Below are 72089 nucleotides of genomic sequence, written 5' to 3'. Positions count from 1 at the left end.
ATACATGGAAGCAAAACATATATACATACATAGAAGTTTTAAAAGGAAAAAGAAGAAAGGAAAGAAGAAGATAAAGAGAGGGAGAAAGTTGTTATCATTATTAATTATTTCATGATCATAGAGGTTGCCAATCAGATTTCAAGGGAAAGTCTGGGAGGCCAGGCCCTGTGCAGCACCATCAGAATCCCTGTAGGGATCTTCTCTGTGGTGCGTGAAACTGTGAAAGAGAAGTTATAGGTGCAACAGATTCTAAGAAACTGGCAATGCCGGGAGTGTTAGCATCTGTTGAGGAAGGCTGCAGGCTGTGAGCAGAGCCACCCCAGGAGACAGACTGTGGCTTGTAGCCAGCAAGGACATGGGGTGGGGCTCCTAGCCCTTTGGAGCTGACATCATACCAGAACCCACACTCAGGATGCTGGACATCCAACTACAGGACTGAATGTCTGCCCTGCCAGGATTTGATCTTATTTTTTTTCTAATTCCTCATTTTTATGTCCTCTTCTGCCCTTTTAGAAAAATGTTTGTTCTAAACCATTTGAACTTTGGAGGTGTAACTTTTTTGAATGTTTTAATTTTGGTCACTTACACATTATTATTATTATTACTAAAATACGAGTTATTGATCTTCATGGCCCCTTCACACAGGCGTGTCATGGTACTTCTATCTCCTTCATTTCCCTCCCCCATCGCCCCGTGCTGTGACCCCTCCTGTCTCCAACTGGTCCTTTTTTTTCATTCTGCAGTTAGCTTCCACTTCTCCTTTCCCAGAGCACACATCCCCTGTTCCCTAATGCTGTCTATTTCACTTCTCTTCAGACAGCTTCCTTTCCTCCCAGACGCTCTTTCTAGTTTCAGACCCACAGATACATTGCTTTGTGAGTGTGTGTTTTTATATGAACTCAGTGCTACAAGTTTGCCTTCCGTTTCAGAGGAGATTTTGAACTTTTGGACAAGGTTAAAACTGCTCAGACAATGGGGACTTTGTGTGTGTGTGTGTGTGTGTGTGTGTGTGTGAACTTTTAAAACAAGGTGCTGGGGTTGTTTCTCACCACCTACCATGTGGGTCCCAGGAATCAGACTCACATTTACCCTGCCAGCCATCTTACAGGCCCATATACAATGTGACCTTTTTCTCTGCATTGTGGTAGACTCCAGTAATCCCCTGAGAGACTGATGCAGGAGGATTGCAGTAAGTTTGAGACTGCCTCGGTGTACATACCAAATTTGAGGCCAACTAACAATGTAAAGTGACACCCTGCCTCAGAAGACCTTTGAAGACAAGCTAAAAGTATTATGAGATGCCCATGAGAACAGAATATTTATGGTCTGCTTATAAAAGGCTCCCGGTGTGTTAAGGTTTGATCCGAAGCTGATGGATTCAACCCCTGGGAAGTGGCTGAAGCCTGCAGGCTGTAAGTCAGTTGGTGGATGAATCCCTGGGTGGTTTCATGTTATGATAGCATCACTGCGAGGCAGAGAGGGTGAACTTGACGACATGGGTCCCTGGGAGCATGCCCTGGAAATTTATATCTTTCCTCAGTTGCTCTCCTGTCTCTTTTCTTCCTGGGATCTATTAGGTGAGTAACTGTCTTAGTTTGGATTTCTATTGCTGTGATAAAACACCAGGACCAGCCTGGTGGTGGGTGGCACATGCCTTTTATCCCAGCACTCAGTAGGCAGAGGCAAGCAGATCTCTCAGTCTGAGGCCAACCTGATCTCCAGAGTGAGTTCCAGGACAGCCAAGGCTACATAATGAAACTCTGTCTGGGAAAAAAAATCCACAGTGACCAAGAACAGGTTGGTGAGGGAAGTGTTTATTTGATTTATATGTCCTGGATCATGGTCCATTGAAGAAAGGAAGGCAGATTGTCAAACAGGACAGGAACCTGGAGCCAGGAGCTGGCACAGATGCCACGGAGGAGCCAGGAGCTGGCACTGATGCCACGGAAGGGAGCTGCTCAACCTCCTTTCTTACAGAAGCCAGTTCTAACAACCCAGGGATGGCACCGCCCACAGTGAGTTGGGTCCGCCCACATCAATCATCAATCAAGAACATGCGCCACAGGCCAGTCTACTGGAAGCATCCTCTCAACTGAGATTCTCTCTTCCAAATGTCTCTAGCTTCTGCCATGGCCAGCACAGCAACTTAGTATACCCCCTACTGTGCCACCTCCATCAGCAATGGAGCCTGCAGGCCATGGACCAGAGCCTCTCAGACTGAAGCAAAGCAGACCTCCCCCACGTAAGTAGTTTCTGTAAGTGCTGGAAGGCTACACAGATTGATATCTACAATATGCAAATTGTCAGAAACCTCAACAGCAACAAACGGAGTAACCATTTCAATAGAAAGGAAGTGTAAATAAAAGTAAATAAAAAAGTAAAAGTGGCCACCAGGTATGTAACAAAATATTCACCGGAGAAATACGAATCCAAACCTCTGCAAGAAGGGCTGTGATACAATAACAAATGCTGGAGAGGATCTGAAGAGAACAGAGCCCTGTGCACACAGTAAGTGGGAACATACACTGGCCACCGCGGGAAACTGTGTGGAGGTTTCTCAAAACATTAAAAGTAGAACTATCATGTGACCCACCAACCCAGTGAAGGGGAAATCAAGTGACTAGGCTGAAGAGACAGCAGCACTCTCATGTTTATTCCCGTGCTAGTGGCAAATGTGGAAACCAAAACCAAGTGTTCACTAATCGGTGACAAAAATATGTGGTACTTATTATACACAATAGAATGCTCTTCTGCCATAAACTAGATGAAATTCTGTTATTTGTGACAATATAGTTGAAACCTACCATGATTTAAGTGAAGCAAGACAAGAAGGCAATTACCAGGTGACACTCAGTCCTCTTAAGATCTCCGTGTTGGTTTGAATAGGTTTGAATGCTTGGTCCATAGGGAGTGGCACTATTAGGAGGTGTGGCATTTTTGGAGGAAGTGTACCGCTGTGCAGGTGGACTTTGATGACTCCTATGATCAATCCCTACCTAGTATAGAAGAATCTAGTCTCCTCCTTGAGAGCCTGTAGATCAAGGTGTAGAAGGTTTGGCTCCTCCAGCACCTGGTCTGCCAGCACACTGCCCTACCTAACTGTCACGATGATAATGGACTGAACCTCTGAAGCTGTGAGCCAGCCCCAATTAAATGCTGTCCTTTATAAGAGTTGCCTGGGTTGTGGTGTCTGTGCACAGCAACAGAAATCCAAGCTAAGACAGTATCTTAAAGTTGAGAGAGGACTTGAATGGCGGTTGCCTGGGGAGATACAGAGACTGGGGAAGGGCTGGGTAATGGGTAGAATTCCAGTTGTATAGGAGCACAGAGCATTGTTGTAGATTGGTTAGGTGGCTCATTGGATAAAAGAACCTGCCAGGGAGCCTGACAATCTGAGTTCTGCTCTCAGGACCCATGTGGTAGAAGGAAAGAATCGTAAGTAATCCTCTGACACACATACATCCAGACAGATACACATACACAATAAAATAAAATGTAAAATACTTAAATTTACTGTTATATTTTTTTAACAATAGTATTCTACAGAGCTCAGCAATACTCTCTATATGTCAAAAAGCAAGAATAAAGAACATTGATCTCTCATAAAGAAATGATTAAGGTCTCAGGAGATGAACATGTTTGACCCAGTTTAAACATTATAGAATATATACATGAATTAAAACATCGTGTTGCACCTCATTAATATTTGTAGTGGAATTCTAGCAGGATCTGATGTCTAGGGAAGATGTCAGAATAAACAGTTATTTTCTAGAAGTCCTTTGGCCTTGAAGAAACTGTTGCAGAAAACAGTGATTGTTTTTTGTTGTCTATAGAGTTGTTTTTCTGAAGGGGTTTTACAGCCTTTGCAGGACTTTGGTCACAGGAGGGTCCTGGCAAACATGGAACAGCTTGCATTATTGAGCAGTGCAGACAGCTCACAATAAGGACTAATGCTGCAGAGCCTTGAGGTTTTCCTTCAGGACACATACAGATTAGGTTGGGGGCTTTGGTATGAGGAACTTGTTTTACTAAAAACAACGTTTGTGTAACAATCAATAAATATGCTTTTGGACGCCTGTTTGACATTCAGTCCAGAGAGGCTGGATCTCTCCGGGGCCAGCAAGGCCTTAACTTATCCTCGAGTGACACTTCTTGCTTTGATCACCCCGCATGATTCAGAACTCTACAAATATATACAACTTAATTTTTCCTGTAGTAGTTAAAATGAGAAAGAACAAGTTTTCTCTAGTCTCTGCAATACACACCTTCCCATGAAGCAGGTTGAGTGTGTCATAGTTAGGGTGTCTACTGCTGTGCTAAAACACCATGACCAAGAACAGTTTGTGTGGGGCCATGGGTAGGGGTGAGGCAGACAGGAGGAGGGTACTACACCTTAGCGCTTACCACGAAGGGAAGGCTTGGCAGGAGCTGATAACAGACCATGGGTGAGTGTGGTTAACTGACTTGGTCCTCATGACCTGCTCAGTCTGCTTTCTTACACCATGCAGAACTACCTGCCCAAAGGTGACACCGCCCTCTGTGCATAGGCCTTTCCATGTCAATCATTAAGAAGGCCCTACGGACCTTCCTACAGTCCAATTTTGAGGGGGGCATTTTCTCAACTAAGATGTCCTCTTCCCAGCTTTGCCTAGGTGTGCATCACGTTGAGAAAAGCCCGGCTCAGAGTGGGAGCAGAATACTTGCCTCCACATGTCCGTCACAGGCAGTTAGCGGTACACCAGGAGAAAAGGCGGGGACTGGAGGGACTGATTGAAAGTAAGATAAAGTTTGCTGGGAACACCTGGTGCTTCTAAGCAGAGATGGTGATTCTCAGACCCTGCACCCAAGCTGAACAGCTGCTACTCTTCGGTTGAGCTGCGTATTGCTCCTGTGATGTTTCAAAAGCAGGAGATCCACACATGAGAGTCTGAGGCCACACCCATCCAAGAAAGCCGCAGGTCCAGTGCCATGGGAACTGGGACTCCTCTGACCTCACTCTGTAAGATTCCCGCTGCACAGGTTTCCACCCTGCTCCTGAAGCAGACACCCTCCACCTCAGGGCCTTTGCAGTTGTCCTCCAGAACCTGAAATTGCCTCATTTTTTCTACCTATCAGATTTCTCTTCCAGTAGCCCACTATCCATAGCCACCATCCATAAAAAAACACTTCAAGTACTTCCTGTCTCTTGTCGTCTTGCTCTACCTCCTACATAAAACTCAAGACATTCTTTTTCATGTGTGTTATGATGTGTCTTCTAGAAAAACATGCTCTGTGAAAGGGGAGCCTGATTCCTTTCAGTTATAGCATATTCCCAGAATCTGTAGTAGGACCTGATGGTAAGTATGTTACCTACTTACTAATGAATGAACGGATGATAAACATCAATATCTTGGCTCTCTTTTCTTCCCCACCAGACTCTTTCAAGCTGCTATGGCCAACTACAGATGTCTTTGAGATAGACAAGTTGGGTTAGGTTCTGTTGCTATGGTCATTCACACTGAACTGTGACCAGGATCTCCCTCAACAAGGGCTCTGTTTTAATGACCAATGTCTACAGTTAGACACTTTCTTGGCCATTATTTAATATTTCATTCTATATATCTAGAGATTGACAGAGAAGTGGCTAGTTTAGAGTAAATGTTTAGGTTTATAGGTATTTTTTGCTGAATACTATAGAAACTTTGATTCTACTCATATAATTTTACAGGAATATGTAAAAAAAATGACCATTAAAATTATGGAAAAAATTATTTAAATTGTTGAGTGTGTTCCTCCATCTTCATACCTATATGGTGTAAGATTGGAATCATGACTCATGGGATTTCATGTATGAGAGGAATTTGTTAATATCTATCATCTAGTTTCTTTCGTGTTTTAAAAGACACAGTTGCTAAGAAGAATCATCACCACTTAATAACGTGTTTAAATTCTTTCAAGCACCAGTTACATGTACATTTCTAAATGAATTATCACTGTTTGTGATCTTATCAACTATTGGGCATATATTATCCAGTTGGGCACTGTTGGCTTCTGGGACGTAGAGACATTCATCATTTTGGCAAATGGAAAGTAAAGGCTGGTTATACTAGTCAAGGCACAAGCTAAAATCACTTTGTTGTTGTTATTGTTGAGTGACAGCAAATATTTTAAACTTTTAAATAAAAGTCTAAAAATACCCATCTTGGCTGAAAAATCATTGCTGCCAACTTAATTATCCTGTGTAGGAAATTCTTCTGCCCTTCAGACTGTCCTGTAGAACTTTCTCCTTGGGTTTGTCTCTGTGAGGGTGGCCATCAGAAAAGCAAGTGATTGCTTAGGCCTAACTTAGAGATAGGCAAATTATTTTAAACACGGTAATAGAAAATTTCTTCTAAGATTTGAAAGGTTCCCTCCTCCCACCCCTACCCCCACCCCGGGAATAGATTTCCAGCAGCATTTGACAGAAACTGAGATGGGGAATTCAGATGGTTGGGAGAAATTTGAGCTGTATTAACAGCACCTAGAACACCAAAATCCCTGAGGTTTGGATATGGGTTGGGGGTATTCCCAAGAAGTTCATGGGTCTCAGGCATGGAATTTACTGTGACCGAGTTGTAAGGGGAGTGACCTTAACAGGTGGGACCTAGTGGAAGGTCCTTAGGTTAATGAGGTTGCATCATGGGACGCTGAGTTATTTTAACACAAAGTCAGACCCCTCTTACAACTCTCTAGCTTCCTGACTAGCTGTGTGCTCTCTTCCTGTCATGCCCACAGCGCAGTCAGTGACCTTCACAGAGCCACGCTGAATTTGGCACAATGCTCCAAGACTCTGTGAACTAAATCAGCCTTTTAAAAAATCAGCTTGACTCAGATATTTAGTAAACTAATGAAAAACAAACTAACACAATTCCACATTAGACCCACTACATTCAAAGCCCCAAGTCCAATCCTCAACATTAAACAAACAAACAAAAAACCAAACCAAACAAAACAAAACAAAACAAAAAAAAACCCAAAAAACCTCTTAGGGAAAATTCTAGAAAGCCTGCTAGCTGACAAGGTACGACAGATGTCGCAGTAGTGTAACCCTATCTGTCTTATGGGTGAGAGGAGGTGTCTACTCCTGTACCTTGAAGAACAGAGTCAGGTGAAGCACAGACAAGATGATGTCTTAGGGTCTTACAGCTGTGAACAGACACCATGACCAAGGCAACTCTTATAAAAAAAGACAGCATTTAATTGGGGCTGGCTTACAGGTTCAGAGGCTCAGTCCATTATCATCAAGGTGGGAGCATGGCAGCGTCCAGGCAGACTTGGGGCTGAGGAACTGAGAATTCCACCTCTTGTTCCAAAGACTTCCTTCCAGGCAGCTAGGAGAAGGGTCTTAAAGCCCATATCCACAATGACACACTTCCTCCACCAAGGCCACACCTCCCACTATTGCATGTACACACCCTCACAGATGTGCAGCAAGTTCCGGTAACCAATGTGGAACTCTGGTGGGTTTGGTTTTAATGAGGAGTGTTCCGATTGCTTGTACATCTACCATGTGAGTGCCTGATGCTCACGTTGAAAAACTTAAAAAGTCCTTAGATCTCTTGCAACTGGAGCTGCAGATGTAAGCCACCATGTGGATGTTAGGAGCCAGACCTGGGTCCTCTCCAAGAGTATCGGTGCCTTTGACCGTTGAGCCATTTCTCCAGCTCCACCAGTTTAGGTTCCCAGCAGTCAAACTCATGTGACCTGCAGTAAATTGCCTAAGATATCACTGTGCTTTAGTGTTTTCTTGTTCTCAAGAAAGTACAAGGGTACTATCGACTGTGAATGCATTATCGTGGAATATTTAATTAATATTTTAATTGTAATGCGTTAAGGTCTCTCTGGGTGATAAAGACACAAGTAGTTATGAGATTTCTCGGTCTGTGGATTTTCTTCATCTCCAAATTCTGGCTTTTTCTGCTTAGTTTCAGCCTCAGTTTCTACATGGGAGCAAACCAACTACAGAAGCTCCATCTCCAATTATTTCAGGCCATAAAAAAAAAAAAAAGTTTGCCTCTGTCCCAGATACTGTAGCAAAGATTTCATTATAGCCTCATGGTTCTTGTGGGCCATGTATCATCTCTGAACTGAGATTTTTTTTAAACAATTGAGCCTAATGTTCAGCCAGTTATTCGTTTGCTGACTGTTGACTAAAAAGGAACATTAGTGAGTTGGCACAAGCCCTGAGATCATTCCGAACACTGTGTTAAAAACTTGTATGTCATGAACAACATGGATAACTGTCTTGGATTTATGGAGTTTTAGAATCCAGGAATTAAGATATCAAGCATACACAACAAACACACACGAATGAATACAGGCTCATAAATGGACAAGAGCTAAACGACACTCGGTAGGACATGGATTTTGGCTGAGAGAAGTAGTCGTGGCACAGTGACCTCCTCTGAGAGCTGAGGACAAGCATACCTAGGGCGCTGTGCTGATGAGAGATGGCAGATGGTATCAGGAATGTCCCAGGCATACCGAAAAACAGTACAGGTGTTCTAGGAGAGACACCTGTTGTTTTCTTCCCCCCTACAGCCTTGTCCCCATCTCTGCCGACTCACCTCTGAGGAACTTGCCTCTTGTAATTGAAACATGTCTGACTGAAACGTGACTGAAGAACTGGCTCCTTCAGGCTCTGGGGTGGTTCAGGAAGAAACATTTGATGGTTAGCTAGGCAACAAGGACGCTTTCTTCTTACAGCATCAGAAGACATTGACTGGAGCTGAAGCTAAGAATGTGTAACAAATGAGCAGATTATATGGTCAGAGGAGTAAGGACCCTAGCCATCTACATTAGCAAATCTTTTCCCAGCAGGGTTTAGTGAACTAGAAGACACATCAGAATCAGCTATGACTGAAGAAAGTGAAGATTAATGACATACTCCCCACTCTTTCTGGCCTCTGTCATGATCACCTTTTTAAAAGGCCTTAGAGAATAAGGTTTTGTTTCAAATGGCATAATCTTACAGCAGTGCCAAAGGCCTTGCCCTTCACGGAACACAATAGCCCCACACAAATAAATCAAAAAACCTGGGTAAGAGTATTCTACGGGAAGGGCCAAAAGATAAACAATAACTTGTTCTCAATTTGTAGCAGCCAGGCAAGGCTACCCGAGCTGATCAGGTTGGCCAGTTTAATAACGGGAACCCAAGGTTAAGTTCACAGCAGAGTCTGAAAGGCTGTGCTGAGCTCCTCTGTCTTGGCTGCTGGACAAGAAAGGGAACTTGTGACTGAAAGGGACACTCCAAAAAGAATTTCAATGAAGTACAACTTGAGCAAAAACAATAAGTTACCCAGATTTCTTGGAGCGTGGACAGAGGGCTGGGCGTGTGGAGTGGACGTCATCCCCAAAGAACATAGCCTTGACTTGTAGCTATGGAGCCCACTGCCCACGTGGTCCCCTTGGGCTGGCTTCCTCCTAAACTGTGTTTGGTGAGTGCCAATCTGCTCTCTTGCCTTTGCTGCTTTTAACTCTGTTTAGAAGGATTCCCACAGAAATCCTTCCCACCCTAGACATCATGGTAAATATTCTTTACTAAGATATCATCATAGACTTTGTGAAATTTCTCCTTTGAGACTGTAGAAGCAATGTTGATGGTGGAAATGTAAAATGGTTCAATCCTTTGTAGAATTGTTTGGCAGCATCTCAGGGCAATAAATATACAGCTGCCCTCTGACCCAGTAGTTCCCATTCTAGATATTTACCCAACAACAACAAAAACACATGTTCATACAGAGACATTCATATAAAAATGCTCACAGCATCTTTATTCATAATAACATCAAACTGGAAATGGCCTAAATTAATATCAAGGGGAGAATAAATCAATAAATGCCATTACTACTTGGAAATGAAAAAAAATCAGATTATTGGCAAATACTGTACTATTAGTAAATCTCCTCTGTGCCATGTTTGTGTGTGTGTGTGAAGCTAGATATGTGATACAAAAATTATACAGTGTGACTCTGGGCTTATAAGAATGGTCTGTAGCCTGTTTTGCTCAGTGATTGACCAAATGGATAAAGTTGTTAAAACCCATATAACTGAACATGTTGGACCAATGCCTTTGTATGACTATAAGTATACTCAACTAAAAGTTAATATTCCCCCATGAAATATGATTGACATGACCTTTGCATAATCTCACACTTTGAGTACTTAAAAAGAAACTTCCTGCCGCGCCTTGGAACATCTTGTGGGTTAAGGCCCAGGAAGAATTCAATACCAACAGGTGCAAATTATAAACAAGAGTCACACTGATGAGACATTTGCTAAGTTCTGGGTCTCAGATGAATGCCACAGGGTGTCTCTGCTCACAACAAATACATCTGATATCGTGGCCTAGAAATAGGTAAGCAGCAATTCTAGCTGGTCTGCTTCCTGGGATTTACACAAAGAGCTTAGCTGGAACTGAACCCTGCAAAGTAGGAATACAGACCCTGTGTAGTCATCCCGAACTCAGCCTCAGGGACCACTCCCCTCCTTATTTCTTGTGTAGTCTTATTTGTATCATACAACTCAGTTCTTTGTTTTTTTTTTATATCAAGTATTACTTATTAGATCAGCAACATAGTAGAAAGATTAACAAAGATTCAAAACATCAAGGTCTGTGTAATCAGTAAGAACTTAGTCCAAATTCTTGCTCTGTTACATCTTTATCTGAATTTGATAAGGTTAACATACATACATAAGGTTTGAAAGCCTTTTATTCCAGACAGATTGTCTTCCAAAGAGGGAAGATTGAAAACAGAATGTACTACATTTGCCAAACTTGCCCATCCATTTTGCTATGTTGGGGCAGAGGGAACTGTGGGCAGAAGAGGTAGGCTGTTGTGTTGATAGGAAGTGCAAGGCTGGGGAATGCCTCAGTATGTCAAGGACTTGCTCTGAAAGCAGGTGAATCTGAGCTCAGCCTTCCAAACCCACATAAAAGCTGGATGTGATAATGTGCTCTTGGAACACTATAGTCAGAAGGATCCCTGGGGCCCCCTGTGCAGTCAGGCTAGCCTAACTGGTGAACTCCAGGCCACCAAGAGAACCTATCCCAGAGGGGGTGTACAGTGTTCCTGAAAATGATACCTAAGGTTGTCTTATGGCTTCCACATGTATGTACACACACACACACACACACACACGCACGTGTGTGTGCCTGCCCCACACAAAAACACAAAAAATCCTAAAATCACAAAGAAAAGAAGTATGAAGATCAAGGACAGAGTCATCTTTGAAAAAGATTTCAAAAGTTTCAAACCTTTAACCTATGACGTCTGATGTGAAACAGGAACTGTTTTCTATGCCTTAAGAACATGGAAGCCTAAGTCTGAAGTCATAATCTATGTCAATATAAAGGTGATAACAGTTACACCTTGTGTGGGTGACATTGGTTTAAAGTTTTATTGAACAATTAAATACATCAGGACAAGGCTTACATAATAAATATGTATCTTGATGAATTTTTACAAGTTGAATCTACATACCCAGTCACAGCTCAAATTAAGAAAGACAAAGTAAGAGTAGACTAAAACTAGATCTTCACCTCTCATCTTGCACAAAATGCCAACTCCAAATGTAGCAAAAGTCACAACATAGGACAAAATATCATGAATCTGGTAGAAGAACATGAAGAGAATAGCCTTATTGTAGGAAAGGACTTTCTGAACAGGCCCCAGACATTACAAGCATTAAGACTAACAATCAATTAATGGGATCTCATGAAGTTAAAAATTCTCTGTATAGCAAGGAAAATGGCAGCACATAGATTGGGGGAAAATAATTAACAGTTATACATCTGACAGAAAGTCAGTATATAGAATATGCTATAAAAAATTAAACATTAAGAAAACATCCCAATTTAAAAATGAGGTGTGGAACTAAACAGAGTTCTCAAGAGATGAAACACAGTAGCTGAGAAGCACTTTTTAAAATGTTCAGCATTCTTAGCCCTTGGGAAAATGCAAGTTTAGGCTACTTTGAGATTTCATCTTACCATGGTTAGAATTGCAGAGGTCAAAAGACAGGTGACAGCAAATATTGGTGAAGATTCAGGGAAAGGGGTGCTCATCCATTGCTGGGGGCAGTGCACTTGCACAGATACTGTGAAAGTCAGTGTGGAGCTTCCTCAAAAGGCCGAAAATAGATCTCCCTTGGGATCTAGCTGTACCACTCTTGAGCATGCACCCAAAGGACTCTACATCTTGCCACAGAGAGACCTCGCCATCCGTGTTCACTGCTGTTCTAGTCAGAATAGCCAGGAATTGTAAAATAGTCTATATGTCAACCAACCAATGGATGGATAATGAAATGTGGTTCATTTACACAATGGAATACCATCCAGCTTTTAAGAAAGATGAAGTTAGGAGGTAAATGGAAGGTGCTGGAGACAACCGTTCAAAGAGAATTCAGTGCATGGTATAACCCTTACCAGAGACACTTGGCTTTGCAGGTAATGGGAATTAACAGAGACTCACCAATGGTCAAGAAGCAGAGGATAAAAGATGTGAGAGGGTTCATCCTTAAAAGACGTCTGTGTCACACCCCTCCCGTCAAGGCCCAGGTATATCTGTTGAAGGATTGTAAGAGTCAAAAGTGAAGAATAACTTCAAGAAAACAGTGATTTGAAGACACAGCAAGGCTGATGCAATACAAATCCATAGCAACTCTGACAGCTTGAACAAGACCTGCACACACTCAAGCCAGTCAAAATTCCCACTTGTAAGAGGAACTGGGTAAGGACTGTCGCCTGTTATTAGCATTTGGTAGCTCCTGGGGGAGGGAGGAAAAGTCAATTTTCTTCAGTTATGTGACACTTTGCATATTAAACACTCTCCAGGGCAGGCCACACACCAGAAGTAGTTGGCTAACACAAACTGGATTCAATGGATTTAGAGAAAAAGAGAGGGAATAAGAGTTTGTGTTCATTGGGAGGTGGGGGAGAATCTGGAAGGAGTTGGGTAGTGGTATAGATATGATAGGAATACATGTACGAAACTCAAAAAATTAATAAAAGCCAACAATTTAAATTTTTAATTGATTCATAATCGTATCAATTTCTGCCATTTCTTTTCTCCTTCCTATGTACTCTGTCACTCTCAAATTCATGTCCTCTATTTTGTGGGAATATATAATTAATCTCTTAATCTCTCTCTCTCTCTCTCTCTCTCTCTCTCTCTCTCTCTCTCTCTCTTTCTCTCTGTATAAAGTTCCTTTCAGGGCTGACAATCTTGGCTAATCAGTTTGGAAGCTTTACCCTAGCGAACACTCTCTCTCCCACTATCAGCATTCTTTACTTGCCTACAGTTCTTTGTATATACAGGGTTGAGGCCCCATGAGATTTCTTCCTTCCGTGTTAGAATTTTGTTGTCATCTTTGTTCAAGTTGTGTTTAGGCATCCATATTGAGACTTCATGGATGTAGCTTCTCTGACATTTCTAGAAGAAATCTCATAGCAAACTTGTCGATCCTCTGGTTCTCACAGTCTTTCAAGTTCCCTCCTCCATGATCCCCAAGCCTTGGGTGTAGGAGTTGTGTTGTTGATATGATCATTTGTGGCTGGCTATCACACGGCCACTTGTTCTCTGCATTTTGATGGGTTGTAGTTTTCTGTAATGGTCTCCATCTATTGGAAAGAGACGTTTCTTTGATGAGGGTTGAGATGTATACTTCTCTATGGGTGTAAGGATGGACTTTTAGGATATAGTTAGGAATTATGCTGGTTTAACAGCAAAGTGTTAGCTGTGGGATCCATTCCAAGATTCCAAGATAACGTCACTAGTCCTGGAGTTAGTTAGGCTTGCAGCACCAAGCGTGATTTCTCTCTTGTTGAGGAGGTCTTAAGTCTAATTAGAGAGCTGTTGGGTAACACAGAAAGATGCACTTCTCTATTGCACCTTAGAGTTACTGTGCTGTGCTGGTCATTGGTGTACTTCCGAGACGTCATAGCTTGGTGAGTCTGTTGGTTGCTTCCCTCCATTGGCGGCTGACATAGCACCTGCTGGTACCATGAAAGCTGATCTTCAGGGAGGAGGCTTTCAGGCCAGAACTAGCCTGGATCCTCTGAGTCATGAGTCCAAAGCACAAGACGTCTTACTTCCAACCTCTTGGCAGCAACCAAGGGAAACAGCAATAGCTTCAGTAGTGACAGTTTTGGAATTTCGGTTCCTTTAAAAGACACAAAAATATTATAAGAATATGTTTTTGTTTTAATCCCAGTTATGAGATATGGGGCTGCTTAAAACTGTTCAGAGCCGCTGACTCTGATTGGCTTTGTGCTCTCCAGAGGCATGATTTTGCCAGTTACAATTCTGCGATTGTGTGACACTTGGAATTCTAGGGAGTTTTCAAAGGGTGATGATAGGTTATCTCAGCCAACAAAATCAGCAAATTCAAGCCAAATTAAAGTATAAAAGCAGGTTTATTGGGGGCAGCACTAAGTTCAATGGCCACACAGGAGAGTGTTATTAAATCACCATGCAGAGAGAGACAGAAGGAAGGGGACAGACACGGAGACAGAGAGGAGGAAGAGAGAGAGAAAGTGTGCATGCAGAGAGATGGCAAAGATCAAACTTGTGCCAAGGAACTAGAGACCCATAATCCGCAGGACTTTATTCAGGGGTCTGAAGATGTAGATCTGGGATCCACAGACAAATGTGAGGTTATGACATTTGTCTTTCTGGGTTTGGGTTACCTAAGGATCTCTGATAGTCCAGGCTTGTAATAGTCAGGCACCTTTACTCATCTATGCCCTTGGTTGAAAGTCTAAGGATATGTACCACTATCTATATATTACAGATAGCACTGTCCTATGAATATGACAGGTCTGCTCACGCATGAACTCATAGTAGCTGTTCTTCTCTATACAAAACCAAGCAGCATGGAAGAGTTGAGGCATGTGAGTTCCAACCCCTAGAGGAGTTATTGACTGTTGATGGCTTTTGATGGGAAAACAGAGTCAGTTTTCTTTAGAAATAAGGCCTCTGATAGGAGACCATGTTCAAGTAGATGACTTCAGACCCATGAGTATATGAGAGCTATGAATTATATTTGGTGGGTTATACATTTTAAGATAAAGGAAATGAAATATAAAAGGATTAGAATTAATAAAAATATTATGTTAAAACATTTAATGTCATAATATAGGACTAAGATTATTATACATAAAGTATAAATATTAAGTCCAACAAATAGTAATATTTTTCAATATACAATCATAACATATTAATGCATAATATATGAATATAATAACTACATGTCATTTTATATCTCATCAGTAATTTATATAAATATGACTTACTATGTCTCCATTTTCACGTTTATGTTACATAGCATAAAATAGTACCTATAACTCATAGAGCGTCTGCTTTGTGATGTGAAATGACACATAACCATTTTCATTTTAATGCTCCCCAGTATGCTCTTAGTTCCTATGGCCCCTGCTTCATAGATGAGTAGAGCGTAACTATTCAAAGAGAGAACAGCTGGGCTCTAAGGTATGTCTCTCTCTCTCTGACTTTCTTTCATCCTGGCCCTTTCTCTATTCAGCCTTTCTTCTCTTCTAAGAGAAATGCTTGACTTTATTCTCTCCTGAGGTCTGGATATCTGTCACCACTGGATGACCCACTCTCTGTTCTGGTTTTTATCTTTGCTTGGATTTCTCCTGCTGGAGGCCAAGCCAGTCCTTTACAGGTCCCTCTCCTCATTGCCTGCGGACACCTGTGAGTCTGGCCCAGCTGTTTCTCCTTGACCTTCTCCCAGCACCAGTTAACTAGCAAAGCCCAGGAACAAGGCTCCTCCACCTGTTTCTGGTATCCTGCACCATCACCCCTGATTCAGCATGAGTGGGAAGATTTACCACTGCCTGGGTGTGGTGGCACACACCTGTACCTACTTGGGAAGGTGAGGTGACACACACCTGTACCTACTTGGGAAGGTGAGGTGGCAGAGCTTTTGAGGCTAGGAAATCAAGACTAGCTGGGGCAGCATGGTAAGAACCATCTTAAAAAGAAAAGAAATATAAAAATGGGAAAGAAAGGAAAAAAAAAGGAAAAAAGTCCCAGAACACTCGGCCTTGCCAGACTGTGTCTGTACTTTCAGAAAGAAAAAAGAAAGAAAAAAAGTATCCATCTAGAAAAGTGAGAACTTGAGAGGGAGACTCAAACTAGAACTTCTTATGTCTTCCTTTATTTTGGTGGATGGAAAATACTTTGTTTAGAACATGCTAATCCCTGCTTAAGCCACAAATCTGAGAAATGATTCGTGCAAGCATTTTACTATTCACGTCTACTCCTTCATAAACAGGAGGGGACAGTGCCACCCCAAAGCTCAAAGGGATCCATTTTACAGCCCCTGCTAAAGAGTCGCTTTCTTGGAGAGAAGCTGTGCTTGGGAGAGGTATGGACACAGTGTGGAAAGGCAGGGGGCAGAGCTGTGTCAGTCCATGCAAGCCCACAAAGCAAACAAGTCCAGCAGAGAAAAGCCCTTCCTCCCGTACAGAGGTAAGCTGGGAGCTGGTTCTCAGGAAGTGTCTGACTGGGCCGAAAGGAAGCCACAAACCATGGGCATGAAGCTCTACTTTCTAATCCTTGATGCCAAACCTCATCCTCTTTCTGCTGATAACAAAGATTCCTTCCTTCAGTCCTTTCCCGGCTGCGGGACAAGTCACCTCCAGAGAGCATCCCGGAAAGGCATGGGAAGAGTTTGCTCCTTCTGCATTTTTCTCTGGGCAGCCACTAGTGAGCCCTCTGGAAGTGTTGATGAAATGTCTACTCCATTGTGGGTCCTTTCTATATGATCAAGTGTCCAGCGCTTGGTCAGGGTTAGTGTTCACTCCCAACTTTCTACCAAGGATGTGTTTCCGACACACCTACTAGTTTTGTGGAGTTTTGCCATTTTCTTAATTGTTCAGTCTGTGCCATGGGTACTAGAAAAGAAGGAGGAAGAGGAAGAGGAGAAAAAAGAAGAGGAAAAGGAAGCGGAGGAGGTGATGGTGGTGGTGATTCTGGAGAGAGAAGGAAGAATCCTTTATCAAAAGGACTAGGGGTTTACTTTCAGGAAATTAATTGCTTCAAATTCACGAGTTTCTCTTTGACTTCTAGACTTCCTGTCTTTCACTCAAAACTCCAAGTGAGGATACATCTGGGCGAGTCTTCAGAGAGTTGATTGTTTATACTAAATGATGCTTCAGGTGTAAACTCTCTGAACTCACTGCTCCACAGCAGCTACATACTAGCAGTTTGCTTTCGGTCTCTGACAGCACCCTTGCGCAGCAATAAACACAGATCTACATCATTGTTTTATTTATTTATTATTTAGAGAACGTTTCATTATATATAGCCCAGGCTGGCCTTGAACTCATAATTCTCTTGCATCAGTCTCTACAGTGCTGGGTTTACAACCGTATACCCCATATACCAGTACAACCATCTCACATTGTATTCTCCCTTTAATTCCTTATGTTTGTACATGGGTGTTGATTTTCCTGCAAGAATTTAATTAGGTTCTCTTCATAAATACGGCTAGCATCCTCAGTGTCTTTAATATATGAACCATTGAAATGAGTGTGGTTTTGTTCAATGACAGACAGCAAGATCAATGAAGGCTGACATTCCTAGAAGCTATAACAAGCCTGGGGTATGGTACCCAACATTCCTGCATCTGTTCTATGCTTCAGATTGAGACTCACTTCCATGAAAATCAAGTTTATTCAATAAACTCAAAGTATTATGCTAAAAGACATGAATGCAATCTAAATAAAACCAGTCTCATTTTCCAGAACACTGACAGCTCATAAGGGAGCCACACCAGAGGATGAACCAGGGAAAAACTGTAAGACAGACTGAGCATAGGTAGGTGTTGTAGGAACACACATGAGGCTGCCTTGGGCTTGATGAGTCTGCATTTGAGGTTTTCTGGATCAGTCACAGGATGGCAGCTGGGGCAGAGGAAGATTCTAGGTGGCAACAAGAGCTGCTCACGAGGCTCTCTTCAAGCTGGCTGGAGCTGTAAAGCCTGATTCTTGCTCCCACCCTGCCCATTCCAGTTCTTTCTTCCTGGGGCTGCTCTGACTCTGGCCACACCCAGGGGATCTTCAGACTGGAGGAACTGGTTGTGACATGTGGAGGCAGCGTTTCTGTAAGACCCAAAGTGCTGAGTAAGAACATAAGGGCAATCTGTGGCTTGCCAAGAGCCAGGAGGCCTGTGTGGCTTCCTTGTTTTGAAGATACAGAAGAGTGTTAAATCCAGCCTTCCAGTCAAAACCTGGGGGCTGTTTAGCTATCCACACACCCATCCCACTGGCGGGTGTACGTCATCTGCCTTGACTGTTCACTTCTGCCCAATCAGGTGGGCAGGCTGCACAGGGCAATTATTTTGCCATGGACACAGACACAGACACAGACACAGACACAGACACAGACACAGACACAGACACAGACACAGACTAACACTTCACCCGCTTGAAGAATATCCCCTGCATTGTAGGACAGACAGATATCCTGCTCAGTCAATTCTGGGCCAGAGGTGTCCGCGGGTGGGGAGAAGGGCCTGGTATGTGGAAGAGATTGAAACAGGAAATGACTCAACTTCAAAGAATGCAGGCATGTGAATGAATGAATAAACAGCCTAGACTCAGGGATGAGTTCTAGGTGTTCAGTGAGCTGCAGGGCCCGCCACCAGCTCCAGTGGGTGAAGCCCCAGGCTGATGAACTGTCCCGGGGCTCCAAGGAGATCATTTCTACAGCCACCACACAGCTGTGTGTGCTTTGTGACAGTTCCACCACCCTGATGCAAGGTCAACTCAGTTTGACCCTTTGTTCTGGGAGAAAAGGTGCCCAATATTAGAGCCTACAATTGAAATAAGACAGAGAGCTCTCAGGATAACTGGGGATAACTCAGGAATTCCTCATCTCAACTTCTACCTTAAAATACTGGTAAAAATTAAATATAATTATAAAAATATCTCTGGTGGAAAAATGCAAAACATACACATATGAGACAAAAAAATGTGTCTATCACTGACATTACAAATATCTCTTTATATTCTTTGCCACCTGAACATGGAAAAATAAAAAGTTAGGATCATATTGTATGTAACTCTGTATTAATTTTTATTTTATTTTATTATATAACATAATTTCCCAATGTAATTAACTATTATGTAAAGTCATTTCAATGGGTGTATAATATTTTATTCTACAGATATATGCCAATTTATTTAACCTTTCCCTGTCTTGAGGCATTTAGATTGCTTCTAGATTTCTTTATTTTAAGTAAGACTGTGAAGAACAACCATATATATATGCACCTTGATACAACTAAAATCATTTCCTTAGGATTCATATCAATAAATGGGATGATGGGGGCTGGAGAGATGATTTTTGGTTAAACACTGACTTCTCTGCTCTTCCAGAAGACCCAGATTTGATTCCCAGCATTCACATGGTAGCTCACAACCATAGTCACATTCCTTTCTGGCCTCCGTGGGCATCAGGCATGCACATGGTACACGGATATTCATGTTAGCAAAACACCCATGCCTGTAGAACAATAATAACAACAGTATTAAATAGGATTATGGGTTGGGTTTCTAGCTAACCTTTTTAAGGTTATAGATGATAAACTTAGCTGAGATAAAGAACATTTTCTGAGGCAGGCAGCATCACTGGGGTGGGTCAGGGAGTACACTTACCACTAGCCTTATTCTCTCAATTTCTCTGTCGTTCTTCCAGCTTCCCCTGGAGTTAGATATGTTTGCTATGCCACTTTCTTGGCCAGTCTCTTGGCACTGGCTGCCCACCTTGGTCAGTGTCTCTCCTCCCTTTTCCCCCTCTCTGCTGTCCTCACATGACCAGGCCCAGGGTCGTGTGCACTCTGGACTCTCCCAGATATCTTGACCGCCGGATATGTTCTCCCACACATCTGCAATAAACTTTCTCCTCCATCATACCTAGGGGCAGTCATGTCCTTTCTTTTTTATTTATTTTTTTCATTTCCCATCCAGCTGGCTTGGTATTTGATTAGTGTGTCTAATATCGAGCGCTGTATCTGTCCCAGATCTGTTCTTCCTAGATCTTTTGCACATACATCAAATGGAATAGTATCTCTTTACTTTCTCATGCCACAAACTTGGAGATCTTTTTGAACCTTCTGTACCTCATCAAATCCACCAGCAAATATTTGCATCATGTCTCATTAGGTTACTGCAACAATCTCTTACTGGTCCCAGTGCTTTACCGATTGCACAACACAGTCATTAAATTGTCCCCATTAAAATATAAGTCAGATCGTGTCACTTCTCTGTCCCATCCCATGAAGGCCTCCACTTCACCTACAGCAAGAGAATATCCCTAAAGTGGCTACCAAGTCTGTCCCTTCCCGGTCCTCCACCCATGCCCTTGGTTGTGTCTGCTGAAACCAAGTTGGTTTTCTTGCTGGTCTGTGACTGTGCCAGGCTCTTGCAGTGAGTTCTTTGTACTTCTGGGAGCTCTGTGGGTTCTGCCTCCCCAGCTCCGCATGGATCTGCTTCAGGTCTTTACTGGTTCATCTTCCTATGTGCTCTTCCTGATATGATGCCATCTGTCCTGATGCCCTATCTCCTTTTCTATCTTAGTTTCCTCTGTCATGCTTAGCAATCACCAACACACTAAGCACTGGCTTTACCCACATGCTCCCCACCCCCACGATGTACCACTGTTGACAGACAGATGGAATTTGTGTTCAGTGCTTGAAAATGAAGAGAGGACCCACAGCACAGGAGAAAACTGTTCCGGTGCTGAATTGCACCTTCAGCTTCCAGGCAGGGATTTTTGTCCATTTTGTTTCTTGCTGGACTCTCAGCATCTAGAGAGTGCCTAGCACGTGTGTCACAAAAGTACTTGCTGAACAACAGATAACAAGTGTTGGCAAAGATGGGGTGAGGGAGGAGCTCCTGTTCTCTATAGAAATAGAAACCACTACAGCCACTATTTAAAAGAAAAAGCAATATAAAGGGTCCCTTAAAAATCAAAAACAGAAGCAATCCCAGGACTGGATGGATGTGTACCCAATGGAAGTGAAAGTCGAAAAGTCCCCGTGACTCCCATTTCTTCCAGCACTTACTCATGATAGCCAAGAAATGGAAACAACCTAAATGTCCGTCAATTGATATGTGGCTTAAAAATAAAAAGTGGTTGCATATACATGATGGAATTCCCCTGGGTCGTAAAAAGATGAAGTTTGCCATTACAGTAACAGGATTGAAACCAGGGGGCATCATGTTAAGTGAAATAATCCAGGCACAGAAAGACAACCACTGTATGATCTCATTTAAATTTGGAGTTAAAAGTAGACTGATTTCATAGACGTTGGAAGAGGAACTGTGGGGAGCTGGACAGATGGCTCAGCAGTTATGAGCTTTTTCTGCTCTTGCAGAGGATTTGGGTTTGCTTTGGTTGCCAGAGACCCCATAGCTCAAAATGTCTATCTCCAGTCCCAAGGGATCTGACACCCTCTTCTGGCTTCCACAGGCACACATAGACAATATGAATATAGAAAATAGGAAAAAAATTATATACATAAAGTTAACAATGCCCTCAATATTTTAGAAAAAATAAGAAAAATGATAACAATCATAAATGAAGCTAAAAAGCTAGAGGCTAAAAGAACAATATGAATGATCAATGAAATAAAATGTTGGGTTTTTTGAAAGGGTAAACAAAATTAACATGTCCTTAGCCAAACCAACCAAAAGAAAGAGACATAAAGCATTAGACATAAAATAAAAGAGATATTGCCATAGACAACCCTGAAATATATTAGAAAGTATTTTTGAAAACAATATTGCAGTAAGTTAGAAAATCTATATTAAATGAATGTATTTCTAAAGATGTATGACCTACCCCAACTGAGTTAAGTTTGTTTTTTTTTTAAAAAAAAATCTCTAAATAGGTCAATTTTAACCAATGTGATTGAAGAACCAATAAAATGGATTCTCAAAATAATACCAGAGGGATTCAATGCCAGGTTCTGCCAGATCTTTAAAGAATTAATATAAATGCCCCTCAAACTATGACACAAAGTAGGACAGGAAATAATGTTTTCAGTTCATTCCTTACAAAGCCAGTGTGAGCCTGATTCTCAAACTAGGTAAGGACACAATAACAAACCATACACCAATTTTTTCGATGAACAAAGATATAAAATATGCAATAAAATACTTGAAAACTAACTTCAACAACACATTTAAAAAGATCACACACTATGACCAAGTTAGATCTGTGCCAAAAAATGCAAGGATATCTCAACTTATGCTAATCAATAAAAGTAACACAGCACATGGTAGAAGAAAGGATCTAAATCCCATAATCCCTCAGTCAATGCAGAAAAATATCCTTAACAAGTTCAACAAGTCTTCAAGCTAAAATACCTGAAAAAGTGGGTAATAGAGACCTATAAACAGCATAATAAATGACACATACAGCAGATCTATAGCTAACATTATATTGAATGTGAAAAGGCTGATAGTATTACCTCTAAGATCATATATATAAGCAAGGTTGTTGAGTATTACCACTTTTATTCAACGTAGTTCTTGAAATCACACCCAGAGCAATAAGGAAAGTAGAAGGGCTCCAAGGGACCCAGACAGGGGAAAAGAAGTCCAATTGCCCCTATTTGCATGCCATGATCCTTTATTGAAAGAATCTCAAAGACTTCAATAGAAGATATTCAATCTAATAAACATCTTCAGCAAAGTTGGAGACCACAAAGTAAACATACAAAAATCACTAGTTTTCTATACACCCAAACCAAATCTGATGAAAAGAAAACAAAAAGAAAGGAAAGGAAGGGAGGAAGAAAGGGAGAAAAAGAAAGAAAGAAAGAAAGAAAGAAAGAAAGAAAGAAAGAAAGAAAGAAAGAAAGAAAGAAAGAAATCAAGAAAGAAATCAAGAAAGAAAGAAAGGAAAGAGGGAAGAAGGGAGGGAGAGAGGGAGGGAGGGAAGGAAGGAAGAAAGGAAGGAGGGAAGAAAGGAAGGAAGAAAGGAAGGAGGGAAGAAAGGAAGGAAGGAAGGAGGGAAGGAAGGAAGAAAGGAAGGAAGGAAGGAGGGAAGAAAGGAAGGAAGGAAGGAGGAAAGAAAGGAAGGAAGAAAGGAAGGAAGGAAGGAGGGAAGGAAGAAAGGAAGAAGGGAAGAAAGGAAGGAAGGAGGAAAGGAAGGAAGGAGGGAACGAAGAAAGGAAGAAAGGAAGGAAGGAGGGAAGGAAGAAAGGAAGGAAGGAGGGAAGGAAGAAAGGAAGGAAGGAGGGAAGGAAGGAAGGATGAGAGGAAGAAAGGAAGGAAGGAGGGAACGAAGAAAGGAAGAAAGGAAGGAAGGAGGAAAGGAAGGAAGGAAGAAGGAAGTTAGTTGGAAGCCAAGTGTGGTGACATGTGCTTATGGTCTCAACATGGAGACTGACAGGTGAAGACAGGAAAGAAGGTCAAGAATTCAGCCATACCACATGTTCAGATGTCCAAGGCCAACCCATCTACATGAGACTCTGACTTGAGAGAGAAAGAGAGAGAGAGAGAGAGAGAGAGAGAGAGAGAGAGAGAGAGAGAGAGAGAGAGAGAGAGAGACTAGTAAAATAATCCATTTGAAATAGTTTCCCTTCCCTTAAATACTTATAAATAAACCTGAAAAAAAGGTCTGAAAGGCTTCTATAATGAAAGTGATAAAATAATAAAGAAATAAATTGAAAAACATGCTAGGAGATAGAAAGTCCTTCTCCACTCGGGAGTTGGCAGAATTACTATGGAGAAATAGCTATATTGGTAAATTGATCTATAGATTCAATGCAAACCACATTTAAAATCCCAATGACATTTTTTTCACAAAGAAATAAAGCATAAAGAATCCTGAGCCCCTTCTAGAAGTACAAAGACCTTGCTTAGCTAAAGGAAGAAATGCTTTAGTTATGAAACTTAGAAAGTCTCAAGTTACACCCCATCCAGAAGGTTATAGAAGCAGAAAACAGTAGCGAAGGAAGAGTAGACTTTGGGTGCATTGCCTATGAGTCAGGCAGGGAACGCCAGGGACAGCTCTCAAGAATCCTTAGGCTTTTCAAGAAGGTGAGTAGCTGCCCTTGGGTCACCTGTGTGTGATAGTCTTGTAACTTTGATAAAGTCTTTGCTTTATAAGTTTTCGTGAGCTGCCTGCATCTTAACAAGTATCCCTGTGTCTCATTTCTGAGGGCACTGGCTGCCCAGCAGTGTATACATCAGTCGGGCAGCTGAATCGTATGGGAATTCTGGGCTTCGGGGTTTTGAGGAATCTCCATAGCAATCTCAAGCTCTAATTTGCTTTCCCAGCAGCAGCACTATGTAAGGATTCCTTTCTCTCCAGTTCTCATTATTATCATAGTTTTAATTTTCTGGATGGTCACCACTCTGGCTGGGGTGAGCTGGGCTCTCAAAGTACTTTTTTATTTTTAATTTTTTTATTTGATATAATTTATTTACATTTCAAATGATTTCCCCTTTTCTAGCCCCCCACTCCCCGAAAGTCCCGTAAGCCCCCTTCTCTTCCCCTGTCCTCCCACCCACCCCTTCCCACTTCCCCGTTCTGGTTTTGCCAAATACTGTTTCACTGAGTCTTTTCAGAACAAGGGGCCACTCCTCCTTTCTTCTTGTACCTCATTTGATGTGTGGATTATGTTTTGGGTATTCCAGTTTTCTTGATTAATATCCACTTATTAGTGAGTGCATACCATGATTCACCTTTTGAGTCTGGGTTACCTCACTTAGTATGATGTTCTCCAGCTCCATCCATTTGTCTAAGAATTTCATGAATTCATTGTTTCTAATGGCTGAATAGTACTCCATTGTGTAGATATACCACATTTTTTGCATCCACTCTTCTGTTGAGAGATACCTGGGTTCTTTCCAGCATCTGGCAATTATAAATAGGGCTGCTATGAACATAGTAGAGCATGTATCCTTATTACATGGTGGGTCAAAGTACTTTTGATTTGTATTTCTGTGATGTTTAAGGATTCTCCACATTTTCTCATGTACTTATTGACTATTATACATCTTTACTTGAAAAGAAATTGTCTGTTCAGTCCATTACCCATTCACTGGTTGGTTCACTAAGCTAGACTTGGATAGAATCAATCTTACCTTCTCCTGCTCCCTCTTCTCCCTCTCTTTCTCCCCTTTTCCTCTTCTCCCTCTCCCTCCCCTGTCCCTCCCCTCCCCCCTCTCTTCTACTCTCTGCTCCCCTCTCCCCATCTCTATCTGGTCTTCCATTGGTGCCAAGTTATGGAATCAGCCTAATTGATCTCCAATGGATAGATGGATAAAGAACTGTTCCACACTGTTCTCTGTCTGTCTCTGTCTGTCTCTGTCTGTCTCTCTCTCTCTCTCTCTCTCTCTCTCTCACACACACACACACACACACACACAGAGAGAGAGAGAGAGAGAGAGAGAGAGACAGACAGACAGACAGAGACAGAGACAGAGACAGAGAGACAGAGACAGAGAAAAAGACAGAGACACAGAGAGAAATATTATCCAGTTATTAAGGAAAAGCAAATCACATTTTTTTTTCAGTAAAATGGATAGAACCATAAAACCGAAGATTATCATGCTAAGGGATATAAGCCAGAATTAGAACCACAAGCTGCATGATCTATGATGTGTAGAGAGGAAAGGAGAGAGGGGCAGAGAGAGACAGAAAGAGGGAGGAGAGAGAGAGAGAGAGAGAGAGAGAGAGAGAGAGAGAGACTATTACAGGATAGAGAGGGACAGTAAATGGGACACATAAATGTGGTTAGTGGGAGGATCAACACATGTACGTGTGAAAACGTAACGCAGCTACTGTCTTGTACTGTTAATATATACTAAAAACACGAGGTTCAACTAAGAACTTTAAATTCTCTTCTTTCGGTCACTCATCTGGTAAACAGAGGGCTTAGAATCTGCTCAGTAGTTTACTGCCCACAATGGGACCTAAACTACCTTACATGCTACCAACTTAGATGAATTTTAATATTTATTTCAGTGGCCAACAAAAAACCCAACAAAACCCTATTCACTTCAGCCATGCTTTAGAGTGGTGCAGGGTGCTAACTCCAACCTTTTCTGATACCTCTTCATTTCACAGCTCTTTCAGAAGGAAGAAAATATTCTTAATGTTAGGGTTCGTGGTCATTCTTACGTTTCCTAGTTCAAACGTTTAAACTGTTGTAAAACCACAACAGTGACCATGGCGCAAAGGGAACCTTTCCTGAGTGAACAAACACTCCAGCTGCCCTGAGTGTGTGAAGGAGAGGGGAGGACTGAGTGGGTACTGGCTAGCCCTGTGAAAGACTGAGGGTATCCTACACTGCCAACATAGTCACTTGTCAAAGACAATGGCTGTGGGCACAGGGCCGGTGTGTGAGGGTTGGGAACGCCTCCAGCGAAAGCAATCCTTTTTGTAATGTGTGCAGTGCTGTGCTAGGACATCAGCTGAAGTTCCCTGTGGCTGACCCTCTGAAAGCGGCCTTTTCACCAACAACACACCCACACGGACAACTCAGCAGATTGGAGAATGGAGTTCTAGGGAGAGGCAAGGTGGTGTAATGGGAAAAGAATTGAAATAGGGATGAGCAAACCCTAATTTTAATTCCAATGCCGTGACTCTGATACCTCCTTTAACTTCCATTTTCCTCATTCACTTACTGCCCTGGCGCCCAGCCACCCGGCCCACAAGTTTGCATTGAAAGCCAGCTTCTACTCACGGCCTTGGACCAGATGATGCGGGCACTCCAGGATGCTCATTTCTACATCTTAGGGATGATAATAGTCCATATTCCTTGGAGCTATGATGAGGATGAAAACAGTTTCTACGTAGAAGAAATGGAAATATTTCATATTCTTCTTGCTTACTTCATGAATGTATCCTGAGAATCATATGAGGTGAACATTATGAACTCAAAGTAGAATATGAATATGTGAAAACTAAATATTCTGACTAAAAGGAAACTTGCTATTGTTGAATATTACTAAGGAAAGAGAGGTCTCTCTCTCTTTGTGTGTGTGTGTGTGTGTGTGTGTTAGAGACAGGGGGAGGCACAGACAGACAAAGAGGCAGACAGAACCTAGGAACTAAAGAAATCTTGGGTCATTTTTTTTCCTTGTCTGTTTTAGCTAAATCAAATGTCCCAGAGCTAAAAATAGAAGATTAAATAACCGTCTTTGGAGTTTTTGAGAGAACTGAAAGATGACAACTAAGGCTGTTGCTCCAAGCTAAGCTCCTGATTTCCAATTGTCTTAGGTGTTTGGGCTCTGAGATCCCTCGGTGTTCTGGGGGTGGGAAGAGCTGGGACTGAATTATGCTGTGCCTTAAAGGAAATGTAAGCTACAAGTCTCTGGTGTCGGAAGCAAGAAGTTTGAACTTGGGGTTTGTTTGTGTTCTCAGATAGAAGAGCCTGGGGAGAGACAATCCAACATGGGCCACTCCTGCCATGTCCTCTGAGGCCCAGGTCACACCCTGCCCATTATGCACACACCTTGACACTGTGCCTACCTGAAAGCTGGGGTTCTGTTAGAGACTGGAAGGGAATGGATGTGAGGTCAACCGTGAGTTCCTTCCATCCAAAACATCCATGGAAATGAAGATGAGAACTAATGGACAGAATGTCCTTGAGGAAAATCACTTTGTTTTTGTTTTGAGTATTTCAATACTTCCTTTGATTTTTAAGAATCTTGTGAAGCCAGGTGTGGTGGTGCATGCATTAATCCCAGCATTTGGGAGGTAGAGGCAGGTAGAGGCATTTGTGAGCTCTTTGCCAGTCTGGTCTACATAGCAAGTTCCAGAACAGGCGGGGCTCCATAGAGAAGCTCTGCCTTAAAAAAAAACAGAAACAAGCAAACAAACAAGCAAAAGGAGGAGCTTGTGGATGGGGTCACTTCTCTGATTTGCCTAAGAGAAAATATGGTATCTGTCCTTACCAGTAAAACATCTGATATGTCCTCTATCAGTGGATAATATATTAAATGGTATTTTTGAAGATAGGAGGTGGAATAGGAGCTTGCTTGGTCTATCCCATGAATTGACCTAGTATTGCAGCACCTTCAGGAAGAGTGCAGCCTCCCTCAGAGGGAATGTATACTATTTAAATAGACTCCTATGAGCTGTGGTGTGGCTCAGTGGTAGGGTACTTGGTAAGCATGGGCTAAGTTCTGGGTTCAATTCCAAGCACTGAACAAAAATAACAATATTACCATTATTGTAGTATATAATAGTATTTGATTTTATAAAATGTTATATGCTGGGCGAGTTTTTGTCTAATATTTTAAGTATTTCTATCCTTTTATTCTCTAAAATGAAACATGGCATTCTGGGTAGTGTAACAGTGTATAAGTATCACTGAATCCCCTTAGTTTAACTCAAAGCCAATTGTAGCCATCTAGACACCTTGGTTTCACATGGGAAAAAGTTGACAGCAGCTCAGCACTCAACAGTTTGGCTTTAGAAGGCATTTTGACATGAACAGTAGGGTAAAGCTATTAAGACATTTTTGGATTTTCCTCAAACAATAAAAATGTCCTTCCACTGTAGCCACACAATGTGCCTTACAATTTGTCTCTTGCATGGCCATGTGCACTGAGTGAATTCTCTTTGGTACTTTAAGTAGATTTCATCCATGGACACTTGTCAGTCTTTCTATGCATTTGGAATTCTGTGTCTTCAGATCCTAGCTCACTCTGAGTAGCTATCCCCATGGGACATGGCTGAGCAGTGGGGTTATGAAAAGGCATCCAAATGGGACCTGGATGTTTGAGACATGTGTTCTTACACAAGCCCAAGGCAGCAGTCAAATAAGAAACATAGTCTCTGAAGTTTTAATTCCTTTAAAACAAAATCCAAAAAGTACATCAGGATGCAATGCTAGCTCGGTGACAGAGCACTTGCCTAGCACATAAAAGGCTCTGCATGTGACCTCTAGATTTAAAGGAGGAGGAGGAGGAGGAGGAGGAGGAGGAGGAGAAGGAGGAGAAAGAAGAAGAAGAAGAAGAAGAAGAAGAAGAAGAAGAAGAAGAAGAAGAAGAAGAAGAAGAAGAAGAAGAAGAAGAAGAAAAGAAGAACAAAGAAGAAGAAGAACAAAAACAATAAGAACAAGAAGAAGAACAAAAAGAAGAACAAGAACAAGAAGGAAGATGAAAAAGAAGTAGAACCTACATCTAAATGATAAAAACTTATGTTTAATTCAAAATAAACCCTCCCAGACAACAGTATAATTCTTGGGTAAAATAAGACTTAGAGAAATTTGAAATAAATAATCTGACCTTAAACAAATCACTTGTGATGGGTAATTTTTGTTTGTTTTTGCTTGTTTTGTTTTTGTTCAACTTGACACAGAGTCATCTGGAAGGAGGGAGCCTCAAATGAGAAAATGCCTGCATCACATTCACCTGTAGGGAAGTCTGTGGGGCGTCCTCTTGATCAGTCATTGGTGTGGGATACTCCAGGATGTCCAGGCAGTGCCTCCCTGTCAGGTAGTCCTGACTTATGTAAGAAACTGAGCTGAGGGGCCAGGTAGAGCTAGCCAGTAAGTAGGGTTTCTCCATGCTCTCCGCTTCAATTCATGTCTCCAGATTCCTTGCCCTACCCTCAAAGATGGACTGTGCCCTGGAAGAGTAAGCTAAATAAACTCTCTTCTCCACGCTGGTCTGTTTTTTGTTTTGTTTTATTGGGTTTTTTTGTTTGTTTTTCATTTTTTGTTTTGATTTGTTTTTGTTTGTTTTTGTTTTGTTTTTTTGGGCATGATATTTTTCACAGCAATAGAAAGCAAACTAAGGCATCACTTTGTAGCGATAATTTTGATTTCTTTTAAAAAGCACAGAAAGGAGTGTGTTTTCATTTTATTTCTAGGTGTGGGGTGTGGGGCTGCCTCAGCTTGTACGAAGCAGCTGACTGTGATTTTCCTCAAGCTCTGGTGGAAACGCGACTTTGACACTTGCAGAGAGCTTTTGTGATTGTGTGATGTTTGGAATTCCGGAAACTTTTCAGAGGATATATTAAAAAAGGGCCCTGAGAGGGTAGTAGGGTGGTCGGTGGTTGGTTGTTGGTTGGTTGTTATTGGTTGTTGTTGGTCACAGTTTGCTAAATAGTCCTGTGCAAAATAAAATAAAATAGAAAGAAAGAAAAAAAAACAAGAAGAAATCAGATATACTGACAGCAAAGATCAAACTTGCCCCAAGGAACTCAAGACCCCTATGAGCAGGAACAGTCCCCCCATTAATAACACCCCCACTTCCCTTTCTATCATTTTTCCTCTCCTATCTAGTGTTAGGGGGTTGAAAGTGTAGAACGGAAATGGAGAAGGGTGGAAGAAAGAAGAATCCACAAAGTAGCTAAAGTTTGCTACATCACTTAACTATAACAAGTTGTTAATTAATAATATCTGTAATACATTTGATTATTGGTAGGGCGGTCTTTCTCCCAATATTGCTATGCTCTTAAATAATAGCTTACTGGTCACCTACTCATCTGGCCAAAGGATTCCAGTTCTGACTTTCTGAGAAGATTAGTAAAACTGTACCTTAAGGGGCCATCTGGTTACTTCTCAATGCTGGCTCTACTCTTCCATTCCAGGCTTTGTTAACCTAGACTGTGTTCTGGGTTTGGGGACTGCTCTTTAATTCTGAGCGTTTAGCTGCTATCTCTCCCTACAAAGGTTGGCCAGGAAATCCTGGCAAGTGGAGCAGATGTAAATAGAAATGAGCTGAAAGTTTGCTCAGGACAGAGCCATAGATCCATTATGCCTCCACTCTACCAGGCTTCTTAGGCAAGATGGAAACTCTGAAGAAAGATTGCTGAATTAATTTGTTACACCTGTTCTATCTTGGCCCTTTAACCCTGGGATTAAATTATATTTTCCATAAAGTACTGGGAACAAATACACTTAAATGTTACCTATAAACATGAGCCAGCACCTTGTTGAGACATCTACATCAGTGTTCTCTCACATGACTGCCCTTCAAGGCAATGTTTGAACCTGTACAAAATACAATAGACTATTCCTAGGATGATTGCAGTAGGACTAGGGCCCTTCCATGGTATTTCAACAGAAATAAATGGAGACTTGGCTACACGCTAGACCATATGTATGTGGCCTGTGGCTGATTCCGAGCCCCTCCCGACTTTCACGGTGTCCTTGCCCACAGTCTTCAGAAGCCCCGTGGCTTTGAAGCTTCCCTCCTCCCGGTTTGCAGTTCACTGTCATCAGCGGCCGGGTTTCCTGTCTTGTCATTGTCCAGCTGCTTGTCTGGCACCACTAACTCCTTCCTCTTCCTCTCCAGAGGATGTCGACATTTCCAGTACAGATGGGCAACGCCACCAGCTCTTCTGGCTACAGCTCTTCTTTCTTTAAACCTCCTTTGAAGCCTCGTGAGTTTCCTGTAATGACTGTGTCTCTGTTTTGGCTATTTTAGTATTTATGTGGCTTTTTGATTTTGATCCGTATTCACATCTTCTAGCCAAAACCCATCTCCAACAAGTAGTTTGAGGTTTTGCTAGAAGGTAATTTGAATTTGTTTACAAGATCACCAACTCCCAATTTAGATGTCCTAAGACTTCTGAAGGGGAGTGTCCTTCCCAGAGTGCCTTGCCCTCATTATCACTAAGCTATGTTATTAGGCAGGGACGGGCTGTTTTGTTTGTGAGCTAATCCTGCTTCTTATAATTCTCAGTGCTTACTGCTGAATCAGGAGAAGCAGGGAAGTCACTTCAGCAGAACTGAAGAATTAAAGTCAAATGCACACACACACACACACACACACACACACTGGTGCACGTACACCACATTGAGCACAGGACTATTTCATCATAATCATCTGACATCTTTTCTGCAGGAAGTCACAAATACAAAATAGATATGAACAAAAATAACTCAGTTGTCATCACAGATGAGGAATGAACTCTATCTTCTCTCCTCCCCTCCTCCCCCTCCTCCCCCTCCTCCTGACCCTCCCTCTGCTCTTCCTCCTTCTCTCCCACCTCCTTTCCCTCTTCCATTTCTTCCTACTTCTCTCTGTGTGCCTCAATCTCTCTGGTCTCTCCCCTTCTTGTCCTTCTTCTTCTCTGTTATCATTCTTCATATGAATCATAGAAAAAAAAATCTCCCAAATATTTCCCTGGCTACTCTCAATGATTGGGCCCAGAAGTGTTTGTTGCCTGAACCTTCCTTCCCCTGAGCCACTTTTGTGCTCCAGGGGCTCAGGAAAGAGATCAGATATGTCCCTGGCACCCAGAACCTTCTATTTGGGTGGTGGTCGGTTTTGGGGGTTTTGGGGGGGTGTTTTGGGGGGGTTGTTTTTTTGTTTTTTTACCATTGGGTGCGAGAAATTTTCTTTTAAGAAAGAGCCAGTGTGTTTCAAGATTCCATGAGGAGAACACGAGGCAGGAGAAGACTGGGCTTATCCTGTGCCCGATCTTGAGGTTTCCTAAGAGGCCAGATGCAGTACAGAGCGGCTTCCTTCCTGTTTCTGTTGCTCAGAACTCACAGCCAAGCACTAAAGCCCAGTAAATCAGTTCTCTTCCCACCATGCAGAGACTCCCTTGGCCTCTTGCTTTCATCAAATAAGAAGGTTCCTCTTACCTAACAGGGTTTCTGCCTGGCACCCTGACAGCTGCAAGCCTAACTCCCAACTCTTGCCTACGTTTTAGTTTTCTCCTCATAAAGACTTTTATTAGCTCTGCAATGTCGCTCCTTAGGCTCCCTGAGATGCTTGCTGGAGGCCCACCATTCAAAAGTCACCACTAAAGGTCTGACAGCTTGGCTTTGTTGGTAAAGTGCTTCCAATGCAAGCATGAAGACCTAAGTCTGCATCCGCAGCACCCATGGGAAAAATGGAGACGCAGCAGCATAAACCTGTAATTCTGGGGCAGGACTGGGAGGCTGAGACAGAAGGATCCCTGGGGCTTCCTAGACAGCTAGTCTAAGTGAATAGATGAACTCGAGGTTCAGTGAGAAGCCCTGCCTTAAAAATAAGGTGAAGAGTGATTGGTGATCGAGAGATACCCAGTATCAACCACTGGACTCCACACATGCAAACACACAAACACACACACACACACACACACACACACACACACACACACGCATGCACGCACACTCACACGCACGCACGCGCACGCGCACGCACACACACCACTCATGCCCACAGAGCCAAGGTGAATCTTGTAATCCAATCTATACTTTGGTCTTTTCTATTCTTTTCTTTTACAGGAGATTTATATTGAAACTTTTTAAAGCTCTGTTTCTATGGCTCTCAACTTTTCCTAAGATGACTTCACCTAAAAGTAGCAGAGGCCAAGCAGAACCCTTCTTGTAAACAACCAACAGCAGACACGATAGCCCTTAATGAATACAATCTGGGCTGTCTCTGTCATTTTGTGTGGACAAAATAATCAAAAGCTAATTTGAGCACAGAGGAAATGAATAAAGCGTCTTCCCACTGAAAGAACTCAGAGGAAACCAGGGTCAGGCAGAGCCCTTCTGTGCAGCTGGGCTTTGTCCTATGTCAGGTTCCTCTTGCTCAAATGCCCCACTCTATCTGTGTGGGAGTTAGGAGGTCCTGGAGAACAGTAGCTGAGAGACTGCCTGGCTCTAGTCCCACCTGTGCCACCTGTATGCTGTATGCTATTTCAAGAGCTGGAAGAGCTGAATGGGGCATTTACCTCATCGAGTTGCTGAAGGGCTTACATGAGAGACTCCATATACAGCGTGCAGTTTATCTAGCTTGTAGTGAAGCCTGGGAAGTAGTGTGGATACGAGGGTGACACTGGATCTCCAGAGAGTAACTAGAATGAGTGTATGGAGTGACTCTGTAGATAGATAGAAGTCTACAATCAAAAATGCGAAGCCTGCTTCAGAAAGGTCATTAAGAACTGACAGGGCAGGTTGCAGGGACTCTTAAAGAGACTACCCAGCTCAGTTAGTAAAGCACTTGTCGTGTAAGTATGAGGCCTTCAGTTCAAATCCACAGAGCCCACCTTACAAAGCCAGGAAAGGAAGTGTGCCTGTACTCCTAGCACTGGAGAATCAGAGATAAGGACAAATCAGCAAAGCTCCCAACTCAAAGAGTGACCCTGTCTGAATAAATAAAGTGGAGAGTGATTGAGGAAGATACAAAGTGTCTGTTTACAGTCTCCACACACACATGTGTGTATGCACACACACACATACACACACATGCACACACATACATACACACATATATACCCACACATACATACACACACACATATACACACACATAAATACATACATACACACACATACACACACATACATACACACATATATACACACATACATACACACATATATACCCACACATACATACACACACACATATACACACACATAAATACATACATACACACACATACATACACACATATATACACACACATACGTACACATACATACACACACATATATGCACACACATATACATACACATACATACACACACACACACACACACACAGCAGTGTAGTGAAATGAGCAGGAGTAAGGATGCCCACTTTCTCTTGTTGCAGCAAATAGGGTGTCCTTTGGATTGGATCCAGTTAGACAAGAGTCTAGAAAGAGGCTGAGCCTAACCACCATACTTAAGATTAACAGCAGGAAACTCCTTTGGTCTCTCTGTTGTGTTGTGGTCTATTGTGTTTCTAAGAAGGAGCTTCATGGTTTTTTCCTCTGATACTTGACTTCTGAATAACGTAAGGAAGAATACCGTTGTTGTAATCCTCTACAGAGCCAAGCACATGCATGATTAACACACACAGACAGGTGATGGATGACAGGAATAATAAATTCCATCCCAACACAGAACGAAGGTAATGACTTCCCTCTAAACATGCTAAATAAACCATAAGATATACTGTTGTGGGATGATCTATCTGCCTGAAGACAGTTATGGGACAGTGTTAGGCTACCAAGAATCAAGAACTTAGTCTTTTAGAGCTGCTTGTATAGGTCTGTTATGAAGTTGGGAAGAATCATGCTCACTTTATGCACCTGGCAATGCAAACTGACCTCTTCAACCACCATGATGAGCAACCAACCAGAATCTGTATACTTATGAAGTCATAACTACCAAGAGCAGGAAGGACTCAGAAGGTGATGAAAGCCAGTGCCCTCAGCTTCCCTTATGGTGGTAGTTAATGTCCTAAGGACATTAAAGATTTTAATTATTCTTAATATTTTTGTATTAATGAGCATATTATATATATATTGTATAAGCATATATCCATGCTTACCAAATTCCTTATCTGATCTAAAAATGTACTCACAACCGATCAGTTTCTGATTGGATCTAAGACGACCCCTCCCCCCACCATGAGATGGAACTCATTCCTGGTACTATTAAGAGGGCCAAGAAGCTATGGCTAGATAGATTGTGGGCCCTAGGAGAGAATCATTACTATGATTCCATCAAATGAACTGAGTATTCAAATGACTTCCCATGACTTACTGCTGTGCCCACAGATCCACAGATGAGAGCACCTCTCAACTCCCATCAGAGAAGCTTCTTACAGTCAGACAATAATTGGGAGAGATCCAGAAGAGGTCAATGGGAAAAGAGTGAGACACTCTGTGGAGTTCTCAGTCATAAATGAGAGGTCTGTATCATACCTTCCCACTATGGCTCAGGGATGTAGACTAATGATGGAGTTAAAGGACTGAGAGCCAGAGGTGGAACATGACTTCAGGAAACAGTGTTTTCCAGACCCGACAGGGCAGGGGCACACGTGAACTCAAGCAGGTTGTAAGAACATGCCCAAGATCTGCACAGCCTAGGAAGTCAGCTGGGCAGGAAACCTGCTACCTGCTGAGGACCTATGAGCTCCTGGGACAGGGAGAGTGAACTCTCTTTAATCACAACTCCAAGTAGGTGACCTGCACTCCAGGTCAGGCCTCTCTCCCAAGAGCAGTTAAGTATCACTTGACTCAGTGTGGTTGGGGAATGGGTAGAAAATTCAAAAGTTACATAGGTAGGGAGGTGTCTTAGTTAAGGTTTTACTGCTGTGAAGAGACATCATCTCCAAGAAAAGTCTTATAAAGGACAATATCTAATTGGCTTACAGGTTCAGAGGTTCAGTCCATTATCATCAAGGCGGGAACATGGCCGCACCCAGGCAGGCCTGGTGCAGGAGGAGCTGAGAGTTCTACATCTTCATCTGACGGCTGCTAGGAGAAGACTGGCTTCCAGGCAGCTAGGATGAGGGTCTAAAAGACCACACTCACAGTGACACACCTACTCCAACAGTGCCACATCTTCTAATAGTGCCACTCCCTGGGCTGAGCATATACAAACCATCACTGGAGGTTAGAATAGGGAGGGTGGATATTGAAGAAGCTGGGAGGGCTCAATACAACAAAAATGTATGGTATATAATTCTGAAAGAATTAAAAAATATTTTTTTTAAAAAAAGGAATGTATTCATCCTAGCAATGTCAATTTTAGGAAGTATGAAACAGAAGTTGAGAGAACAGAGTGATTTTTTTCAAGAGGCAAATGGCAGGAAATCAGCCTTCAAAGTAAGCCAATGTCAGTACGGCATCTAAAGAAACAGGCGTGGCCTTTGACCTGGTTGGTTAGTTGTGTTTCAAGATGAAAAATATGTTCTGAATTCTATCCAGTCCCTCTTGGGGTAGACAAGAGCTAAAAATGAAAGAAATGACAAGGTGCTTTTGTTCCTCGTGGGCTCCTGGGGAAATCCCTTAACCGCCTCAGCTGGTTGCTATGGAGGGAGCCACAGATGAGCCCAGCTAATGAATTTGGGCTGACAGTGTTGTGGGACGATATGACAGTAGCAATTAGTAGACAACTGGGCGTTGGGATTGCGTACCAAATAAAAGTAGAAGGGCCACAACACAATTTGCCAATCTAAAAACACAAGGGCCCATAGGAAAAGTATGATTTTTGTTTTCAACCCCCAGAAAGTATTTCCACATGTTAGCTGAAGGAGCTGTGCACACTGTTGTCCCGTGTACCCTCTCATCTGCAAAGATCCCAGGGAGAGCGATTCACCTGCACCGGCGAGCTATCTGGGGAAGTAGCCAGGTTTTGGAATATTTTTGAAACTTTGTGTTCCAGCCTTGCGGGACTTTTGGAGTTATCCCGTTGTCATTGTAGACGTTCTTCTCCCAGTTGTGAGATCAAGTTGAAAGTGCTAAAGAACCAGGCACCATGGTTTTGTTTAAAAGGACAATGACCATACCATTGTCTGTTCTCATCTGTACTTTGGACTGGAAGTTTTTTTTTTCCCCCTGTTCAGAGTTTCCTGCTTAGAATTGGTCTGGGTGTAGAAAGCCATCAGTCAAATTCTGTAACAACAAACTGCAAGCTAAGGCTTTTCTCTGCTTTGTTTAATTTTCCTGAAATGCCCCCTTTTCCCCGAAATGATTTATTGGTGACCCGGCATGTTTCTTACTCAACACTCCCCTGGGGACATAGTTAAAAATGCAACTTAACTGTAGTTGTCCTGAGTAGGGAAGTGGTGGGCCGAGGTAGGAAACCGAAGCGCGGATTTGAGCAAGCGACCGTGGGCTGTTGACTTTATGCTAGTCTTTCATAAAGGGAGCTTTCAAAACAGCACGGCCATTCCGCAAACAGTGTGCATTTCATGGAGGCCTGGCTGGCTCTGCGCCTGCCTTTCTTCAGGCCACAATGATCCTAACCAGCAATGTCTTTGTGTCATGATGCAGAAAGTTGGCAAGTGTGCAAGGGCGTAATGCTGAAGGACAACTTCTGAGTGGGGGAGGGGATGGGGAAGGAAGGAATTGAAGCCCTGAGGACGGCTGCCCCTCTCTGATATTGGCTCCTTGCAACAGAGTCCGCTTTACCGTTGTCCCTCCGGAAGAGAGTGTGACGTGTTATTTTCAGGAATACATTGAAATTTCTTTTGTTGCTGAAGTATATATAAAATAGAAGAAGCCTGTGTACTTGACTTTTTGCTGTGTTTTAAACACTTCCAGAGGCATTCTCCTGTAATTAGGAAAATGACCAAACTCTCTAAAGATGGGACCATGTTAATGACAAAAAGTTTTGCTATCAAATCTACCATTAGAATGGAGCACTGAAGTTGTTACAGGTTCTGAACACAGTGAATGCTGTTGATGGCTTATTGCACAAAGAATCATCCGTGTTTCTTTTCCTCCTTTCTTCCCACCTAATCACAAGCCTGAGAAAGGCTGATTCCAGTTTCCATGAGCAGCGTAATTGGTCTAGACAGTGTCTTCCCGTCAGTAACAGACTCAAGAGTGGTCATGTGGTTCAGTTATGGCCAATGAGGTGTGTGTGTGTGTGTGTGTGTGTGTGTGTGTGTGTGTAAGAGAGAGTGTGAAAGAGTATGTCTGTGTGTGTCTGTGTGTGACTGCTTGTGTGAGTGTGTCTGTGTGTGTCTGACTGTGTGAGTGTGTTTGTGTGTGTCTATGTGTGACTGCTTGTGTGAGTGTGTCTGTGTGTGTCTGACTGTGTGAGTGTGTTTGTGTGTGAGTGTGTATCTGTATGTGAGTGTGTGTGTTTGTCTGTGTGTCTATATGTGTATCAGTATGTCAGTGTGTGTGTGATTATCTGTGTGTTTGCGTGTGAGTGTGTATCTGTGTGTGAGTGTGTATCTGTGTGTGTTTGTGTCTGTGTATGTGTCTGTGTGTGTTTGTGTATGTGTTGATGTATCTTTGGGTGAATGTGTGTGTTGTATGTCTTTGTGTAAGTATGTTTGTGTGTGTGTCTATGTGTGTATGAGTATGTCAATGTGTGTGTGATTATCTGTGTGTGTCTGTGTGTTTGCATGTGAGTGTGTGTACTTGCATATGTGTGTCTGTGTATATGTCTGTGTGTTTTTGTGTCTGTGTGTGTGTGTGTGTGTATATTTGTGTGTGTGTGTGTCACATGGGTGCTAGGCTCTAAACTTGCAGATCCTCATGATTGGGGAATAAGCACTCTTAGCCACTAAGACATCTGTCCAAGCCTACAGTAAGTTTTTAGAGAAGTAGACATTTTAATTTTAGACAACTGGAGGCTCTCACACACTTCTAAGAAGTACCATAGCCATTATAGATCTCTGTGGTATAAGAAACGTTTCTGAGGAACACCACCATAACTTTTGAAAGATATGGATGCTTCAGAGTCAATTTTTCTGACTGCCCTTTCATGTTTAACCTTTGAGGTTGCTGAATACCTGCACCATAACCAGTTAGTAATGACGCTGCTTCCTTAAGAGCTAGAAATAGATTATCTGGAGGCACCACTTTTATACTCTTGGACTGCGGTCAAATGTGCTGCTAGCTTTCTTGTTGATAAGCAGTCATTATCAGCTATAACCACTCTTACAGCCTGCAATGCACCCAGTCCACACACAAATTTCATGGACTGTTGAAGGATCATCTGACATATGAAATAGCTCTCATATAAACTGTTGGGTAAATTATAACATATAATTATTTGAATTTTTAAGACATAGAACTTTCTCTTGTCTAAGAAGTCACTTGCCTATTTTAAGCTCAAGATGAATTTTTAAATTTCCATGGATGGTAATAAGACAGTTTTCTTTCTCCAGGTCTGATGCACATTTATACATGCAAATACATGTACACATATAAGAATTTTGCATAGTACTTTACAGTCTGCAGAAATTTTTCTAGATATGTCCTCAAATAGTCTAAATTGACAATGGAATTTACACATGCTGGCTTTGTGTGATACAGGCTGACGTTTAACCTAATTTCAATACAGTGCTTGTGAATGATTTTTCATGAACCCTGTTTTCCCTTGCAGGGTATGCACACTGGAAAATAGATTTTCTTTTTCTTCTTTTTTTCTTTTGTTATTTTTTGAGACAGAGTCGCACTGTGTAGCCTTGCTGTCTTGGAACTCACAGAGATCTTCCTGCCCCTTCTTCCTGAATGCTGGGGTTAAAGGTGTGTGTCAATATGGCTCCCTAAGGATTTTATATGCATTTAGTTATATTAGTAATGTGATACATTCTGAATTATCAAAAGCTTTGCTATATGATAGACTATAACCTTCAGTTAAGGTTCTTATGACTAAGGGATTACAGATGCAGCCTTCCATTTCCTAACCCTATGACTTTAGGCCAGCTACACAGCCTCCTGAAAACTAACATTCCTCATATATAAAATGGGGGTAGTAGTTGCCTGACAAGTATATTAGTATTGAGTTTATTTCTTCTCATTAAACTAAATTTCATGATTCACCAAATGAACTATGAGCACTGAAAACATAACCCTGACCAAAGCAGAAATCCTGATTTTGCGAGCCCTGGGACAGGCACATAGCTCACACCTATATTTTAACATTTGTGAGAACAAGTAGAAGGATCTGCAGTTTGAAGCCAGTCTGGGCTCATTGTTTAGGCTGCAGAGTAAGACCACGTCTTAAGAAACATTTTTTTTTAATTTTTTAAAATTATTTTCTATATTCTTTGTTTACATTCAAAATGATTTCCCCTTTCCCAGATACCCCCTCCCCATATGTCCCATAAACCTTCTTCTCTCCACCCATTCTCCAATCACCTCCCTCCTTTTTCTCTGTCCTTATATTCCCCTCCAACGCCAGATCAATCCTTTCCAGGATCAGGACCTTCTCCACACTTTTTCATGGGTGTCATTTGTTACGCGATTTGTGCCTTGGTTATTCAGAGCTTAATTAAGACTCGTAGGCAGGCTGAGGATGTGGCTCAGTAGACAGAGCACTGGCTGCAAGTGAGAAGACTAGGTTTTGGATGCCCAGCACATAGAATGCAGGCAGGGAGCCTCAGGACAAGCTGCTTGGTTGAACTTGCTGGAGCTGCCAAGCACTAGGTTCAGATCATGTCACAGTGAAGAGGAATCAAAAAAAATTCCTAGTGTCACCATCAGGCCTCTGCATGCATTCACATGCATGTGCACACGCACATGAATACATGCATGTACACACACATATTCACATGCACACCTGCACACATACATACTCCTGCATACTCACACACATGTGGCATATATATAAGCACACATATAGACATGCACACACATATACACACATGCAAACAAAATTACAAAAAGAATCATGGACATGTGATCAGTCTGTGATATACATGGGTTTGTCCAGCACTAGGCACAGTGATGATACCTCACAATGGCCCAGACAGTGCTCACTGATAATTTTCACTATCTGCTTGTCACAGCTTCCTCATCATGAGTAATGCTCTCTCTTTCCACGACTTCTCACCACTGCCTCCAGAACCATGTGACCACCCAGATGTGGTCATAGGCCACAGGACATAAGATATGGAACAATACTGTGAAAGAAGCACGTTTTTAATCCAGTATGTATAAGGGGATGGGTGGGAAAGGCTCTTGTCTCTCTCCTATAGAGAAACTTCCTTTCAAATAAACACCCTGGAAACTAAGGAGAGGAAACGTCACAGAACCAGAAGAGGATGTCAGGAAATGTGGGACGTGGGGCTGCTTTCTCTTCCCGAAGTGTTTTCCTAGTTCATCAAATGTATTTATAACTTCTGCTGATTTCTGATTAGCCATTCGTATTTATAACTTATGTTAAGGGAATGACAATTTCACTATTCCTTTCCTCAGAATCCAGTTTTCGTGAAATGATAAAACCATTGTCAAGAAAGGGAACCAATTTAACCTTTTCCGGGTTCTTTCCCAGCAGCAGTAGAGTCTTGAAGTCATGTTTCTGCAATCCGAAAAGGACGCTCAGGACTTTGTCTTCTCTTCCTTCTTCCAGAGAACCTATGGAAGCTCTCAGCCACCCCCATATCATTCAAAGGGGTGTAAACTATCATACCTTACAGAAGCAACAAGGACAGTTGAGTTTTTCCCTCTTAAATTCTGATTCTTGCTTCTTTTAAAGGATTTTAAACACAGAGACAAATCAACAAGTGCTGAACTCAGAAACCACACTCCCACGCTTTAAGAGCTGAGCATGTGACAATCTCTTGTACAGCTGCGTCTGTGCAAAATGAGGGCCCTCCAGGCCTCCCTACCTGCACAGGCACACAAACACACTGCCAGCAGCTCTTCCTGCCTCCGTGAGATGGGAATCTACAGCCCCGGGTGGTTCCTGAACAGCGCACTTCCTCTCCTAGGTTGAGGCAGTTTATCTGTGAACAAAGTCCCAGAATTCCCACCTGGCTAGAAGCCAGAATAAACATGAGTGTTGTCCTGAAGTCCTCTGCTTTGCTGGGCAGATAGATAACCTCAGGTTTAGGGTGGATTTCGTTTAGGTAAGGGTCTTGGACTTAATTCATACCTTTTCTTCAAAGAATAAAGTGCAGTCTGTCTTTCAAGTGTTTATGATCTGAATCAAACAGATAAAAGATCGCCATGGTGCTCCATCCTGGGAGCTTCCATTCAAGGGGCAGGAAGCGCTGTCCTATTAAAAGCACCCCCCCTTTACTCCTTAGTTAAAAACCCTAGGAAAATATTTATGGCAGACATGTGTTGTTTTCATCTGCCCAGCATCCCTTCTTTTGGAAAAACCACGACTTCTCTTACTGCCAATCACCATGTCCCACTTCCACCGCACACTGGGTCCTGCACATAGGTCTGGCCAAGTCCAAAATTCTTCTTTACATTAAAACAGTGGTGTAGAGACAGACCACTTTCTCCCCCTGAGGACACTAAAGGGGAGCATGCAACCACCATTGTCTCACATGGAGCACAGACAGGAGACTCAGCTACAAGGGAAAGCATCAGAAAGGGGAGGCCTGAGGACAGAGAGGAGGAAGTGGGGAGTGGGAAGAGGGGGAGACAGGAAGGATGAGGAGAAGAAGGGAAGGGAGGAGAGGAAGGGAGGAAGGATGGAGAAAGGAGGAAGAGGAGAGAGTAGGGGAGGGGAGGGGAGGGGAAGGGAAGAGGACAGCAGGATGGAGGAAGAGAGTGAAGGGAAGGAAGTCAAGTCAGGAGCTAACAGAGGAAAGGAGGAGAAGTTCTCCCAGCATGGGGAGAAGAGAGAGCAACTCTAACTTACACAGAACCTTGATTGAAGACGGCTGCATTCTGAGCCTCCTAGTTCCTTGTGTCAAAGGCCCAAATTGCAACAATTCAGCTTAATGACCTCAGCTGACTTCATTTTCAATTCTGGAATTGGGCAACTCTTGATTCCATAAAATAGACTAAGCATTCCCAGGGGTGGAGCAGAAGAAGTCCAGTTGTAGACAAAGGAAAGCTAAAGAAAGCAGAAACAAGAGAACAGAAAATGAATTAATTTAAATACTCTCATTGTCAAGGACAAGCAGGGAGTCAGAACAATAGGGTGCTACTTCAGGTTACCCTCTTTGGTGAGAAATAAGGCAGAAAGACTATTACCCTGTGGACTGCAATTGGCCTCTTTGGGAAAGATGGCTGTTAGAGTTCTGTGCTGATGCCTCAGAAGGCCACATGGGTAGCTTCATTTCAGCTGGTTAGTAAGAATGTTTAGTATGAGTGCCGCCATTTTCATTTTCTATGGGAGCCATTAGCTCTGCTCCAGGGAGCTCAGCGTGAAACAAAAGCCTCCTCTGACTTGTGTAACACTTGAGTCACGCGGATTCTTTCTTTTGGAAATATGAAAGCCAGGGAAGCCCAAGACGCAAAGTAGTTGCTCATCTATTTCTGCATTTAACAAATACTGCACACTCTCATGATTTAAAACTGAAATGTCTCTGCACTCTCTGTGTGTACTGCTTGCTCTCCAGCTGGTAATGCTATTTTGGGAAGTGGTGGGAAACTGAGGAAGTAGTGCCTGCCTGACGGAAGTGGGTCATTAGGGTAAGTCCTCGCTGGTATTTTGTCCCAGACCCCACCATGTTTGTCTCTTTCCACTTCCTATATGTGTGAGGTAAACAGCTTTCCCCAGATGCCCTTGCCACCATGATGAAAGCAAATTATGACTGCTCTCACCCAAAACAAATATTTTGCCCCTTAAGGGCTTTGCTCAGGTATTTTGGCCGTTACTTCAGAAATCTAACTGAGAAAACTGGAACAAGAGAAGTGGGCCCCTTGCTGAGAAGACACAATTGTGTGTTGTTTTTAGGGCATTGGAACTGGCTTGCAGAAAAGATTGGAAAGGTTTAAATAAAAGTCAGTCAGGGAAAAACCTAAGACACTGTACCTAGGTGTTAGTGGGAGTGTGGGTAGTCCAGGAAGCAGAGAGAAATGCGGACAGTAAAATCTGCATTCAGGAGGCTTCAGGTCAAAATGGAGATCTGGAGAAAGTAGACCAGTGGTCATCCCTGTTATATCTTGGTCAATAATTTATCCATAATTTGTCTGTGTCCTGAGACTTTGCCTGAAGATGAATATATAAGTAACTGACTAATTGATTTGAGAGTAGATTTCAAGATAGGAGAGCATTCCGGCTGTGTACGGATATTGTTGCTGCTTTCAGATAAACTGACAGTAAGAACAGGAAACAAAACGCAAACCAGAAAGTTCTGAGACAAAAGCAACCTTTGGAGAGGTGAGCAGCAGAGTGTCGTGGCTAGAACTTGACGGTGCTGCTCCAAGTTTGCGTGTTTTGACTGGGTTCCTTTTCTTTGCCAGCTAAAGAAATAAAAGGCAGGAAAGAAAATCTTGAGCTGAACAGGTAGCAGTAGGGAGATTGGCGACCCCACTGGTGAGAATAAGACCACTATCACAATTTTTGAGCCAAATTTGAAGCAAGTTTTATTGAGTACTGGCCAGGACCATGGATACTGGCTAGGAGGGCCATACTTGTATTCCCAGGGTATGGTGCCTGGTTATGTTAACCAGGGACTTATAAAGGTAAACCCACAAGGCTATAAGTTTCCTGCCTTTGTCCAATCAGGGACAACATATTTCCTGCCTATGTGTGATCAAGCACGCATCTGGTACAGTAGGGGCAACTATCTTGTTACAGAAGCATATGCCTCTTAGGAGGACTCTTATTAAACAAGAATTATTTTTAAATCATAGCTTTTATAAATATTGTTCTTATGACTTTGTTTTCAGGCAAGAATTATTACATAAAAACCCATTTGAATCCAAAATATCTTGGAAATGTTGCCTTCTTAGTTGGTTTATACCATGTGGTCACCACCAATCAAGATGGCGGTGAAGTCATATCCTCTATATGCCTTCACCTACTACAGCAGTCAAGAAAGTGGGACCTTCACCTCACCTGCATAGCACAGTAATGCTGGCCCTGGATGTGGGGGTTGAAGGTGAGCCGGCCTTGAGGCTGTGAATGCAGAAGAGCTGGTCCTGCCTCTTGTCTGTTGTCTGGTGGAGGAGGTGTTTTAGTTAGGGTTTTATTGCTGAGAAGAGACACCATGACCAAGATAACTCTTATAAGGACAACATTTAATTGAGCTGGTTTATTGGTTCAGAGGTTCAGTTCATTATTCTCAACGTGGGAGCATGGCAGCATCTAGGTAGGCATGGTACAGGGGTTGAGAGTTCTACATCTTCATCTGAAGGCTACTAGCAGCATACTGACTTTCAGGCAGCTAGGATGAGGGTCTTAAAGTCTATGCCCTCAGTGGCACACCTATTCCTACAAAGCTACACCTCTAAATAGTGCCACTCCCTGGTCCAAGCATATTCAAACCATGACAGTAGGTAAGGAAAAGATGCCCTCCTCCCTCTCTCATCCCTTCCCATCTCTGACAGATGGGAGAGCTGCCCCCAGGGCCATGAGAGTAGAACTGGCCACATCCCTTATAACACTTGGAAGAGAGCCCTGCACCTCGCCTGTGCGGCAGGGTAGAGCTCGCTCTGGTTGTGGGTCTTGCCAGTGAGCTGATCCGAAGGGCATGGGAGCTCAGATACTTCTCAGATCCAGAGTCAGGGATTTGAATTGACCCACCCCAATGTCTACCCCATCTATGAACTACTGAAGTACAGGGAAAAGGCAGTCCTATAGATTCAAACCTACAGGATCTCCATGACATAGGGCAACAACAGGATGTCTGCGAGGAGTCTCGGTGAGGATCCAGTATTGATAGTGAAGTAGAAGCCAGAGGCCTAGTATCAGACCAACAAGTCATTGAAACGAACATTTGCAAGCAAAGAAGTGTGGACAAAAGGGTATGTTGTGAACACACTGTGAAACACTGCAGCTTCCACAAGAAGATTTTTTTTCCTCCTTTGGGGGGAAGGTTGCAAGGGTGGAGGGTGAGTACTGGGGTAGGGGGAGATGAATGGTATTGGGGTTCATGATATGAAATTCACTAAGTAACAATAAAAAGTTAAAACATTGGGGCCTGCAAAGCTTGTGACGCCATATAAGCAATGTATAGGTCTGTTGCCAAGGCAACAGCTGCTGTTTACTCAGAGTTCCATAACCCACCTTTACCTGTAACTACATCACCCCCCCCCCCATATAACGGGGCAGCGCTCCTTTCCTCTCTCTCTTTCTCTTCTCCCCTTCCTTCCCGCCCGCTACCCCTTCCCTATCTTAAATAAAGTCCCACGTGGAACTATCTGGTCTAGCGTGTCTCACTGCGGCTCATGGTTCCACCGTGTCCACGGCGCGGTGCCCGTGGTGTGCACGTGTGGGCACGGCGAGCAGCGGCAGCCACAACGCAGCGAGCAGACAGGATGTTCTAGCGAGCGCAGAAACCAATGCAGAAATCAACATTGATAATTAAAAAATCTACACACGAGTAATCTTAAAGGAACCATGTGGTGTGACACCATCTTGGGATGTAAACAGCATGTGGCTTGCTGCCATCTTAGCTGATGGCCGCATGGGATGGAGGCAAACATGACTGGCAGCCATTTTTACTAAGGTAATATAAGTGGCTAAGAAGTCAGGTCTTAAGCATGCATTGCCTTTTAAAAAAAAAAAAGACTTTGTTAAACTTTAGCTATCTTGCTAAGTTGAGTCACACAAGAAAGTATGATATTCTGTGATGGTGCTCTATAAGGCCCAGGAAAGTAAAGTTTTCAGTCTCCCTGTGGATTATACTTATTTCTTAAAGTTTTACTTTGGTGCTAAAAGAGCCTCAGTTCAAAAAATTGTGGGTTGGTTTGTTCGTTTGTTTTTGTTTTTGAGGCTAAACCTAACAAGGATAAAAGTACACAACCTAATTTTACAAAAGCTACACTTCTACAGTTTTATGACTCTCCTATTCTCATGACCCTGGGGCCAGCTCCCCCACCTGCCGTGGATGACAAGGGATGAGGGAAGGGAGGAGGACATCTTTCCTTTACCTACTCCATCACACAAGAGACAATGCTCCTGCACTCACAGCCTCAGGGCCGGCTCACCTGCAACCCCACATCCAGCCAGCTCTACTGGGCTGTGTAGGTGAGGTGAAGGGCCGCTCTCCTGAGTGCTGCAGCAGGTGAAGGTGAAAGCAGTTTTCCCTCTGATGACTTCCAAGGGTCAGGTGAGGCGTGGGGCAGTTCTCCTGCCTGCTGTTGTTGGCAAGGGGTGGAATGGTACCTCTCCCTTGCCCATGTCATCATAGAAGGTGGGGTCATGTCTCCCACACTTATGCTCTTGGGGGCCAGCTCGCTCACACCCCCATCAACAGGGTCAGCTCTACTGCGCTGTCCAGAAGTGCAGGGCCACTGGTGATGGACAGCGTCAGCTCTCCTGCTCGCATGACCTGATGGCCCAGGCTCCCACCTACCACCAGTGGCGAGTGGGGAGGGAAAAGGTTAAGTTAACCTTTTGTTAGACTTTTAACCATACCCAATAAACTTACAAATACTGAGGTGCAGAAAGTTCATATAATAGACTTACAAATCTTGAGATGAAGTGTATATCTTAGCAAAAGTTTCAGACAGTTAAATGAAACCAGTAGTCTAAATTCTTGACTCTTGCTTTGCTCTCTTTTCCCTGTCACAAAGGCGGGTGGCTCAGCTGACAACAGGACAGAGAGGAGACTTTAAATATACATGCTTGGGTCTAGAGAAGGAGGAGACATAACCCAATGTGAGAGCCAGATTTCCCATAACAGCATGAAATAATTTTAATATTATCCACTCCCAAAGACATTTGATTCCCTGCTACAGAGACCAGAAAGTTCCAGAGATAAGAAATTCTGAGCCCCGGCCATCAAAGCAGCCATGGCAAATGGTGGTGGAAGTGACCAACGGCTGATGATGGCAGAGACAGTAAGAACAAGCCAATAACATGGAGCATAGAATGTTCAGGCTGTCAGAAGAGCGTGGTCAAAAACAAAGCATGCGGCGGCCACCTTCATCCGTACACTTAACTGAGACTGACTGATTTCCATCTTGGCTTCCAATATTCAAACAACCAGAATGAGGCAGGGTGGTGAGACACCTCGCTTTTTGCCCTGGATGGGATCCCATTGTCCCAGATCTAGATCCCAACGGAACCAGATGTCACAGAAAATTACTGTGACTTACTAGGGCAGGCCTCCACAGGCCAGCTGCTTTTCTCAACAGTTCACTTCTGCGAGTCCGTGAAATCAAAAGCGTACCTCAGAGCGTTGGAACTCTCAAGGTACCCACGTCCTGAGAGGGCCCTTCAGCACTAGGGTCCTGGAGTGAAGCTCCAGGTTTAGAATGTGGGTAACTTAATCTCAATGGGGGCCTTCCAGAAAACATCACTCCTACCAGGTGAGAATCAAACCACACTTTCTGAGCCAAGTTTTTAAAGTAAGTTTTATTAAATACTGGCCCTTGGGAATAACCAGGTCCATACCTGGATTCCCAGAACATGGTGCCAAATTACATTAGGGGCTTGTATAGGCAAAACCCATAAGGCTATGTGCTTCCTACCTTTGTCTAGTCAGGAGCAAGCGTACAACCAGACTTACTTCCGGCCTCTGTACCTCCTGCCTGTGTGTGATCAAGCATGCATCCTGTGCAGTTGGAGCAACCAGACTTGTTTACAGAAGCAAAACCCCCTGGTTTATTATCTTGCATGAGCAGCCTCCAGCATTCTAGGAGTTATCTATCCTTGGGCAAGTGGGGCTTACAGGTTAGAGGTATTTTCATTGTATAGATCTCTTAATCACAGTAATTAAAACTTAAGACACAACTTTAGCCATCACAAAATCTCGAACATAGCAAATGGGAGCAGATAGAATCAGCAGTTGATAAATGGTTTGTTTTGGAAGCGAGGAGAGACACACACACACACACACACACATCAGGTACACAGAAAAAAGGACCATCTGCTAAGCAGAGGGGGAACTTGGGAAGCCAAAAATTCAGCCTCTTCTCTGGGATTTGTTTCAGTCTCTGGAGGGTTTTCCCCCTTAATTTAAGGTTAGTCAGCTTGAAGAAAGACAGGATGGCTGACTGCCTCACTGCTGTGTAAGGATTGGAGTCAGCTGGTCAGCAGGGGACTGACTGGAAGGGGAAAAGACCTTCTCGGCCTTTGTTTTGCTATGATTCTAAGCTCAGGAAGGTGATGAAGAATCCAGCCTTCTTGGAAGTTCTCTTTATCACCTTACTCATGAGCCCTCTCCTACGCTGTCTGCCTACCAGGGAGTCTGCCCCTCACTATTTAAGGATATTCTAGCAACTCGAGATCATGGGCCCTATGTAAATGACGTGGGTCACTGAGGTGTGACTTTACAAGTTATATTGGTCATCGCTTGCTTCCTCCATCTCCTACAAAGCAAATACTGCTTCTTCCTTCTGCCCAAGTGTATGAGTCCAAGCTGCTGTAGACTTGACCTTCTGAAACCATAAGCCCAAACAAATCCCTTTTCCTTTACACTGTTCTATCCGGTTTCTTTTTTTTTTTATTCGATATATTTTTTATTTACATTTCAAATGATTTCCCCTTTTCTGGCCCCCCACTCCCTGAAAGTCCCATAAGCCCTCTTCCCTCCCCGTTCTCCCACCCACCCCTTCCCACTTCCCTGTTCTGGTATTCCCCTATACTGCTACACTGAGTCTTTCCAGAACCAGGGGCCACTCCTCCTTTCTTCTTGTACATCATTTGATGTGTGGATTATGTTTTGGGTATTCCAATTTTCTAGGCTAATATCCACTTATTAGTGAGTACATACCATGATTGATCTTTTGAGACTGGGTTACCTCACTTAGTATGATCTATCAGGTTTTTTAATTGCAGTTATGTTAGATTTCAGAGGCAGCATAAAGAGACAGAAGGCAGAAAAAGAGTGTGACCTCAGATGAGACTGTGTTCATAAGGACGCACAGGGAAGGGAAGCCTCTCTCATGTGGGAATGGAAGGAGTCCGCACAGAGAAAAGCTAACTGGGACACTTCACGGAGAGTTGGGAGTGAGGAGACTGACCAGTTGTGGGAGCTATGTGCTGGTCTGTGTGGTCTCCCCTTCCTGGACTTGTTCACTGTAGGCAAAACAGACTTCCTGGGGGACAGGTTTTCTCTTCCAGTGTTTCTCTCTGAGCTGAGCAAGGTTGTGCGAAGCCAGCAGTAATTTCATAGGAGTCCCGTTTTTCCAGTGTTCTACCAATCTGTGCAAACATGTCTAACACATGCACCTACTATATACCAGGCTCTGAGAGCAGAGGGGCTTTGTCTTTGCCTGTGATTTAAAAAAAAAAAAATGTTTGAGATATCCTAAATTTAAAGGTCAAAGGTAAAATGAGCAAAAGACGTCGAAAGGTTGCTCGTGTTGTATTGCAACTTTGACTTAAACTTCCTTACAGGGCAGCTGGATGCCTCAGTGGACAAGGGTGCTTGCTGCCAAGCTTGATGACCTGAGTTTGATACCTAGCATGAAAGAAAGGGAGAGCCAACTCCTGAAAGTTGTCCTCTGGCCTCTACATACTCACTGGGACACATGTACACACAGAGAATAATAATAAATTAATAGATGTCACGTAAGTTATTTCCCATCCCAGTAGAACATCAGCAGCACCCTATTCTGTTGCTTTGTAAACTTTTCAGGATGGTCATCCTTAAGCAATCCAGAACTCTGGCCTGTTCCTTATGGCTTTGCCACCTGTCCTAAAGCTGTCTGCACTCCACCTTCTCCTCCCTCCATATCTACAGACAAGGTAGTTACAGAGACAAGAGGACCAGGAAGAGGTGTTTGGAACTCCAGTGTTAATTTCTCTTGGCATCTATCTGAGGGAAAGCTTGAGCTGGGAGTCATCGGCCAATCTTCTACCATAAAAGGTGAGAAGGCTGTGCATGTGTGTTTCTAACTTTTCTCACAACTTAAATTAGGATTTAATGACTTCATGTGCCTGAGAAGTATTGAAAGAAGCAACCACAATATTTCAGCAAGCCTGATACTGGCCAGCAGTAACTGCAGACAGTGCAGAGCTCACCATTGCACTTGGCAGAATCTTCAAGGCCGGGGTTAACTGTGGTGTGTTTGACTGTGGTTCTGGACCAGAACTCCCTCTGTCTATACCCACTGTCCACTCTTAAGTCTGACCTCTAAGCAGTTTTCACTTGACCTTTACAAATACTCTCAGATGGGACAAGGCAGAGGCTGGTATTTTCATTGAGAAGATAAAACTCAGAAAGATTAAGTTACCCATTTAAAGTCAAAGGCTAGAAAGTGGGCCAGACAGTGGAGGCACACTCCTTTTATCCGAGCAGAGGCAGGCAGAACTCTGTGAGTTCCAGGTCAACCTGGTCTACATAGTGAGTTCTAGGACAGTCAGGGCTACACAGAAAAACCCTGTCTCAATCCCATTCCCCCAAAGATAACAAATAGTGAGTGATGTATACAGATGTGGTGTTCATCTCCATTCTACCTTGATATGTCTTACTTATTTATTGATCATTCCTGTCCCTTGGGGCCAAATGAAAGGGCAGATTAGAAGCCATATCTTAGTCCCAGCAGCAGTTTTCAGGGCATAACCCTTACTAATCAGTTATCTGAGGTCTATAGAGTACTTACCTAACCTGTGACATGCTCTAGGTTTTATTTCCAGAACCAAGGAAGGAAGGAAGGAAGAAAGGAAAGAAGGAAGGAAGGGGGAAAGGGAGGGAGGGAGAAAGGAAGAAAGAACAAAAGAATAAAAGAAACAAAGTAACAAAAACAAAGAAACCTTTAGAATAATAAATAATGGGGTAAAATGTAGGTGCTAATCAAAGACATTGTATCTTTATAAGAGGTTCCCATAGAGACACAGTCATCTTCTCTCTGGGGCTTATTTAGTAGATACTGTATGAGAAATCCTGAAACAAACATCCGCCAGTCCCTAGGCTTTTGTTCCAATTTGCTAAATGCCCTCATTTAATTTAGTAAACAACTATTTAACCTCAGATATCTGATCTATAAGTACATATATAATAACATTTTCTATTTGTGTCCTTAGAGCCCAGAAGTCCAGAACACCTTAATAAATGTTTAATGAACTACATTTAACTAAAACTGGAGATATGCGACTGTTAACTAATGGCCGTGAAGATACATGAAGCCTCTATTAAATGCCAGATGTCTTCTCTGATCTGCATGTTGTTCTGAGCCGACTATTATGTTCTGTGGTGAGAATTGTGTTCGGTGATTTTACAGTGAAGAAACAAGCATATGATTTGATGAAAGGATAACCATTTTAAATTATGGTTATTAAAATTCTATAAATCCAAACCGTTTCTGGTTTATAGCTCCTGCAATGACTCTATTCTGAGTAGCAGGCACCCAGTAGAGTTATTTTCAGGACTTTGAAAATATAACAGATTACATTTTCCTATCAAACAAATCTGTCTGATATTTCATTTATTTATTTTAATATTCAGTCAGGTATTGTGCTAGTCATTAAGACAATGATAAATACCAAGGTAGTATATAAATAAGGATTTATAATATGGTGTGCTGTATAATAGAGGTATATACAGGGCTTGACCTAGAAACCAAAAAATAAGCTCTGCCTCTAGGAGATGATTCTTATACTGGCTATTGTTGTTGTTGTTGTTGCTTTATCATTATTATTATTATTATTATTATTATTCAGTGCTGGGGATGGAACCCAAGGTTTATGCATACTATGAAAACTCTCTACCACTGAACCATATCTCCTATCAAATCTTTAATAAACATTTTTACATATATTTATTAATGGGTGGAGCACATAAGTTCTGTGGCACATGGCTGGAGGTTGGAAACCAACTTGGGGAACTGGTTATCTTCTTCCAACACATGGAAGCCAAAGATCAGACTCAGGTCATTCATTGGGCTTAGGAACAAGTGGCCTTACCCACTGAGCCACCTCACTGGCCTGTGTGTGCTGGATCTTGAAGGATGAATCAGAATAATAAGGGGAACATCTGGGGAAAGGGATCAGAGGACAGTGTTTTAGATGAAGGAATCTGTGCAAAGATGGGTAGGCATGCAGTAACTTAATAAATGCAAAAGCGTAAGGATGTGTGTGTCTATAAAATCTGACACTACAAATAATATGTTGACTTGAACAGACAAATGCAAAAAAGACAGCATAAAGATTCAGACACGATACTAACAAGGCAATATTTATAATTTGAGAAAATGACAGTGAGGTGGTGTGGAGAATAATTTGAAGAGGAGAGAGAGAGACAAACACCAATGCTCCTGATGAGATATAATAATACTTCATGTCAATAAAAATTAAGAGATTAAAAAAATATCTAGGGAAATGACATCAAAGAAATCGCTAGTGAGATGGATGTGAAGGGCAGGATGGGGCCCCAGTCAGAAGAATGGTTATTCAAGCAAGCAATAAACAGGAAATAGAAGAAGAACAAGTGTGATGCAAATTAAAAATACAGCTAGGAGTTAGTGAGGGGGCTCAGCAGCTGAAGGCAGCTCTCAGCAGGTGAAGCATTTGCTGCACAAGCAGCCCGAGTGAGATCCCTAGAATCCGGGTAAAGGTGAACGAGAGAACCAGTTCTACGAAGTCATCTTCTAACCTCCATACATGCACTGTAGTGTGCATGCATACATGCTCTCTCCCTCCCTCACATATACACACACTTAGAAACACTAATGCACCCTCCCTCCCTCCCTCCCTCTCTCTCTCTCTCTCTCTCTCTCTCTCTCTCTCTTTCTCTCTCTCTCTCTCTCTCTCACACACACACACACACACACACACATATACACACAAACACTTAGGAACACTAATACACACTCCCTTTATGTCTCTCTCTTTCACAGACACACACACACACACACTTAGCAACACTAATGCATATTCCTTCCATTCCCTCCATGTCTCTTTCTCTTACACACACACATTCACACACACTTAGAAACACAATGCACGCTCTCTCCATCTCTCTCTTTTACACACACACACACACACACACTTAGAAACACTATTGATAACAACAATAATAATTTTAAAAATAAGCCCATTTCGGCGAGTGTGTGTTACAGTGGGTTTGAGTTAGGTAGCAGAGATATAGGGCATGAGGTACAGATAAGTCAGGATTGACTATATTATTCTAGGTCATTGATTATCTGGTTGCTAATGACAACCATGGAATGACTAATCCCCAATAGGAAAAGAACATGTTGGAGGAATGTCCTGTGTATTGTCTGAAGCTTCATCTTTGTCAATAATAATTATTGGAGAGTATGTTCTCATTGTTCCTGGGAATGTGTGGTGTAGCAGGAAGCAAGGGCGTGGCCTCTAACCCCAGCTCCTGGAAGCCTTTGGAGAGTGTCAGAGAAGTCACTTACAGTGTCCTTCCTGAATCTCTTACCTGTGAAATGAGAAGCCTGGATTTGGTGAATTTCTCCCCTGTAATTTTGTAACCAAGCCTCTAAATCTCATGATCTCCACATCTCCCCTGTGGGCTGCCAGGAAAACCTGAAATAACTGGAAAATGGGCATCGAGAGGGAAACTTGGACTGGAAACAGCCACAGACCTTGTAATTTCCCCTGAATAATGGAAATCTGACGTTCAAAAATGTTTCTGCTGTAATTTGGGGGCAGGTTTGTAGACTGTTCTGAAAATGTGAAGATTTTTTTTATAAAGAAAATGATATTTGATCTGGAGTATTTGGGTTTAGATCAAACAACCTCTTGAATATTCATTTGGGGGTGTTACTATGTAAGATTTTTCCTATTTAAAAAGCCGCCCACTTACTGCTTTATTCAAAAAGTACTATAGTAGTCTGACCGTATTTGTCCCTTCTGGTCAGTTATGATTGCCTACAAGAAATACAGGAACAGAAGGCATCCACGGTAATTATATTCCATTAAATTGTATATCTTCACAATAACCAGTAGTCTAGATGACTATGCGGAAAGATCTTGCTGATAGATATATAGACCCCTAGGTGCTGAGTTAGCTCCAAACTAGGTGTACGGAGAGCGGTTTCCCTGGATTCCCTCGAACTATGAGGTCTAATGGGCTGTGAGAACCAAAGAAACACAGGCCATAGTTCAACTGACAAACAAAGCATTCACAGAAGATACATACTATATATGATAAAGTCCCGGAAGAAGACAGTTCTGTGCATTGTTTTATGGTTTTGATTGAGATACAATCCGGCAATGTCCTTACACTTAGCTTCTGTATTAAGATTATTCTCTGAATGAGCATCAGAAATTATGTCACTCCCGTTGGAAGCATGGGAGACAAAGACAGGAGAGTCCCCTGAAACTCATGGGCAGCTAGTCTGGTTTATGCAAAACGAGGGAAAGAACAGAGAGAGAGCATGTCATAGAAAAAAAAATGGAAGACTAGGTCTGAGGCCCAAGGCTGTCCTCTGACACCATAGAAGCATTGTGGCAGTCATGCTACTGCCCATGAACACGAATGCACACACACACACACACACAAACACACTCACCCATACACATGCCACACACACCATACAGCACACTTACACCACACACACTCATGCATACACACAAACACACACATGCAAACAAACACATACACATGAACACATATATACACATACATACACACACATGTACACATACAGACACATACGCACCACACATAAACACATGCACACATACACAAAAACACACAATTGAACACACACACATATGCACACACACATATACACACAGACATACACACAAACACACAGACACCCCACCCACATGAACACATACACACAAATACACACACACAAAGAGAGAGAATAGAAGAGAAAAGAAAAGCAGCAAAAGTATATAATATTTTAGAATAAACACAAGAAATGCGTAAGGCCTACATGAAGAAACCGTTAAAGTACTATTGCGAGACATGAAGACCAGCTAAGTGAATGGATTATATCTTCTAAGAGATCCAATACATGGGGACTGAAATAGGGGACACGGTAGTAAGCAGACTACCATGCTCTTTAACACATTGGAAAGAAAAAAATGAGAATTTACATGTGTATTTATTGTGTGTAAAAAAAAGCCTCGGAAAATATCCCTAAAAACCCTACCTGCAGAGAACACGGGGTAAACAAAATCTGAGAACAGCAAATGGTGATGTTTATACCAGGGATGTTCGCTCACTGGATCACCATCTAATGCTCCTCAGGTACACTGCGGGATCACAATCCAGCCAATGACTGCATGATCATTTTTCTTTCTTTTTCTCTTTCTTTCTTTCTTTCTTTCTTTCTTTCTTTCTTTCTTTCTTTCTTTCTTTCTTTCTTTCTTTCTTTCTTTCTTTCTTTCTTTCTTTCTTTCTTTCCTTCTTCTCTCTTTCTCTCTTTCTTTCTCTTTCTTTCTTTCTTTTTCTTTCTTTCTTTTTCTCTTTCTTTCTTTTTCTCTTTCTTTCTTTTTCTTTCTTTCTTTCTTTCTTTCTTCTTTTTTTCCTTTCTTTTCTCTTTTTTTCTTTTTTGTTTTTTTTGGTTTTTTTCGAGACAGGGTTTCTCCGTGTGGCCCTGGATGTCCTGGAACTCACTCTGTAGACCAGGCTGGCCTCAAACTAAGAAATCTACCTGCCTCTGCCTCCCAAGTGCTGGGATTAAAGGCATGTGCCACCACTGCTCTGATCAGACTACGGCAGGTGGTTTGCGGCTGTCTCCAGTCTTTTGCTAGCGTCATCATTTCTGCAGTCAGTTCTGTGGTGCTAATTGTGGTTGTTGAGTGGACTGAGAGATTCCTAGAAAGTTAGTAAAACACATTTCTGGGTGTGTCTGAGGAAGTGTTTCTAAAGTACATTGGCAGGCAACAAGCAAGTTGAGTGAGAAAAACCTGCCGTTACTGTGGTTGGCACCTGCCAATAGGTTGCCCCATGAGACAGTAGCAGAAGACTCTTTTACAGGGCTACTTGACTCTCCTTTTTAAAATGTCTTTCCTCCATTTATTTTCTTAGTGTGTCTGGCAGGGGAGAGGCTGGCACTCGCAATCCACAGCATGTTTATGGAGATCAGAGGGCAACTTGCAGATATCAGACCCTGGGCATCAAATTCAGTATCTAGGGATTTTACCATCTGAGCCACCTCTCCATCCCTGATTGGCTTCTTTTGAGTCCTTCAAGTTTGCTTTGCCTCGCAGCCTTTTTGGTCTGGTGTTTTGTTTTGTTGTTGTTGTTTGCTGCCATTGATTTTTTTGGAGACACATTTCACCTTCTTCAGCTTTTGAGCATAGTTCTGTGTGGATAACAAACACCCCAAGGGGCTTTGAAGCCTTCCATTTTTTATTGGGCCTTCCCACTTCTTGAACTGAGAAACTGCCAGTCTCCTGAGCTCTCCAGTCTAAAGATAGCTACTGTGGAACTAATCAATCTCTGATAATGTATCATGGAAGCTAATAATACACACATACACACACGCACAGGCATACACACACACTCCTGAAGAACAGCAACTAAAACATTAGCTATCCCCCCACCTTTAAGTTGAATTTTTATAACCAGTGAACCTGTAAACCACAAGGAATTCCAGAAATAAAAAACTCTTTGAAATAAAAGCTCTGACTCCATAAGTATTAATAGTCATGATCAGAATTTAAAAATAGAAACCATGAAAATCTCTGAAATATTTAGGTCCATAATTCAGGTTGTCAAGATAGTTCAACCGGTAGAGATGCTCACCGCATAGGCCTGGCAACCTGAGTCCAGTCCTCCAGAGAGCTGACCCCATGACCCCATGAGTTTTCCTCTCACCATCACTCATGTGCATGCCCACAGAATACACACAAGAGAGAGAGTCAGAACAGAGAGCTATACATCCTCAGTCTCCTCCCCTTCTCCCTTTCCCATACCCTCATCCAAACATGTGCTTCTTTTGCTAATGTACAAGGAAGCATCCCTGTGTCATACAGGCACTGGGAAATCTGCCCAGCGAATACAGAGCCTTGCCAAATGATATCATCCATCCAAGTTAGCACAGGACTCATAGCTGACCTGTTTAACCAATGATCAAGGTTCCCACGGGTTGTCTCACCACAAGACCGTGCTAGGTTGGAAGGTAATGGCAGTGTAATTTGCTAAGATGCCCATGTTTGTTGGTTATCCCATAGCTTCAGCGCCTGGATTTGAAGTTTATAACACTGCTGTCCCCTTGTCTGGGGTGTTTTATAGATGAACAGAGAGCTGGAACTTTCTGAAAGGCACTCAGTTAAAACCTCAAATCATAGGAGAGGTTCTAATCTCCACACCCATTTCTCTGTCGTAATTTGGATGATCAGAGGCTAATTGGCTTCACTTTCTGTCACCTGGTGAGATAGCATGAGACTGAGATAAATTTTAATGAAGCCATTGATAATAATGATACGCACATTTACTTAAACAGCAAAACAAGGAGGACAGAGGGTGGTATCTCTTTCATGTCACTTTTGGAATGCGAATGGGTGGCCTTAGATGTAGGCGTCGGTGACTTTCTCCTCCTAACTTGCCCTGTCTTCCTTAAGGAAAATTAAAAAGAAAACAAACAAACAACAAAAACAAAATAAAATGCCAGAAAGTTCCTTTCAAGCACTCACCAAATCTCTTCTCTGTGGTCACAATAACTCAGCCACAGATAGTTATACAGGCGATAGATATAAAATTCAGTTCATGAGATGCATTTGGCTAAAATCCAATGTGACTTAAAGTCCTAGATCCTCTAGTGCAGGTGGCTGGATATGGACACCTTCCAAAGTTCCTTTAATTGGATAATGCCTATATATCTTAAATATCATTTGTGAGTCTTTCTATGTTAAATGTAATCAGTTCCCCTAAAACCGTAATGCTGCTTGGCAGGCAACCTCGATTTCTAATCTCCATTCCGTGTTCTATCTGTTCTTTCGGGTTGGCGCTAAGTTGGTGAGGTGGGCTGTCTCTCCTCTCCCCTTGTCTGTTGTCTGCTACTGCACAGACTGTTTGCCCCCCTGCCAGCTGGCTGTCTTCTCTTCCCAAAGCGATCATGCAGCTACTGCCTACAGGATGACAGCGGCAAACCTCTGAGCAGACAAACCAGCTGCCGTTGGCTGCAGACCATTAGAGGAAACCCGTCAGCTTCTTTCCTTTGGCCTTCCTGCAAGGAAGCAATTTCCCACTGCTAACCACTCACCAGCTGGAACCTTTACGCATATGACCAAATTAATGAGATTGGCGGAGGCCTCTTGAACTCTTCCCAGGAATTTTTTTCTTTACGACACTATTTCTTTCATATCATGCTCATATTGCTAATTGACAAGAAATCTCTGTAAGGTAGTTTCTAAGATGAAAGATATCGCATAAACGGAATGAACTCATTTAAGGAGATATGCAAATTCAGGCAATATTACATCCTTCAGCAGGTCCCAGCACTATACCTATGGACCTGTATCTTACCAACACACGGCTAGGCGCAGCAGCCCAGGACATAGGAACATGACTCTGATAGAAAAGGAAAAGCATAGGTGTACAGTGCATCCCCTACAGATCCGCCTTGCCCCAAGGCTAATGATGCTTACATCTTAGGACCCCTCTCTCATATGTGCTACATCCAAAGCTCTATATTGCCAATTTGGGTTTCTTCAGTTTTATTTTGCTTTTCATAAAGAAGGCTTCCCAGGTTCTATAAGCCTCAGCATTAAAAAAAAATCTTAACTAGATTTGATCCAAACATACAATGTAGTTTTCCATTTCTAAGTTTTGGTTGTAGCCAGTATATTTTTGGAAAATAAGTGAGCATATTAATATGGTTACTAAAAAAAATAATTGACCTTTCTTGATTCTTTCGCTTCATGGTTAGTTTTATAGATATTTTTAACCCCTTGGAAACAATTTTATATAACCCCTGTTGAGAGCAATCTGGTAATAACTTTGAAAACTATAAATATATTTATACAGATATAATATGCTATATCTATACATTTATCAAAGACTGGACATATTCCAGAAATTTGCCAACAGGAGACTAGTTAACTGAGTTATGAGGTATCCATATGGACACCATGCAGCTGGCAAACCCTGGGGAAATGCTTGGGTGCTGTGTGTGGAAGGGTGTCAAAGGTAAGGTGTTAAAGTATGCAGTGGCCTATAAAGGATGCTATACTGTACATTAAAAGTTGGCAAAATAATTACTTATTGACTTATATGAGATGGTTTTGAAAGGAAAAGGGGGAGGAGTGAGGTGCCTGTGGATTAGATGGTGAAGACAGAAATGAGAGGACATTTTATGTGTTTATGTAAGAAACATGTATGCATATAGTCACAGGAAATATGATAACTATTCAAAAAAGTAAAACTATGAAAGGAAGGTCAATGTGATGGGTTAGAAGGCAATAAAGTCTGTCATCAGTCCTTGGGGCCATATGTTAGGAGGCCCCTAACATATGAAACATCCTGAAAACTGTCCCATGACCTCCTCCACATGTGTGTGGTGGCACAGGCATCCCTCCACCCCACACACACATACACATATACGCACAATCACATACATGCAAACATATACACATACAAACATACATACATACACACATGCACATATATACATACAAATATATAAACACACATACCCACACACACATACATATACATATACACACATTCACACACATATGCACATACACACACACACATACACATGTACATATACACAAACACACACATACATATACATACATATGCACATACATACATATATACACACATACACACATGCACATATACACACATACAAATATATACAATACACACATACACATGCACATACACACAAATGCACACACATATACATACATGCACATATACACATACACACAAATCCACATACACATGCATACATACATAAACACACATTCTTGCACACACATACACACATGCACGTATATACATGCTCCCCAAGAAAAATTAGGGGAAAAGGAACTGATGAACAACCCCAGGGTGAGGCAGGAGAATTGTTCAAAATCAACAAGAATTCCAGTCTTACATAGATAAAAAAAGAGGAGGGACGTGATGCTCTCCCCTTGTGGCGCTGAGGACACCATGCAAGGCCCACAGTCTGAGAGCTTCGTTAGCGTCTTCCTAACCCTGACTCTCCAATTCTCCTAACTTCACTTCCTGTCACCTACCAGTCTCTGTACAGACACAGCATTCTTGACTGCGTTTGATGGTTACTTTTATAAACAAACTTCAAGGCTATTCTCTGTTTATCGCCTGCCTTCCTGTTCTTATCACAACACAACTTTTGCTCAGCACTCCTCTGTCTCTGGAGCAGGCTTCCTTCAGAGAACCAGCCTCAGAAACCTCCGGCGACTCCCTTGACATGGTAGCCTTCCTTTCTACTGTTTCTTTCCCCATATACGCCTTTGAAAGTGCATATCTCCTTTATTACGTAGAATGTCTGTCTTCTCTAGTCAAGTCCAGACAAAGCACCTCCACAGCGGCTGGCTTGTGTTTGTATTGTCTGCTTCTGTGTTCCTGGTGCTTAACTTGGGCTTAGCAAGACTTAGCGAGTGTTTGTTGAATGGGGAGTGATTTCTTTAAGGCAATGTGTGTTCCTTCTACAGCCCACATAAGGTAAGGACAATATTGCAGAGCAAGCGCGGGGATTTTGCTGCCTGCTGCACCAGCTTTGTAAATTTAACCTTTTAGTATTCAGGGGACTCAGAGGTTTCATCTACGCTGTTCATTCACTTTGCCATTTAATAAATATACACTGTGTGCTTTCCTTGTGCCCCTGTTCAAGGGATGATGGTTATGCCATTAGATGGTTACAACAGAATGCAAGATGGGGTGGGGGGGCTTGATGTTCCAATAAAATATTGAACAATCTATTTGGGGAAGGGATTTGAGAGTGATGCATGAACACATACCCAAATAAATGCAATTTTCAATTAGGGCTTAAAAGCCTCAATAAAGTGATTGGAGAAGATTAAAGAGATAGTATCTGAATTGGGATTAAGTGAGATTGTATCCATGAATGACTTAGGTGCCTAGCTGACCTGTAATAATGTCAGAAATAGAATTAGTATGTATCAAAATGTGTCCAAAGAAGTGGGCACATCCCTATAGTCCCGGCATGAGGAAGCCGAAATGGGAGAATTGTGAGTTCAAGGTTCACCTGTGCTGATTATCCAGACTATGTTGTCAGAACAACAACACAGAAAATCCCACAAGAAATGACGATCATTTGAGGAAATGTATCTAACCCGATTTATATCACACAATGTACAGCTATATAAGAATATCACATCTTATACTGCTGATATGTAAAAATGTTTAATTTTATGCATCAGTTAAAAATACATATGCTTTAAATGAAAGAAAAGGAACTAAGGCCTAGAATGGAAGCAGATACCTACAGACACGGCTCTCAAGAGGCCGAGGCAACACGATCAGAGATAGTTAGTCTGAGGTATATAACCAGATTCTATTTAAAAAACAAACAAAAAAATTCCAAAATGCACACACAAGAACAAACTGAAAGCATAAGAAATATATTGTCTTTTAAAGTAAAATGTTATAATCACATTTATATTACTTATAGAGTGAGAAGACCTGTGTGTGTGTGTGTGTGTGTGTATTGGTGGTCTCTATTTGAATCAAGGAACTAAGCTTTAACTGTTTCCACTCTGAAGTCATTAACACTCTTTTAAAGTGGCACCATCAAAGGATTTAATGATCCCAGCATTGGCCTAGCACTGTCCTCCGAAAGACTTCACAGAAACAGGCAACAGTAGCTGTTTATTAGTGCTTGCATCGTTGTCTAAGGTCCCATGGGCTCATCAATCAGTTCTTGCTGCTTTCTTGCATCTAAGGTGATGAGATGGAGGGAGAGGAGAGAAAGAAACGGGTGTGTAGGGTGGGAGAGAATTCAGCATAGGTAAAAATATCTTAACATAAATGCACTGCTGCAGAACAGAAAATAATTGGCAATTCCTATCTTCTTGAAGTGGCAGTACAACCCCCCGGGAGGCCATTGGATGCAGAGCTGGAAAGAGCGGGTGAGGAGCTGCCTCAGCTTCAGGCACTCCTCACAGAACCCCTCAAACTTTGCACAGGCGCTTGTTTTCCGTTGATTGTCAGCCGCTGGCTCTTAGACTCAAAGGAAAGAAGTATAAAAGCAGATTCGGGGAGCTGATTTCCACGTGAAGTCTCTGCTTGAGCTAGCTATCCCAGGAGCATTCTGGGTATAAAATTATACATTAACCTTTCCCCCCATTTCCCTTCGCTCCAATCTTTGGTGCCAAAGCCACTGGCTCCAGCCTCAGGCAGCAGCACCTACCTCATTGCTGATGAGAGAGCGACAGGAAGAAGAAGGTGAAGCCAAGGCCACAGGAGATACAAAAAGCAAAACGGAACCCAGCAAGTCTGGGTAGAGCGTGCCACAGTACCCACATCGCCGATTTACAGAAGGGGAACCGGGCACTTGAACTTGGCTTGCAATGCCTAGTCAAGTGGCGGAGCTCTGGTGTGCATCCAGTTACCTTTGCCCCAATAAATTATTCTCATTCTTCTCTAAGAAATTGATCCCCTTTCCTGCCCACAGCCATGGATACAGGGACATATGGCACTTATTAGATATTCTTACCCAGCTTTCTTTTAATACAATCAGATATTTTTATCTTCGTATGCCTGCGTGTGTGTGTGCGCACGTGTGCGCGTGTGTGTGTGTGCGTGCGTGTGCGTGTGCTTGCGTGTGTGTGTGTGTGTGTGTGTGTGTGTGTGTGTGTGTGTGAACATATGGCATGCGTGTGCAGGTGCTCTCAGAGGCCAGAAGAGGGCATCAGATCCCCCGGAGCTGGAGTTAGAGGCAATTGTCAGCCACCCAACTTGGGTACAGGGAACTGAGCAGAGGTTCACCACAAGACTGAGTTTTCTCCTGATGAGGCCTATCAACAGCCCATCCCATCCTGGACGCTTTGAAGACATTTTTTTTACCTCTCTTTTATACTTACAATAAGTCTCAATTTGGTTGTAAAATAGTTATTAAAAATACTTGATGTGAATTTGATTTCACAAAATGTATAATTGAAGCAGCAGATTCTCAGAGCCCAGGGGTCCAAGTGTGACTAAATGTTTTCACTGACTCAAGCATTACTTTAAAAAAAGAAAGAAAAATAAATAAGTAAAGAAAGAAAGAAAGTAACGAAATTAAGTACTAGTTTCTCACAACAGCCTCACTTTGAAATGTTCAATAGTTTTGCATGGCTCATGAGCAATCTATCAAGTAGGACAGGATCATGTACTATGAAAAGGTGTCAGTATATGCTGCAAAACCAGCGTCCAGCAAGCCAAAGGAAGGGTTTCACAACGTTGAGGCTAGCCCAGGTTATATAGAGTGAGACTTTGTCTCAAGAGCGAAACAAAAATGGCAGTCAAAGAGATGACCCTTGTTGCTTTTCCAAAGGGCATAAATTTAGTCCAGCACTCAAACTGGGTGGGTCCCAACCACCTGTAACTCTTGCTCCAGGGATCTTCTGGCCTTAGGCACCAACACACACATGGCATTTTACACACACACACACACACACACACACACACTCTCTCTCTCTCTCTCTTTTAAATGAGGACAAAACACTCTGTGTAGAATCAGGAATCAAGCCAGTCAAAACAATATCATTGTCTATCATGTGTGCACAATGATAAAGAAAGCCCTACTGACCAAGCACAATGATGTACAAATCTTTTATAAGGGAAATTACTTAGCAACAATGAGGTTGGCTCTGCTTCCAGTTTTGAAGCAGGGCTACCCAGGAGATTGTAGATCCAGTTTCACTTGATCTTTACTGAATTGCCTACGTGTAGTAATCGATCTTCATCTCAACAGTGTTCACTGGGAACCAAGTCACTGAAGGGTTCGGTGGCTTCTCAGTAAGCAAGAGCATACCGAGTGGCTGCTTAGATGAACTAACCACATCTCTAACTGCTGAAGGGTCAGCAAGGCACTAGGACATAAATTCACTAAAAAGAGGAAAACAAAATGAAGTCTTGCAGATTTTTACATGTATGTACGGGTTTATGCCCAGAAAAAAATGAATGCATTTACAGAAAGCGTGGTCAACAATGCTCCTGTTACTAAACATGGTAGCCCATGACTCTAATACCAGTACTTGAGATTCTGAGGCAGAAGGTTTGTGAGTTCCAAGCTATATTAGGTTACACAGAAAGATTCTAACAAGCATGGGTGGGGGAGATGGAGGAGAAGGAAGAGGAAGAAGAGGAAGAGGAGGAAGAGGAGGAAGATATTCATCCATATAGCACTATTAGTAATTTTCCCAAACTGGAATTTGTCTATATACATGTTTGCATCAAAATTGTCTACACACAGTAAAGCAGGCCCGTGGTGTAGCTAACGGTAATGCTTGCTGCAGTGTGTGTGAAACACTGGTTTCCTACCCGATGCCCAAAAAGAACAACAAGAGAAACACACACACACACACACACACACACAGAGAGAGAGAGAGAGAGAGAGAGAGAATAAAAAAATTAAACTCAATGTTTTGTTGTGGTTTGTATTTCTTTGAGGCAGGGTCTCACTCTGTAGCCCTAACTGACATGGAACATGATTTATTAGACCAGGCTGGCCTTGAACTCTAAGAGATCCACTTGGCTCTGCCTCTTAAATGCTGGGATTAAAGGCATGCACCACTGAACCAGGCTTAAAAAGAGGATTTTTAACACATTTTGCAATATATGAATGACAAGGAAAATTCTCCGGCTCTATCTGATAATAGAGATGAAGCTCACAAATAGTCCAGATACAAAGAACAGCATGTAGAACTCTGCTTGTATAAAGCTCAAAGAGAGACAAAATCAGTCGTCATTGGAGAAGGCAGGCAGTGACCTGACAAGGACTGGTTGCATTGGTTTAGAAGACAGCAAGGCAGGACTAGGGATGTAGCTCAGGGGCAGGGCATTTGCTTAGAGTGCACAAAGCCCTGGGTTCAATTCACAGCACTGCAACAAACAAGCCAGAAAGCAGCAGGGAAGAGCTACTGGGGCTCCAGAATGATGTACTGCTTACTCTGGATGTTGGACAGATAGAGGTGTTCACAGAACAAAGATACTTGCTTTTTATGTGTGTTTCTGAATGGTTGTCATTCATTAAAATGCAGTGTGTACATCCTAAAATCATTCATTCGCTTCACTGTAGACCAGTAGAACTCTCCTGTCCATTCTAGGAATCTAGAGAAAAATCAGCATGCAAAAAGTCAGGTGTCGCTTTGTGATTCCATCCTGAGACACTAAACATCTTTCATGGAGGTTGCCTGGGTTTGAGCATGGTTTGCTTGTGCCCTGCAAGGGCTCATGTGATGGGCGTTTGATTCTCATTGCAGTTATTAAGAGGTGGTAGAGTTCTTAAGAGATAGATCCCAGTGCAGGGGATTCAGGACACTGTCCTTGACGGAAATTGAATTGTTCTCATGGGACTCGATAGTCAGTTCCCATGACATAGGTTGTTATGACAGAATGACACAAGCGCTTCCTCAGTCTCTTTGGCTTCCTCTCTCACTCTGTGATTTCCTGTTCTGATGTGTCCACCAGGAAGCCCTCGGCAAATACATGGCTCTGCTAGAATCAGGACTTTCGGCCCCCAGAACTGAGCTAAAGAAGCTGCTCTCTGTACAAGTGGCTGTTCAACCTCAGGACTGACTCAAAGGCAAAGGCAGGAAGGCCAAGCTGACCTGGAAATCCAGAAGGGGCATAGAGAGCGGACAAAAGTTAGTTTAAGGCGGTGGTTCTCAACCTTCCTAACACTGCCACCCCTCAGTACAGTGCCTCATGCTGTGGCCACCCAACACCATAAAATCGCTTTCGTTGCTAGTTCATAACCATAGTGTCGCTACTGTTATGAATCGTCGTGTAAATATTTGATATTCAAAATGGTCTTAGGTAACTTCTGTGAAGGGTTATTTGACATCCGTCACCATGGGATCACAGCCGACAGGTTGAGAACCACTGGTTTAAGAAATCTTGTACCTGACCTGTTCTCTCACCTCGACTTTGTGAAATCCTCACCTTCTATGGCTCCATTTGATGACACTTTGTTCTGAAGTCTGCTTAGAATGTCTCAACCGAGACGTATCCATCTTTCTTCTAAATCTGCATAGTACTTGTCCCAGGTATTCATTTATTCCCATTCATTATAGTAATTTCTGGGAGTCAATCCAATGTAGCCCTGAACGTTTACACTATGGGATAAACCAGGCTTCAAGGGCGTTCTCTAACCCTCCCAGTGTAAGCTGGAGAAAATTGTTTAATTATTTTTCTTCTCTCAGTTATAAAGTGGAGATTACAATAACGGCTCCTACAGTGGGTTGTTATAAAGATGAAGAAAAGATAACCGATATGTTGGTGCTGGGGAACTGTCAAATCTCAGGAAATGCTTCCTGCAGCTTTTATTGAATATTATCTACAGACGGCATATCCTGAGTGATGTGGAATATATCTTAGATGGCTTAAAGTATATCATGCATGGCTTGTCTTGCATGTAGTTATGCCCGTGTATCTCTTACTCTAAGAGCAAGAACTCCAGTTTGATTTTGTTTATTTGTTTGTTTGTTTAGTTGGTTGGTTTTATGGGAAGGGGAAGTGCTAGAGACTACACACACACAGCATGTATTCGGTGGCATTGTGTTATGTCCCTGACCTAAGAACTACAACGTCTCTGTTGCAATATCCCCACATTGCACAATGCTGAGGTTTAGAGTGTATAAATGCTTTGTAACATGTAGAATTCACTGAGAAATGGTGAATTATTTTTAATATGGCAGTGATTGGAACTTCTTTGGTGCATTTCCATGTCTCTGGGGTGTCCCGCCATTCTGTGAGATCAGAGTTGTCCCAGAGGAAACAATAAAAGTTCTGTGATCCAAACTCTATGCCACCCCCAGCCCCAGTTTGAGATAAACCTAAATTGAAAGTCACCCTTCCTGCCTCTGTGTCACATGCTCAGTGAGTCCACTGCTATAATGGATAAGCTGTCCAGGATCTACCTAAGGATGTCTGTTTGACATCTCCTCTACATACTCAAAATGGGCTCGTGAAATCTCTCACCTCCCTGCATCTACCATCTTTCCTCCATCCTTAACATTTAAATATTCCAACTTCTTCCTATTTAAAATAAAAAAACTTTAACAATTAGTCACCGGAGTCAAGGTTGTAATTCAGCTCCACAGAACTTCCCTAGCCATTCATGCATACATACATACATAATACATACATACATATATACACACATACATACATACATACATACATACATACATACATACATACATACATATCAACAAAAATGTCTCAGACCTATGTGGTCCTCAAGCTGCCTTCCACTTTCTTGGGTCTCCTTTATAATAACATCCCTTTGATGGATTCTTTAAAAATAGACTGAGATTTTATTTCTTTCTCTTACCATTTTCTGTTCAACCATCTCTACAGGTTTTCTGTACTCTCTGCAGAGAAGAATCTAGTCACAGTTTGCCAATGACCTGGAACTTTCTCAGACTTGTTGAACAGTGGAAATAAACTTTTATTGTGTTTATCCATTGTGTTTGGTTATTATTTTCTTAATCAACAAAAATTGGTTCCAGCTTATGTGACAGAGTTAATCATGTCCACATTCATATGTCCAGCTTCTGTAGACAGTTTACACTTGTTAGCTGTCTAGAACACAGTCAACTAAATATGCAATAAGAGTCTTAAACTCAGAACAGCAATAGTGAGCTTTAAATTTCCTTCTCCAAGAAGTCGCTCTCTGTCGGTACATATCCCTCACCTCATCCTCCTCAAGCCTTGGAGTGACCTCTACTCTAGTCCATTCCGTTCATTTTCCAGGAAAGGTCACCATCTTCCCTGCCGCATTGGCTTCCTGCCTACTGAAGCTGCTCCTCCCTGCCAGTCTTCTGAATGTGGAAGCAGCGAAACCCACGAACAGAGGTCAATGTCGTTCATTTCTCTCCACAGAAACTCCTCTAGTGGCTTCTCATCACATCGCTGTGAAATACGAAGCCCTTACCTTGACCTACAAATGCTAACAATGACCTTGTCTGTTACATGTCTGCTAGGTAGCCACTCATTACAGTCCTCTTTTACCTCCTTACAGACTCCTAGACTCTTCACTCTTCTACACACACACACACACACACACACACACACACACACACACACACACAGACCACCACTGCTATTCAAGCCTGACTGAACTCTGGGTTGCATCTTGTAAACTACTGACCCCCACCCAGAGGCTCCTCCTCTGGATTCCTCTAGAATCTAGAGTCTAGATCATCTCAAGATGCCCTGCTGTTCTGATCAGCCTCTCCAAGCATTAAGCTCTGCTTTGAAATGCCTCTCTGCTGCTCTTCCATAGTGTGGTAGAAATATGAAGATGAGATGAAATCTGTCAGATAAATGGTCTCCTCCCTCAAGAAACTGTTATATCAAATTGGAGAGTGGCCTTCCTGGAAAGTTCCCTAGAAGATGGGGCCCTTAAACTGAATCTTAAAGAAAAAAAGAGTTAAGAGAGAGGGTGGGAGGGGGTGATAAGGCCCACACTTTCAGGAAGACAGCATAGGCACACGGGTGTGTGTGGGTAGGGCGCCAAGGCTGCCAGATGAGCCTTATCTGTCCCCAGACCTGGTCATGTGCTATGATATGAATAGTAGGAACAGCTCAGTGACATGCACTGGTGGAAAGAAGTGACAGGTCAGGATGCTACAGAGAGGAACCAAAATAGAGAGACACGAAGGCTGTGGAACATTGCCAACGATGAAGGGGACGCTCAGGCCTGGGGTTCAAAAGAGGGGCTGTTAGTAAAGGCCAGAGACAGCTCATCCTGCAGGAAGTACTCAGGAACAGGATTCCTTAGACAGGAAGGTTCAGAGACAAGGGTCTGTTCATGCTGACCCTCATTGGTCTCCAGTATATCATTTTTCTTGGGATCCAGCCTCTCCTATACCTTCAATCTGGGATGGATCTTTTATTTCCTTTGACTCCCTGGTTCTAAACCATGTAAGAACCCCTTACCTCACCCTGAGAACATTTACAGTGTTTGAAAACAATGGAGACTTGGAGGGAGAGTGGCTATACAATTTCCATGATACTACAAGGCAGAATATGTGGTATTAGTGGACAGTGCATAATTCTCTGCAGCAAAGAGTCACCTGACCCACAAGGCCAATTATTCTGAAATTACGAAGCAAGTAGAATACAGCTTAATCTGTATCTCTGCCAGAGCTAGGCATTAGGATGATATAAGGCTACAAGCAAGTAGATAAGGTTTTGATTGGGAAAACTAAGTTTTAGAATGATTTGTTACACTATAGTAAATAAAATAATAGTCAAAAGTATAGAGAGCATTCTAAGTACTTCTTAACTATGCTATATGAAATGGAATGTGTTATGTCCAATATGTCTTATGAGGAAATCTAAGCATAGAAGGACAGAAAAGTTACCTTCCCCCTCAGGGTTAGCACAACTTGAGAATTAGGTATTGACTCCAAAGGCTACTTGTAAACTAACAAGCCCTACACACCATAGTCACACATCCATCCATTCAAAATCTATGGAGAACTTACCATGTGGGCTCACAGGGTGCACTATCAACTCAAACCAAAAAAAAAAAAGAAAACAAAACAAAACAAAAGAAAAAGAAAGAAAAGAGAAGATAAGACGAGAAGAGAAAAGAAAAGAAAAGAAAAGAAAAGAAAAGAAAAGAAAAGAAAGAAAATCCCAGTAGCATGGCACTTACTTCTAGTGAAGTAAACTCTGGAAGCTATAGAAGATGGGACGCTCATCCATATGGCCTGATGGACACTGGTTAAAATTCTGGCTGCCAACCATCTAGTTGGGCACACCCATTCACACTGGGAGATTATCAATTCTATTAGATGGACTCTGTGAAGATGGGTACTTAAAGATGCCCAACCCTGCTTGGTGACTTTGCTGTGGGATTTGTCTCTTCAGAATAGTAGCAAAAAGACTGAGAATAGTGCTGACTGCCAGATAAAACTATTGAGAGATTCCTGCCACAGAGACTATTATCGCTGCCCAGATTTCAACCTATTTATAGGCCTTTCTCTACAAGTGTATTGATTCTGAGCTACCTGATAGCCTTCTAGAACTGAAACGGGCCTGGATCTGAGGCTTATGATGAAAGAACTCCAAATCTGGAGCTCAGGAGAAGGTCCCTAGGCTACAGAGGAGAAACTTCTGAGAGCCAAGCAGATGATGGTGACTCCTAATCACCCCTAGAAGCTTCATCTCCAGCATCTAACTATGAACAACTGATATTTCCCCTGTCATATGTAAAATCTTAAAGCCAGACTGCTGTGAGCTTCCTTTCTGAGACTGTTACCTCAGTGAGAACTTTGAGTGGAGCCATTTGGAAGCCAACACTGCAAGCCATTTTTACAGCAGAGACTGAGGTACAACATCACGGGTTAGTAAAACTGGGACAGAACTGTGCAGAAAGCTAAGGTTAGAACTAGGCCTGGCCTCAGAACCAGGCCAGCAGCATACAGACAAGAAAAACCAGGTTCCTAGGTCTTGTCTAGACTGATCCAATCAAAATTTCCATGTCAGCGACCAGGGATTTTCATTTCCAAGCACTGACCAGTGACCCTGAGTGCCCACTCCCCCGTCCCATCCCGAATTGAATAGCTAGGGTTTTTAGTGCTGGACCAGAATGCAGTGTTGTCTAAGATTAGCCTGACCCCACTAAAGTGCTGATTCTGGTTCAGAAGCTTTGAAGTGAAGCAAGAGATTCTCCCTTCTCATAAATTCCCAGTTGACAAGTCTAGATGGAATACTGTTGTCTGGATGAGGTTAAGTTAGAAGCTGGCATCAGAAGGCAGGGAG

The 72089-nt window shown here is 42.5% G+C and overlaps 2 long non-coding RNA genes and 1 other non-coding gene across 4 annotated transcripts; 2 read left to right on the top strand and 1 right to left on the bottom strand.

Annotated features, from left to right (window-relative positions):
- Positions 1–23977: 23977 nt before the first annotated feature.
- On the top strand, positions 23978–36557 carry LOC127696556 (uncharacterized). 2 transcript variants are annotated; one of them, XR_007980239.1, is made up of 5 exons: positions 23978–24100; positions 31322–31409; positions 34787–34868; positions 35521–35654; positions 36120–36557. It is a non-coding gene; the product is annotated as an uncharacterized LOC127696556 (long non-coding RNA). The 2 variants fall into 2 exon arrangements; XR_007980238.1 differs by lacking the exon at positions 34787–34868 and having other exon boundaries at positions 23982–24100.
- LOC127696945 (U2 spliceosomal RNA) lies at positions 27921–28110 on the top strand. Its single transcript, XR_007980377.1, has one exon. It is a non-coding gene; the product is annotated as a U2 spliceosomal RNA (small nuclear RNA).
- LOC127696557 (uncharacterized) lies at positions 29374–48820 on the bottom strand. The gene is made up of 3 exons (XR_007980240.1): positions 48763–48820; positions 43031–43228; positions 29374–30132 (listed from the first exon to the last, which is right to left on the bottom strand). It is a non-coding gene; the product is annotated as an uncharacterized LOC127696557 (long non-coding RNA).
- Positions 48821–72089: the final 23269 nt, after the last annotated feature.

Source organism: Apodemus sylvaticus, chromosome 11 (assembly GCF_947179515.1).
Source record: "Apodemus sylvaticus chromosome 11, mApoSyl1.1, whole genome shotgun sequence".
Lineage (NCBI taxonomy): Eukaryota > Metazoa > Chordata > Mammalia > Rodentia > Muridae > Apodemus > Apodemus sylvaticus.
The sequence above is the reverse complement of the archived record's forward strand: the minus strand, read 5'-3'. Positions and strand labels throughout refer to the sequence as shown.